General features: G+C 47.8%; 3 protein-coding genes across 5 annotated transcripts; all 3 read left to right on the plus strand.

The window, feature by feature from the left end:
- Positions 1-3,667: 3,667 nt before the first annotated feature.
- On the plus strand, positions 3,668-4,580 carry LOC136487920 (uncharacterized). Its single transcript, XM_066485008.1, has 2 exons — positions 3,668-4,002; positions 4,085-4,580. Exons 1-2 carry the CDS (start codon positions 3,668-3,670, stop codon positions 4,578-4,580), a joined length of 831 nt encoding a protein of 276 aa, XP_066341105.1.
- Positions 4,581-15,071: 10,491 nt separating this feature from the next.
- LOC136487921 (probable WRKY transcription factor 46) lies at positions 15,072-16,235 on the plus strand. The gene is made up of 3 exons (XM_066485009.1): positions 15,072-15,224; positions 15,494-15,672; positions 15,908-16,235. Exons 1-3 carry the CDS (start codon positions 15,072-15,074, stop codon positions 16,233-16,235), a joined length of 660 nt encoding a protein of 219 aa, XP_066341106.1.
- A 22,927-nt stretch (positions 16,236-39,162) lies between these two features.
- On the plus strand, positions 39,163-40,956 carry LOC136489949 (probable WRKY transcription factor 63). 3 transcript variants are annotated; one of them, XM_066486459.1, is made up of 3 exons: positions 39,163-39,800; positions 39,898-40,005; positions 40,343-40,956. In XM_066486459.1, exons 1-3 carry the CDS (start codon positions 39,436-39,438, stop codon positions 40,737-40,739), a joined length of 870 nt encoding a protein of 289 aa, XP_066342556.1. In that variant the 5' UTR covers positions 39,163-39,435; the 3' UTR covers positions 40,740-40,956. The 3 variants fall into 3 exon arrangements, with proteins under 3 accessions (XP_066342556.1, XP_066342558.1, XP_066342557.1); XM_066486461.1 differs by having other exon boundaries at positions 40,355-40,956; XM_066486460.1 differs by having other exon boundaries at positions 39,901-40,005.
- Positions 40,957-71,468: the final 30,512 nt, after the last annotated feature.

Genomic DNA, 71,468 nt, shown 5'->3' on the forward strand with positions numbered 1-71,468 from the left:
ACCTCCCGTGTGAGGCTTAAAGCGAGGCGGAGAGCCGATGGTGAACCCATGGCTTACCCTCTTGCTTCGTTGTTGATGGGGTTTAAGTGACTCTTTTGGTGTACGCTCGGGGTACCCCGTTTTATGGTACCCGGCAGTAGCCCCTGAGCCTTAGGGGGAGTGCGAGCACTCTCCCTGAGGGTTTGTCTAGACTTGGCCTGTAGCCGCTCCTGTAGGGATTATGTTTTGCTTTTTGAGGTTTCGGTGCGTGCGCGCGAGCGCACCCGCCGGGTGTAGCCCCCGAGGCCCTAGAGGAGTGGATTTACTCCTCCAGGAGCTTTTTTCGTGTTGAGTGAGGAGTTTTTATCGTATTTGTCGAGCCCACAAGTGCGAGTTCGGGTCGTAGGGTTTCGGCAAGGTCACAGGAAGAGCCCCCGAGCCTCTGCATGGAGCAAGAGGGCGATAAGGGGTTCCCCTGACATTTTGTGTGACCCTCACGCTTCCTTTTCACTCAGAAGGAGGGGTGGAATGTGCCAGGCTACCCTCGGTGGGCACGAGCGGTGGCACTTCCGGTGAGCTGTTATCGGGTAAGTTCGAGTGGAGGCCCGTGCCCCATTCGCTAGGGGTCGGCTAGTGGTCTAGAGACGCACTCCAAGAGTACCAGAGGGTTTCTCTAGTGGGTGCCGAGGCCGTTCACTGGGCCCTGGTGGCTCGGTGCCTCCCTACGGTGGGATCCTATTCGGAGACGTCCCTGCCGATCTCGAACACAACTTAGGACATCCTGAGCGATCGTTTGCATGGGCCTTGGCCATACACGGGCTCACCCATAGTCATCCCTGACTCTGTTGCCCTAGGGCGGCTATCGAAACCCTATAGGGGCCAGCCTTCGAACCCCTAGACCATAACGGGCTCGATGCCCTATATCGTGTTTGTAACGAAACTTCTAGCGTGGGCTTAGGTCGTTTATCTCTGTCTTGGGTGCAGGAGGAGCCCCCGAGCCTCCGCCCGGGGCGAGATGGCGGTCAGGGGTCCCCCTGGCTTTTTTGTTCGTCCCTCACACATCCTTTTTGTTCGGACGGAGGGGTTGTTTGCCGAGCCCATTCGGGTGCGAGCCTAGGCCGCTGGGTCTCAGCAAAGTTGCAGGAAGAGCCCCCTAGCCTCTGCATGGAGTGAGAGGGCCATCGGGAGTTCCCCTGGCTTTTTGTACGCCCCTCGCGCGTGAGGGTTTGTTTGTCGAGGCCCCCTTGGATGCAAGCCTGGGTCGTGGGTTCTCAGCATTTCTGTAGGAAGGGCCCCCTAGCCTCTGCATGGAGCGAGATGGCCGTCAGGAGCTCCCCTGGCTTTTTGTATGACCCTTGCGCTTCCTTTTTGCTCAGAAGGAGGGGTTGTTTTGCCGAGCCCCCTCGAGTGCGAGCCGGGGTCACTAGGTCTCGGCAAGGTTGTAGGAAGAGCCCCCTAGGCTATGCACGGAGCGAGAGGGCCATCAGGAGTTCCCCTGACTTTTTGTACGACCCTCGCGCTTCCTTTTCGCTTGGAAGGAGGGGTGGAATGTGCCAGGCTACCCTCGGTGGGCACGAGCGGTGGCACTTCCGGTGAGCTGTTATCGGGTAAGTCCGAGTGGAGGCCCGTGCCCCGTTCGCTAGGGGTCGGCTAGTAGTCTAGAGACGCACTCCAAGAGTACCAGAGGGTTTCTCTAGTGGGTGCTGAGGCCGTTCGCTGGCCCTCGGTGGCTCGGTGCCTCCCTACGGTGGGATCCCATTCGGAGACCTCCCTGCCGGTCTCGGACACGACTTAGGGCGTCCCAAGCGTTTCGCTTGCTTGGGCCTCGGCCCTATGTGGGCTCGCCCATGGTCATCCCTGACTCTATCGCCCTAGGGCGGCTATCAAAACCCCTAGGGGCCCATCCATCGAACCCCTAGACTGTAATAGGCTCAGCGCCCGGTTCCTTCATCTGAAAGGAATAGGGTGGGGGGAATGTCTTCCCCATCGGCTCGGCAACGGCTGGCGTGCCTTTTGAGGCGGTTTTTTGGGGAGACGAAACGACGCCCACTGCTGCCGCGGTCAGACATGACATGGTGTCAGCGGATGGGACGTAACTGTTACCGCAATTAATGAGGAAAATGAGGGCACGTGGGCGGTAAAATCGGATCGGGGTTAACCGCACCGAATCCGGGGGAAACTTCCCCGATTTCATCGCCTGTCCATTTTGCCTTTACCCTGCATAAATACGCAACGAGCCTCGCCCCTCCCCACCTTACCTTGCCTACGTTAGCTCTGCCCCCATCGAGCCATCGCTAGAACAGCGGGCACCGGGAAGAAGAAGGGAGAAGGGCGAGCCTGGGAGAGAGAGAGAGACAAACTCACCCCGCATTCGAACCCTCCACTGCACTCATGGCTAGTGACATCGTTGTCATCGAGGAGGACCCTTGGGATCCATCCGACATCACTGTGGAGATGCTTCAGTCGCTCATCGATGGCGGGCTCCTTTGTCCGGTGATGGACCCCAACAGGCCATAGTGGATCGCTCCGTCGGGTGAGCTGGAGCCGAGGCCTCGCGACGGTTACGTCGTGAGCTTCATCTCCTTTCACGAGCGTGGCCTCGGCGTTCTAGTGGACCATTTCATGCGGGTGCTCCCGCACTACTATGGCATGGAGCTCCACAACTTCAACCCCAATTCCATCGCGCAGGCGGCCATCTTCGTCGCTGTCTGTGAGGTGTACTTGGGGATTGCTCCCCATTGGGAGTTGTGGCTCCATCTCTTTCGGGTGGGGCATACCACCAAGCCGACGGGCATGTCAGGCACGAGGAAAGCGGTGAGGGCCGGTGGCTGTACTCTTTAAGTGCGCCAGGACCGCCAACACCTCTACATCCTAGCCCAGCTCGCGTCATCCAATCGTCGATGGTACACGAGCTGGTTCTATCTCTGCAACGATGACGGCAGACTTCCCCCTTACACTGGGCGAATTGTGGGGAGCTGCCCGGAGAGGTGGAAGTATGGCATCCTAAGGGAGGATCAGCCCAAGCTGCAGCCGCTTCTGGAGGGGCTGGAGAGGCTACTGGGCCGTGGCCTTACTGCGGCCGTGGTCGTGGCTGCCTTCCACCGCTGGAGGGTGCTACCGCTGATGGCTCGGCGGCGGCGCCTGTTCGAGATGAGGCCGGGTGAGCCAAACGAGGGCATCCAGATGTCCTCCTCCACCCTTTCCAATGAGGAAATTCTTCGCCGGGTGGGGGAGACGGTGGAGGCGAAGCTGAGGGGTGGCAACCTGACCCCCATCGTGATGCACCCATCGTAGGGGTTCCTCTCGTTGGTAAGTCGCGCGCCGCTGTAGCCCTCGAGCCTTCTCCGTTTCTCCTTATTTCTCGTTCCCTTATGTGTGTTCGCCGTTCCTGCAGGGGATGAGGGACGTGCGTGCCTCTCCGCCGCCCATTCCCGAGGACGCGAGGCGGTAGGCAATCAACCGGGCGCAAGTCGAGGCGTAGAAAAATTGGAAGGATGCCAAGGCGGTGAAGCGCACGAAGAAGATCCTCGCGCGTGAGGAACTGGATAAACACCGCCGGCAGTAAAGGAAGGATGGCCTCCCGTTGGAGGAGTCCCCATCGCCGTCGCTATCGTTGGATGCCTCGGACGGGGATGACGAGGGCAAGATGGGGCGGGGTCCCCTGGACCATCTCCCTGACGTAGGGGAAATGGTGCCCGGGGCTTCGGCTAGTAGCCCGGTGCTCCCAGGAGGAGGAGGAGGAGGAGCCACCCCGGGGTCGGCAGTTGCCCACCTTGAGGCTGAGGCCGACAAGCCCGAGGAGCGGGCATTAGGCAAGCGTGCCGTCAGCCCGGTGGGCTCGATGGCAGCGGTGGAGCAGGTGGCGGTGGGGGCGACGAAACTGCCCCCGCAGAGGACCGAGGGGGCGTCGGGGTCCATCAAGGACCAACCGGCGCTGATGAACACGGAGGCCATGGCTCTACCGCCGCCACCGCCTGCACCGACAAGGGTCGTCGTGCCGAAGCAGTTGCAGCCCCGCTCGAGGTAGGTGTGTTTTTGGTGGAGCCGTAGTGCTTTCTGTTCATTCTTTTGTCTTGTGCTGACTTTGTAAATATTTTGTCCTTAGCCGAAAGCGGCCTGCGGAGGTGCCTACCTTGGCGCCCCTAAAAGAGCTCAAGGTTAACCCCGGCTCCACCGCCCACTGGGTGGCAGAGGCACAAGCCGCCCTGCAACATGTCGTGGCATCGGCGAGGGCCGACCCAAAGGAGCTAGCCACCCAAGGAGGGGCTGCCGAGGCGGCCCTGACACAGGTGGCGGAGGGAGTGCCCCCACCTCGCGATGACGAGGCCCATGGGTCGGATGCGGCCGAGGCTCCCTTGGCCGCCGAGACCGCTGGGATCGAGGTCCCGGGGGTTTCACCGGCTGGGACGACGGAGGTCGCGGCACCTAGGACCATCGAGGCCGCTGCGGTGGACACCGAAGCCCTTGCAACCACCGAGGCCACGATGGCGGAGGCCGGAGCCCCCCGGGACCACCGAGGCCACGAGGGCGGAGGCCGGAGCCCCCAGGACCACCGAGGCCATGATGGCGGAGGTCGGAGCCCCTGGGACCACCGAGGCTGACGTGATCGCGATGAGGCTGTCGGCCCAGGAAGTGGAGATGAAGGTGGCGGAGGCCTCGGTGGCACCCTTGGTTCAAGGCCCGCCATTGTTGCAGGAAAGCGCCCGGGAGGTGGAGATCCTTCCGATCTCCTCCGATGATACTTCCCGGGCGCAGGAGATGGCCGGCGCCGAGGTGGCCAGTGTCGTGGAATAGCCGGTTCCAACCCCGGGCGAGGGAAGCTCGGCCCTCACGCGAGTACGACCCGAGCCCCGTGGGTGGGATCACCCGCGTGTCCTATGGCAGAGCCGGGACGACCCTGAGGCGGAGCCTTTGTTTGCCCTCGAGGATGCGGCCGAGGGCGGTCACTGGGACATGTTCGACCAGTACCACCAGCTGGCGAAGCGGTCACTACGGACGGCGCTGTCCGTGGTGGCCAATGATCTGCCCAGAGTCACCCAGGTTCGTGCTTTCTTTTCTCATGCGGTGGTCTTTTCTGAGTTTTCTTTATAGGGATTGACCCCTGTTCTATTTCCCCCAGGAGCTCGAGACCCAGTCCCTTGGGAAGTCAGTCTTTCTTCGGCGGGAGAGGGACGTCTAGGACCAGCTTCAGCGGCAGAAGGGCCTTCTTGCAGGCGCCAACGAGCTCCTGTCAGCGCGGAGCGCAGAGGTGGAGGACCTCCGCCTTCATTGTGCCGACGCAAAGGTCGAGGCAGCCACGACTCAGGAGCAGCTCGCCCCTCTGGCGGCGCGAGTCAAGGAGTTGGAGGAGGAGCTCACCCGCGTGGCCAGTGATCGGGATACCTTTAGGTCTCGAGCCGAAGAAGCCACGACCTCGGGCAAGGCTCTTGCTAGGCAGCTAGGAGCGGAACAGAGTGCGCACCAGCTGACGAAAGGTGCTTTGGATGAGGCCCTTGCAGCGGCTGAGGCCTCGTGAACTGAGGCTGTGGTTTGGAGGGGAAAGGCCGAGGGTGAGTCCTAGTCCCCTCGTTTTATTCACTTTTTCTTATGTTCGCTCCCTAACTTCTTGGTTTGACGCAGAGCTGGGGAGTGAAGCTTCCAGGGTGACCGAGGCTTCTCGGGTCGAGGCCCAACGCCTGAAGGAGAAAGCCGAGGCCTCTCGGGTCGAGGCCTGATGCTGGGAGCTGAAGGCCAAGGGTGAGTTCCATAGGCCTCCGTCCCTATTTAGCTTGTTTTCCTTTGCGCTCAACCCCATTTCGTTTCCTGTGGCACAGAGTTGGAGGCGGAGGTTACCCGGGCAACCGAGGCTTCCGTCATGGTGTAGGTGGTGCTCGAGACCGAGATCGGAGAGCACGAGGCACTGAAGAGTGCCACCCGCACCGCCTGCGAGGCCTTGGAGGTCGAGGGGGTTCAATCAGGCAACTCCCTTAGGAGCCGTCTGATTGCATTGAGCGGTCAAGTGCGCGAGCGGCTCCGAGGAGCGCTGCATACGGGCGTCAAGCGCGCGCTGGCCGTCATTGCCTCGCACTACATAGGTGTTGACCTCCAAGCCATCAGCGATGGCTACGTCCTGCCCGATGATGACGAGGAGGCTGATGAGGCGGTTGCGAAGCTGATGGAGGCAGCGAAGGGCCCCGGTACGACGTTGGCCAAGCTGTTCGAAGAGGAGGTGGTCGCTCCTCCGCCGTCTGCCGATGATGGAGGCCCTGAGCCATGACCTGGGCCTAAGAGGCCCTGTAAATAGAATAGGAATTAACTATGTATCGTAATGTTTGTGGCCGTGGAGGCCTTTCTTTTTGAAGTACTCATGTTTCTTAATTGTTTGTCTTGTATTTCTGAGCCTCTGCCCTCTTGTTGTCTCTGATCAGATTTCTTTGCGAAAAACTTCCTTGGAGCCTAAGCTGTCCCCTGGGTGAAAGGTGGTGAGGGAGCGCCGTAGCCCGGAGGCTTAGGCCATCTCGCGACTCTACCGGCCTTCTGGCCCTGAGACGGGCTTTCGGTCCTTGGGTTTTTCGCAACCGATTCGTCAGAGCGTGCTAGAGGGTTTGGCGTAGGAATTTTTTCGAAAAACGACTAAAAAATGGTGCGTGGGACTTAGGGGGGAATCCCCCATCTAGCCCCCGAGGGAGGTTCAGTTCTACGGAGGCAGAGCCGAGTCTCCCTTACAGTGTCATCGTATTGCCGAGACCCACGATGGGCTCGGGGGGGGGGGGGGGGGTTCTCAAAAAATTAGAACAACTAAAGAATGCTTTTCAATTGTATTTCGAGAAACAATATATACAATGCTTGGAAATTTACTGGTAAAAGCGACATAGTTGTTCTATATTCCAAGCGTTGGTGAAGATTTCACCCTTCTCGTTGGCTAGCTTGTAGGTCCCGGGCTTCAGCACTTGGGCGATGATGTATGGTCCTTCCCATGGTGGGGTCAGCTTGTGGCGACCCTTGTTGCTCTGCGCCAGCCTCAACACCAGGTTGCCTACCTTCAAGTCTCAGCTTTGGATGCGCCAGGCCTGATAGCGCCATAGGGTTTGCTGGTATTTAGCGGAGTGCAGCAGCGCGACGTCTCAGGCTTCCTCCAGTTGGTCGAGGGCATCCTCGCGGGTGGTGTGGTTGCTTTGTTCGTTATAGGCCTGTAGCCTCGGGGAACCATATTCCAAGTCAGTGGGGAGGATGGCCTCGTCTCCATAGACCAAGAAAAAAGGCGTGAACCCCGTGGCTTGGCTTGGAGTGTTCCTCAGGCTCCAGATGACCGATGGGAGTTCGGCGAGCCATTTCTTGCCAAACTTCTTCAACTGGTTGTAAATTCTTGGCTTGAGGCCTTGTAGGATCATGATGTTGGCATGTTCTACTTGGTTGTTGGTCCTTGGATGTCCTATGGCCGACCAGGCCACACGGATGTGGTGGTCGTCGTAGAACGTCAAGATTTTTTTGTCGGTGAACTGTGTCCCGTTGTCGGTGATGATGGTGTTAGGGACCCCAAACCTGTGGATAATGTCAGTGAAGAACAGCACTGCTTGCTCAGATTTGATTTGATTGATCGGACGAGCCTCGATCCATTTGGAGAACTTATCGATTGCTACCAGTAGATGGGTGTAGCCCCCGGGGGCTTTTTGTAGAGGCCCGACCATGTCGAGCCCCCACACGGCGAACGACCACGTAATGGGGATGGTTTGGAGGGCTAGGACCGGGAGGTGCATCTGTCGAGCATAGTACTGGCATCCTTCATAGGAGCGTATTAGCTTGGTGGCATCGGCAACCGCCATCGGCCAGTAGAACCCTTGGCGGAAAGCATTTCCGACGAGCATCCGAGGCGCCGCATGGTGCCCGTAGGCTCCTACGTGCAAGTCCCAAAGCAGGGCTCGGCCTGCCTCGGCGATGATGCATCATTGGAGGACATCGGAGGGACTTTGCTTGTACAATTCGCCATTGCAGAGGACGTAAGTCTTGTCTCGCCACGCAAGCCATCGGCTTCGGTCCCGTCACTAGGAAGCTCTCCCCGAGCGAGCCAATCAAGGAACGGGATTCGCTAGTCCGCATCCTGGTCAGTCTGGGGAGGCTCGGTGTTGACTTCCATGACCTCAGGCTTGGTCGAGAGAGGGGGCGTCGAGCCCCGTGGTGGTTTCGGCCGGTGGGCCCTCTTCCGCTGCTGAGGCGTAGTCGATGGAAGGCTTGTGGAGGTCCCTGGCAAAGACGTTTGGGGGGACCAGAGCCCGTGCCAAGGCCATCTTTGCTAGTTCGTCCACGGCCTCGTTGTATTTCCACGCGATGTGGTTGAGCTTGAGACCGTCGAACTTGTCTTTCTGGCGGCATACCATCTTGTAGTACACCTCCATTTTGGGGTCGAGGCAGTTTGACTCCTTCATGACTTGATCAACGACGAGCTGCGAGTCGCCCCAGATGTCGAGACGCCGTACTCCAAGTTCGATGGCGATCTACAGGCCATTTATGAGGGCCTCATATTCAACTGCATTGTTGGAGGTGGCAAAATGGAGCTGAACCATGTAGCGCATGTGTACTCTAAGGGGCGAGATGAAGAGTAGACCCACGCCTGCCCCGGTCTTCGTTAGAGACCCGTCGAAGTACATGGTCCAGCATTCTGTCTAGACTTGAGCAGGTGGCAATTGGGTGTCGGTCCACTCAGCCACAAAATCGGCCAAGACCTAAGACTTTATTGCTTTCCGAGGCGCAAAGGTCAAGGCTTCCCCCATGAGTTCGACGGCCCACTTGGCTATCCTACCCGAAGCCTCCCGATTATGGATTATCTCTCCTAGGGGGAAAGATGACACCACGGTTACTGGGTGAGACTCGAAGTAGTGACGCAGCTTGTGCCGAGCCAAGACTACGGCGTAGATCAACTTCTGGATGTGGGGGTATCGTGTTTTGGCCTCAAAGAGTACTTCGCTGATGAAGTAGATAGGTCGTTGGATGGGTAGAGCATGCCCCACTTCCTGCCTCTCTACTACTACGACAGCGCTGACCACTTGGGTCGTTGCGGCGACATAGAGTAAGAGGGCCTCATCTCTGGCCGGTGGTACCAGGATGAGAGGATTGGTGAGCAGTGCTTTGAGCTTGGTGAGGGCTTCTTCGACCTTAGGGGTCCAGGAAAAGCATTCGGATTTTCTCAAGAGGCGATACAGAGGCAAGCCTTTTTCGCCGAGGCGCGAGATGAAGCGGCTCAGGGCCGCAAGGCATCCCATGACCCTCTGCACTCCCTTGAGGTCTCTGATTGGTCCCATGCTGGTTACGGCTGAGACCTTCTCTGGGTTGGCTTTGATGCTGCGTTCTGAGACTATGAATCCCAAGAGCATGCCTCGGGGGACCCCGAACACACACTTCTCGGGATTGAGCTTGATGCCCTTCTCTCTAAGGCATTTGAAGGCTATATTCAAGTCGTCGATGAGATCCTCGGCCTTTCTGGACTTGACCACGATGTCATCCACATAGGCCTCGATGGTTCGCCCAATGTGGTCACCAAAGACCTAGGTCATGCACCGCTAGTACGTGGCCCCTCTGTTTCTGAGGCCGAACGGCATAGTCACGTAGCAGTACATGCCGAATGGGGTGATGAAAGAAGTCGCAAGCTGGTCGGACTCTTTCATCTTGATTTGATGGTAACCAGAATACGCATCAAGGAAGATAGGGTCTCGCACCCCGCAGTGGAGTCAACGATCTGATTGATTCGAGGTAATGGGAAGGGGACTTTTGGGCAGGCTTTATTCAAACCGGTGTAGTCTACACACATCCTCCATTTCCCATTTTTCTTCTTAACTAACATGGGGTTAGCCAAGCACTCTAGGTGGGACACTTCCTTGATGAACCCGGCCGCCAAGAGTTTCTGCACCTCCTCGCCGATGGCCCTACGCTTTTCCTCATCGAATCGGCGTAGGCGCTGCCTCACCGGTCTAGAGACAGCCCGGATGTCCAAAGCGTGCTCGACGACCTCCCTCGGTATGCCCGGCATATCCGAGGGACTCCATGCGAACATGTCGGCATTCGCACGGAGGAAGTCGATGAGCACAGCCTCCTATTTGATGTCGAGGGTGGCGCTAATCCTCAGCGCCTGGTCGTCAGGGCAGGCGGGGTCAACCAGGACGAGCTTGATGGCCTCCACAGGCTCGAACGCCCCCGTACGATGCTTGGAGTCAGGCACATCGCCACTGAGTTGGTCGAGGTTGGCGATGAGGGTCTCGGCCTCTGCGAGAGCCTCGGCGTACTCGATGCACTCAATGTCACAGTCGTATGCATGTTTGTACGTGGACTCAATCGTGATGACACCGTTGGGACCCGGCATCTTGAGCTTGAGGTAGGTATAGTTGGGGACTACCATGAACTTGGCGTAGCACGGCCGCCCCAAGATGGCGTGGTAGGTTCCCCTAAACCCAACCACCTCGAAGGTAAGGACCTCCTTGCGGTAGTTGGAGGGGGTGCCGAAGCAAATAGGAAGGTCGATGCGCCCAAGGGGTCGCGTGCGTTTCCCTAGCATGATGCCGTGGAAAGGTGCGGCGTCGCCTCGGAGCCTCGACCGGTCGATTTCGAAGAGCTCCATGGTGCTGGCGTAGAGGATGTTGAGGCCGCTGCCTCCATCCATCAACACCTTAGTGAGCCGGGTGTTGCCCACAATCGGGTCGACGACGAGCGGGTACTGCCCGGGATTCGGGACATGGTTGGGGTGGTCATCTCGATCAAAGGTGATCGCCTCCCGAGACCAGTCGAGGTACCGAGGAGTGGCCACCTTGATCGAGAAGACCTCTCGGCATTCCCTCTTTCGCTGCCGCACTGTAAGGCACGCCGAGGGTCCGCCAAAGATCATGAAGGCATTGTGCACCTCGGGGAACCCATCATCCTTATCATTGTCCCGGTCGCCGATGCCTTTCTGCTTGGCGTCGTCATCGGGGAGTCCGAGCCTAGCGTAGTAATGCTGCAGCATGGAGCAATCCTCGAGGGCGTGCTTTACTAGGCCCTGGTGGTAAGGGCAGGGTTTCTTAAGCATGTCGTCGAAGGGCCGGGGGCCCCTGGGGCCTTGGGGATTCTTGCGTTCTGCGGCCGCGACCAGATCGGCCTCGAGGACGGCCTGCTTCCCCTGGCGACCCTTTTTCTTTCTTTTGGGGAGGTGGGGAACCGAGGCCTCAGGGGCCTCATCCCAACGCTTCCCCTTGGCGTCGTTCCCGGGGAAGATGGCCCCTATAGCCTCTTCGCCCGAGGTGAAGTTGGTGGCGATGTCGAGGAGCGCGGCACGTTCCGGCCTAACTCTTGGATCAAGTCTCGGCAGGTGGTGCCAGAGAGGAAAGCCTGGATGATCTCTGAGTTGCCGATGCTGGGCAACTCGATGCACTATTTAGAGAAGCGCCGGATGAAGTCTCGGAGAGACTCGTCCGGTTTCTGGCAATAACTCTTAAGGTCCCAGGAGTTTCTAGGGCGCACGTATGTGCCCTAGAAATTCTCGACAAAGATCCTAACCAAGTTGCGCCAGTCGTGGATCTGAGAGGGAGGAAGGTGCTCGAGCTAGGCTCGCACCGAGTCTGACAAGAGTAAGGGGAGGTTGCGGATGATGAGCAGGTCATCATCCGCGCCACCTAGCTAACAAGCCAGATGGTAATCGGCAAGCCAGAGTTCGGGATTGGTCTCGCCGCTATACTTCATGAGGTTGGCTGGTTGTCGAAACCGGGCTGAGAAATGTGCAGCGTGGATGGCTCTGCTGAAGACCCAAGGACCAGGCGGTTCAAGAGAAGGACTGCGGTCTTCCTCACTGTCATAATGGCCACCCCGGTGTGGATGGTAGCCCCAGGCGGGCCCCTCATTGTCGTGGCGTCGTCGCCTACTGACCACCTCATGGTCACCCTGCACCTCGCGTTGGTTGCCGAGGCGGTTGAGCCGCAAGGGGACCCCGTGGGCTGTTGGCGCCCGAGCGGGCTCAGGACGAACCAAGGCCTCCCTATCCTGCCGATGCGGTACCGAGGGGAGGTCCAAGGCGGCTCCGTGCCGCCGAGAGGCAGAACTTTCGGTCTGCTGCACCGCGGCAATTTCGAGGAGATCCCGGAGCTCGCCACGAACCCATCGCCCTTCCGTGGTAGAGGGCTCGGGCATCGCGCGCACTAGCATCGCTGCAGCCGCGACATTCTGGCTAGCGCAATTGAAGATTGGGGGATGATCATCCCCTTCGTCGTCGTTGATGCGATGGTGCACGTCGCAGGCCCGCCGCTGGGCTCCTCTGCCGTCACCGTGGCCCTGCTGCTCCTGCTTGAGAGTGTTTCAGAGCTGTTGTAGAAGGAGTCGATCTTGCTCGACCTTGGCCTGAAGCTCACGGAGCTACTCCAGGTCTGGACGTCGAAGTTGTTCGAGGGTGAGGTTCTCGTTTTGTGCTGCCGGTGGGATACTGTGTGAGGGCGTGGCATCGCCCGTTCCCTGATGAAGTCGAGTACGGTTGCCTACCCCCTTGTCCTCATCGCCCGTGCTTGGCATCCCAAGTCCGACGTGGAAGCATTCACGAGTGGGATCGTAAGTACTTTCATCGTCAGAATCAGAGTAGCCAAAGCAATAGTCGCTCGCAGTCAGGAAACGGCGCATGGCTTTAGGGTCGCGAAGTCCGGAGAAATCCGCTCCGGCCCACGCCTCGTCCTATTCTGAGGGGTCGGCGTGGGAGCGAGTCAAAGTCGTGGTACCGAAGTTGAGGGCGAAGCGTTGGTGGTGTCCTGGGCGCTCCGCGTGAATGGAGGCGTAGGCATAAGCGTAGGAGGCGGCGGCATTTCTCAACCCGAAGGGGTATGGGGATGGTGCCATCGCCGGGCTTTGCTTTGCCGGAGCCGGCGCCTTAGGAGGCGGCGGAGCAGTGCTCGATGACGGGGCATTGCCGCACGCCGCCAGCGTCTTTCCCTTGCCCAGGCTCAGGCCAGACAGGTCCCCAACCAGGGACCTTGTGCCAACAGCTGGGCACGGGGTACCGGCGGAGCGCGGCGTGTCATCCTGAGTTCGCGTGGCGTCGGCGTGGCCCCACTCGTGTTGCGCCTGGCAAGCGCGACGAGAGCGGCCGCCCGGGCGCCGCCTGCGCCTGGGCTGTGGGTGTGTGACGTCGTCGTTGGCAGGCGAGGCTCAGGGTGTGAGGAGTACCATGTCGTACTCGTGCCCTAGAGACATGAACTCTAGGCTCCTAAACCAGACCACCGTGCCGAGACGCAGTGGTCGTACGGGGTCTGCCATCCGGAACCTATTGGGATGACTAAGCTGACATGCAGAGGCCCCTACCTGGCATGCCAACTGTCGATGTTTTGGACCGAGGGGTCCTCAACCAACTAGTAAATTTGTACTGTGTGTTCCCGATCCCGGATGGTGATGCAAAGAGACACAAGGCTTATACTGGTTTAGGCAATCGACGCCCTACATCTAGTCTGAGAGATCGATCTTGTATTCCTTGCACCGAAGTGCTTGTAGTAGGGGGTTACAAGCTGGGTGAGAGAGGGAGCTAGTCCCAGGTCTTGGCGTGGAGTGATACTGGCTGCTTGAGATGTTGCCCTCAGGCAGCGGGGAAGTATGCGTGTTACAGGGTGTTGTTTTTGTGTGTGTGTGTGTTCCTCCCCTAGAAATGGTCCAGGTCCCTTCCTTTTATAGTCGAAGGAGGGATAAGGGTAGTACGTGTGCTAACTATACGGCGTCGTGCGAACGGAGGTGGCGTGTCCGAGCCCTGTAGCCTGTTCCTGTGGCGGCATGGTCGTCGGAGTGGTCCGTCCTTGAAGTACTGGGGCGACGTGCTGGCCATATCCGATCCTGTGCATCATGGAAGCTCCAGGGCTACCTCGAAGCGGGCGTGGCGGTCGGCGTGCGGGTCACCGTGGGTTGACTGCGCGCGAAGCCGAGGCTCGGTAGGTGCCGAGGCCGAACCATGGTGGAGGGTCTCGGCAGACATGAATCTTGAGATAGCCGAGGCCCTGACGTAGAGTGCCAAGGCTCGGAGGGAGCGGTCGACCTTGGTCGCTGATTCGGAGGCGATGATAGCCTGGACCAGACTTCCCATACCGCGTTGTCTTCGGGGCGGGGGTTATGGGGCACAGTGTAGTTCCGGCACTGATCGTGGGCACAGCGCCAGAACACAGTGGCCGGTAATCCCCGCCGCGCCTTGTCTAGCCGGTATGGCGTTGATGCGACTCCTTGTCTCGTCGGCCACTCCGTGGTGTCGAGCCGTCGTCCGGCTGAGATTGCGGGAGTGGTTGACACATTAATGGGACGTGACACGCTGTCGGGAAGACTGGTTGAGGCAGGAGCTACGGGTTATTGACAGGCCAGCCTCGAGCGATACAGAGAATGGTTGTCTCGTTCGAGGCTGTATGCACGGGGCCTCGGGCGGGACGGAGATTGGGCTCCTTGCCGAGGCCTCCCGCGAGAAGCCTCATGCGGGGCGGAGATTCGTCAGGGCGTCGAGACCTCCCGTGCGAGGCTTAAAGCGAGGCGGAGAGCCGGTGGTGAACCCATGGCTTACCCTCTTGCTTTGTTGTTGATGGGGTTTAAATGACTCTTTTGGTATACGCTCGGGGTACCCCATTTTATGGTACCCGACAGTATGACCAACCGCCGGCTGGTTATTGAGCCGCCCCTATAAATCTCAACATTGGGGGCGGCTGGTGAGTGAGCCGCCCCTACAAATCTGACCCATTTATAGGGGCGGCTGGCTGGTCTCTGGGCTCCCGAGCACGCCACTGTAGGGGCGGCTCCATCACCAACCGCCCCTACAAAAAATTTGTCCCGTTGCTACAAACCGTTTTTTACGTAGTGATATATAACACACGTGCCAATTAAGCTCGATTGGTACACAGCACTGCATATATAACCATGTACACTCTAGTGGCCGAGCGAGAGCTACACACTCTTCATGACAACACCTAGCTAGCTACAGCTCTCTCTCATTCTCGTCGCCTACCTTAAAAAAGTTTAGCTTTCTCACTTCATCAGAGAGAGTGACATTATTGACCCGAAAACTACCTGCACCAGTAGTATTTACTTACTTCGCACACATTTAGCTGCTTGAGACAAAGGGCAATCACAATAATTGAGTACTTACTGATCGAATGGACAACAAGATCAGCAGCCTTGTCATGCCACCGCCCTGCGGCCATGGCTGGGAGATGATGGAGGCCATGAGGAGGCAGCAGGACCTTCTGATGCAGCTACGAGCGCTCGTCCTCCCGCTGCTCCACGGCGTCATCGATGATACCTCCTCGGTCGCCTAGATCACCGTCCAGCTCTTTGATGAAGTGATCGGCTGCAACATAGGCTACGCTTGAAGGGTGCCTCATGAGTACTGGAGGCAGAGGTGGATCTTCGGTAGAGCCCGTCGACGACAAGTCGTTGGTGAGGAAGAATAGCACTCCTACTAATGGTGAGAAGACGGAGGAGCAAGCGCGATTGGCGAATCAGCCTAATAGCGTTGGTCAAAAGAGAAGGTGTGATTCGATGAATATCAGATGCGATCAACTTGTTTTATTACCAGTATGTCCATATAATCCAGCTTGTTGTAACATCTATATATGCATCAACTGATTCTACATATGTATCTAGGAGGAACAACGACAAGCGATCAAGGTCCCTTGTTACACATGTTCCACTCTATGATGGCCATCTGTGGAGAAAATATGGGCAGAAGAACATCAATGGGAGGAAACATCCTAGGTAAATAATATATCTATCGATCTCTTATATACGTCGATCATCACATTCTTCAACATCCAGAAAACAAGCTGCTTACAGTTATTGCATGATCATGAGCAGATTTGACTGTCCTTTAACTTGTGATCAAATTCTTACTATACATATATGATCTCTAGCAAATTGACAAACTATTATAATAGACACACATATATGGTAATAATAACCATATCACATGAACTTGTATTCAATTAATCAGGAGCTACTACAGATGTGCCTACAGAGAACGGAACTGCTTAGCAACAAAGACAATTGAGGAACAAGAGCCAAATGTCGACGAAAGTGCAAAGTACACTGTCGTGTACTACGGTGACCACACTTGCAAGGACCATCATACCATCAGCATGGTCCAGCTTTCCCAACTTGTTGGAAGTATGGATCTTCATAGCACGGAAATGCCTCCAACAAGTACAGATTTTCAAGAGTCTGAGGCAGACTTGGACTTGCCAGATTTACTAGAGGTGTTCGATAGTTCTCTCAATGATTGGGAGGCACTATACCGCAGCCCCAATGCAGCGACTTCATAGTTCTCTCTGAAGTGCCGACTGATGGTTTGTTAGAGATTTGATACCGACGGACAGTGCATCGGCTATATTCTACTTTTAGCGTCTGTTGTTTGACGCTACTTTGGTGTTATTGTAGTATAGTGAGGATTGGAATATGTGATATATAAATCTAGTTTATGCACCATGGATTGCAAGATCATGCTAAGCAGAAGGTACAAAGTCTTGTTAGTACACTGGATCCTCAGAATATTTTGTTACCCAATATAGCTTGAATATTTGTACACATGGATAAAATTGGTAGGTTTTGAGCCAGCTTTAGTAAATAGTCATTTTTTGTTTGAGGTGGATTCATTATTAATCAAGGGTTCCTCCCCAAGTTACCATGCATACATATCAATTTCCTTTGCATTGTAAACGTGAAATTGTTTTATTATCTTTTATGAGTATATATTTTTTACACATGAACATCGATAACAGATATAAAATCTGCTCTGATGATGGTTCAGAGGACAATTAATGAAAATTTTCAGTATTATAGATACTCTTGTTGATTCCAAATATATGAGCAGTCCTAGTCTTGCTATCAATCGGCTTCATGCATGCTAAATTACTATTTGGCTTCATTTATATGGATATAAAAAAAGAACTATGTAGTGTTTCCATGATTAAATTTGCAATATCATGTACTGAAAAAACTGAGAAGTCCTTATATTATGGACGAAGGGAGTATTAGCCAACATATAACTGTACTGTGTGCATGCCAAATGAGCAGAACTTCTAATTCCTGCTTTAAAAGTGCTTTTTAGATGAGACAACGTGTTTTAAGTTTTATTTTGGTTTCTAAGTACGGCTGATAGGATTAAGCATGGAAAGGGAGAAATTAGAAAAGAATGACAATTTATGTTGACTACTATTTTTTGTGATTAATTTATGCTGACTACTAGTATAGTAGAAAGGAACAGAATGCCTTGAAATTGTAGAAAAAAAATTGTAAAAGTTGATAGAGCTTATATTTGGGATCAGAGAGACTGTAAGATCACTATTTGGCAATGAACCGTACTTATTATGTGATCAATAATATCAGACCTTAAGCCTCTGAGGTTAATCCCACTCAAATAGATGGGATGACGCTCATAGAACTACTAATCACGAGTTTTACTTTTTTTTTACTACAGTTATTCATGAGTATGGTGGCATTGATGCCGACAGACTAAACTCCCACACTATGTAGAATTTTATATACTCAATTAATGAAAAATACTATAAACCAATTAACCACTTACAAACAATAGTCACATAGGGATAAACCGTCTATCGTCTACTGTACTATGTACATTAAAAGGGACATTTACTTGTTTGACAAGGTTAGTGTTGTGATGTCCAACCTTTGATCTAGTGTGTGGAAAATCATGCCCAAAGCAATCCACTTATATACGTCGGTCGGCATGAAGAAACAAATGTTTTTGTATGTTGTGGTACTAAGCTCCGAAACAGATATCAAAGCGTACACTTCTTTTTCTTTAAATATTTTGAAGTTGATCGTTCACTCCAAATTAATTAACTAAGAACTAGCTAATGCCCTTGGAAATTCAATCAAAATACTGTATGTGATGCAAACCATTTTTCAATTATTATAGTCGCCGGCAACGTGGACTAGCAATACATCCTATGCCTAAACAATCTCAGTGAATTTGCAGGCGGGACCAGTCGATGAGCTTATGAAAGCGACTCATATAACATCACATATATGTATAAGCTGTACATTCACGTGAAAGTGTTGAGTTTATTACCCAACTTCACGACCCATGTTGGAGTGATGCTCTTGTGGCTACATGAGCTTGTTTGCATTAGTAAGCGTGCATGATGATAGTCTAAACTTAGGCCCCGTTCGCTTGGCTGAAATTGGCCAAAAAACATTGTTCCGGCTGAATTGTTGTGAGAGAAAAATACTGTTCCGACTGAAAAAAAAGAAGCCGAACAAGCCGGATTATAAGGTAAGCCGAACGGGTAGTCTCAATGGGGTGCATGCACGACCGGAATAAATATGTCCAGGCAGAGTTTGATTAGACATGAATGTGCTAATTCGATCTGTTAGACGCTCCTAGTTAATAGTATATATAGGTGGCACTGGCACTTAGATCATTCCTTTGGCCAGGCATGGTAGTTTTGCTACCTTGTGTTATGTGTAGAAGAAAAGAATTAGGTGAAACTGGATTATTTGCATTGAGCCTCTCGAATATGGTATATACAGTGTGCATAACTTAGGGGTCCAGCTTGTACACGGGATCGTAATCCCAACTAACTCTATCCTAGTCGTGATACATTATAACATCCCCGCATTCACAGTTGGAGCATTGCAGATAGTGAGACTGGAGAAGAAGGCAAAGGTGTAAGTCGGGGATCTAACATCCCCCACAATCTAAACTGTCAATGTGTCGCTCATGCTCATGCAAACATAGTAGTTCTTTTGTGCCGATGTCAAGATGGTGAAGTAGCTATGGTCAAAGATGTCAAGTTGGAGATAGATGTGGTCCATGTAGCCATGGCTTGGTTGCCGATGTTTAGACGGTCTCACATGAAGCCACGGGTGTAAAAGGGGATCCATGCATAGTGTTGACAGAGATACCTCGAGGCAGTCATCATAGAAGGAGGCGATGCTGAGGTCGATGTAGTCAGGACTATCGATGACGTAGATGAAAGATCTAGCCACCAGCCTGGGAGGCAGAGGAGGAGCAAAGGCTAAACGAGAGTCCTCCTGTGGTGGGTTCCCGGTTCAGATCAGATAGATCCCGATGGTGCAAGAGGTAGTAGTGAAATTGCAAAGATGACATGGGTCAATGATAAGCTCCTGATGTAGAGCGGTGGGGTGGTGCCTGATCTGCCCACGCTAAGGTGCCAAATGGCGGTAGAGGAAGGCGTTGACTTGGCAGCACTGGAGCACATGGTTGGGACACGGTTTGGCTCGACTACTACCACAACTGTTTGTGATTGGGTCCATCCGCCACCACAGCGTTGTGGGGACGAGTTGCGGTCCGTTGATGAAGATTTAGACAAAGGTTGCCGGTGCAACGAGATGAATCACTACTACACAAATTTTAACCGAAGAGGGCAAAATAGATTAACCGAAGCGGGCATCACGTTCGCCTCAAACTAAAGGTCATGATTAATCGTGATTTACCGAGGTGGGTCAAATATACCTGCCTCAGTAAATCAAATAAAAAAACAAAAAAAGAAAACACATGGACAAGCCCAGTGAGCCCACCCATGGGCCCGCCGAGCCCATCCATGGGCCGCCGCCGTCGCTTGTTCGATCCGCCATCAGGGCGCGTCCTCCACTGTCGAGCCGGATCTGGCCTCCCCGCCACCAAAGTTGACATAGAGGTGGAGGAGGAGCGCCGCCGCCCAGGGAGCTAACGCTGGAGGAGGAGCGCCGCAACGGGGAGGTCGAATCTGGCCTCCATGCCACCGGATCCAGCCTCCCCGCTGCCAGATCTGGCCTCCCCGCGGGCGCTGGAGTTGATGCAAAGATGGAGGAGGAGCACCGCCGCCCAGGGAGCTAACGCCGAAGGAGCGCCACCACGCCCGCGCCGCCAGATCCAGGGCTCCTCCTCACCCACGCCCGCCGGATCCATGATCCGGGACAGGCCTGAGAGAGAAAGAGAGAGTGAGGGAGGGGAGGGGGAAGGGATGTGCACCACCACCGGCCGCCGTGCTTAGGAAGGGAGGGAAGGGAGGGGCACCGTGCCAAAGGGAAGGGATGTGCACCACCACCGGCCGCCGTGCTTAGGGAGGGAGGGAGGGAGGAAGGGAGGGAGGGGAGGGGAGGGAGGCGCCGCTCAGGGAGGGAGGGAGGCGCCGCTCAGGGAGTCCAAAAGAGAGAGATGTGAGGTAGAGAGAAACCCTAAGTATCCTATATATACTTGAGTGCCCTATCAGGCCTCGCCTGGGCCTGTTTGGGCCTCAGCCTTTTTTACCGAGGCGGGACATTTAGGAGGTCCGCCTCCGAAAATGGATGCATTTTTGGCCCGCCTCCATTAATAGATTTTAGGAGGCGGTTATTTTTTGACTGCCTCCATAAATCGATTTTGCGATGTGGTTAATTGTGACCGCCTCCGTTAATCCTAGGCATTAACTGAGGCTATTGGATTTTGTAAACGCCTTGGTTAATAAAAGGGCACTGCCTCGTAAAATCATTTGTGTAGTAGTGAATGAAGGTGGATCCAATCAGCGGATCTAGGCCATTGTGGTACGGTGAAAGGATGGCAAGGATGGCATGAAGTGGTATGCGATTTGCTGTTGTGACCCACACTAGAATGACGATGAGAGCAGCAGATCAATGGGACATGCTGCCTAAACAAGGGTGTTGTCTCAGCGGAGAGAGATCATCTCCCGAGGGCACATATATAGTGTGAAAGCAATGTCTTGTGCCCTAGATTAGAAACTTGAACTAGTAATAACATGTAGAAGAATACAATTGGGTGAAAATAGGTTTTTTGTATTAAACCTCTCAGATGCTATATATAGAGTTTACATGACTTAGGGTCAGGCCAGTATACGAGATCGTAATACCAACTAACTCTAGCCTAGTCGTCAACTGACTCTACCTTAGTCAACGAATAACTCTATGCTAGTTGTGATAGACTCTAACATTATGCTTTGCCATAACAGATGATAACGAATTACTATTGTTCTTATGGAATGAAAATGTTAATGATTCAAACTGCTAAGTGTATATTTGGTAGTTTAGAATTATATACAATCCAATATTGCCAGATGTGTTAGAGATTCAACTTGCCTCATAGGTCTCTGTACTATATATATTCCGCCCAAGAGGCTCAATACAATCTATTCCACACATTATTCTGAATCATCTATGCTTTCATGGTATCACGAGTTTAGAGTTTTGATCCTAAGTCGATGATTCCATGCCTACCCATGCTGCTCCTCTGGTGATCAATCTACCCTGGGGGCCATGCCTTCATATGAAGGTTTTGGTTGTAGATTTAATTGACCTGTCGACTGTAACACCCCTGGTGTTACAAGCTCATTTAGCACCGCGATTTAGGCCTAAGAAAAATTTCCGAAACGAGTTTCTCGAGTTTTTGATTTAAAACGTACTCGCCATGGTAAGTGAATCCGGTGACCCAGTGTTGTGGACTCGAATAAACGCCCAAGTTAAATTACTTAGTGCGTAGAAATATTAGGAATGTCCGATGACGGTTCTAGCAAATAAATAGCGAATGGTTTGTTTCATTGATTAAGCATGAAAAACAATTTTTATAAACAAAAATACGATATGACTAGTATATGGTACTTACGTAAAATTCGGAGCATGATTCTAGTTACATTGAAAATATCGAGTAACAAACTTTAGTGCTTTAGCCGTGTTTGAAACTATAAATAGTTGGCTTGTTAAATGAAGATTTGAGTGCTGAAATAATAACTAGAGTGCCGCTGGCCACTCGCCTCACCTACCTTGCCGGTATGGCTCGCGTGTTGATGGATGAGTTGGCCGGGCTGCTGCTGTCGTGTACTGCTTTGCTTGTTTTCCCTTCCTCACTGCCAGTTCCGTCGCTTCACCCTGTGCCTCTTGGCGTGTGCTCTGCTCTCTGACCTTGCTTGACTTGCCTATTATGTGCCGTGTCGTCTTCCGTCGTGACGCGGCAGTGCAAAGTCTCCTCATCCATCCACATCCTGGACAAATCCATCGTGCAGGGGCGTCTAAAAATGAGCACGTGGTTCTGCTCCCTGCCCACGCTGCGTCCTCTCATGTCCCTATGCGTGCGCTGGCGCGCCCCATTGCCGTGCCATCCCTCCCTTCCCCGCTTTGGACCGCAGCAGTCACGTCACAGATCAATCCGAGTTAGTCCTACCTCCCCCTCCCTTTTTCTTCTCTGCTGCCGAGGGAAGCCATCCCAGCTCTGCTCGTCCTCCTCGCTCACACTGTTTTCCTCCAACCGCAGCGCTACCGCCATGGCTGCGCCCGTTGGTGCTGGCCCTCCCCCTGCGTGAGCGCATGCGCCGCCACTGCTCATCCCCGCTAGCCTTTCGTTCATCGGAGTCGCGCGTAGCTCCGCCTGCCAAGCCGCAGCCACGCCGGGCCCATAGTGCCCTGCTGTTGCTGCACCTTCGGTCGTCGTCCGGCCACCGCGCGCGAGCGCCGCCCACCTGACGTTTCACCTTGCGTGCGTGCACGAGAGCGTGGGTCCCCACGGTAGCACTGGAGTGCCGTCCCTTCCGTGCTCCTTCTCTGGCTACGATGTGCTCCTTGTACGCTAGCTGTAGCCACGTCGCCGGGAGCCGCCGCGGTCTCTGCTCGGGACGTCACCACACCACATGCCTACGGTCAAGCCACTGTGCCCTGCCCGACACGAGCAAGGCCTAGCCGGTGGCGTGCCATGCCACCGGTGCCGTGCAACCGCCCTGCCATCGTTGCTGTGCCGTTGCTGCCGTCCGCCTAGCCGGCGCCGCCGCAGTCGGCGTACCGCTGCCACGGTTTGCGCGGACAGGCTGTCGGGGCCCGGTTCGAGTCTCGCCGCGGTCAGCCCGTGGTCGCGCAGACTTCTGTGCCCCTCACCAGCGAGTTCCCGCCGCTGCTGTGCCTTCCCCGGCCGGGATTGACCGCTGGCCGGTGCTCCCTGTCCGTGTTCTGTTTCGGTGGAGGAGGTGAGGACGTAAGTATGTGAATAGAGATAACAGTAAGGGCCTAGGTGTGATAAACGTGACTCACATGAATAGTGTACTCAAGACTGCGGATCAATTTGGTAAAACTGAAGGGTCCTTTTTGCATAATTGTGCGCCCTCTCTGGACCCTGGCCGTGTGGGCCAGCTTGTTGGGCCGCGCTTGTCCGCGCGTGGGCCGGCCTGCTCGCGCTGCCGGCTTGGTCCGCCTGCGCCTGGGCCACGCCGCGCCTGGGCCGGCCGTGTGTCACTCCCCTGCCTGGGCCTCGCATGCATGTGGGCCGTTTTGGTGGCCGCCAGCCTTTCCAATTCCGAAATACTTTTCTAATATAGGTTTCTAGTTTAACTTGTAAAAGCAATATAAAATAGTATAGGGATCCAAAAATTATGAAACCAATTTTGTTGAGTTCCTTAAATCATGATCTATCTAATAGTGTATTTTGTTCACATAGATTCGGTATATTTTTAGGGTTGCTCTAATTATTTTAACATGCTTAATATTGTTAAAAAGTGAACTTGTAGGAATTTCAGTGATAAATCCGTGATTGTATCAACTCTAAAAACTTTATAGTAAATTACTAATATTATCTGTTCACTGTAATTTTTGTAGCTCCATAATGATTAGTTTGCTAGGTAGATAATGATGCTCTATTTCGAATAATGATTAAATCGATAGAATGAAATAAAGAAACAACCTTGGTTTATATAACTAAAATAATTGTTGGGAAATAACGCCTTACCCGACAATGTGTATATGTAGCCTAAGTATGGTCGTCGTTAGAACTAGCTCGTTAACGTGAGAGGCGTAAATCATATTTTTCGAGTCAACGGATCAATTGAAGGATGATTGGGAATCCGAAGATGGTGTAATGGTATTCTCTCCCGGAGACGATGCAATGGGCTTCCTATTTAGTTGATGGTGGATGATCTAAAGATGCAAATGCTAACTTTTGGTTATATTTTACCCAGGCAAGCCCCGGTGCATAACCCTACTTTTCTGCAGTTTAAATTATATTTGTGCATTAAGTTTTAAGGAGTTGAATGAAACCCATATATACATATATATATATATATCTTTATCCTATGAGTCTTACTAGTATGACAGGATCATGTAGATGCTATGCTATAGGACTTCGATAGAAGTCGAGTGATTGCCTGTCACTCATGAGAGATAGGAAAATATATTACTGTATTATTATCACTTGAAAAATATAAATGGTGGAAAGGAAAAATAGTGACTAGGCAAGGATATGGTTTGGGTATTGGTGGGTGTAAGAGGTTGTGTCACCACGAACGCAGGGCATAGCCTGGTTACACTGCTTTCCCTTCCTATGTCAGTTAAGGATCAACCGTTGCATAAGACGCTAGGCAAGTCACAGATTTATTATCCCAATAACATACTTGTGTATGGGCGCTTGGAAGACTTGTTGCTTTCTTATCATGGATCCGGCTCTTTCCGGACCGACTGTCAAGGTGGTTTTTAGGTTAGGAGGTCCTTGCACTGCACTGAGTCCAGGACTCAGGGGCAGGGGCTTGGAGTCCCAATTTGGACGGGGACCTAGACACCTAGGACAGGAGGATGATGGGTTGGTCCTGCTTGTGCCCGAGGTACAAGCAGGGCGTGTGTTTTCAGGGTACCCAGCTGGGGACAATGATTCGCGAATCACCGCCGAGTTGGTACAACTTGTGTTTACACCAAAATTTAGAAGAAGAGTTGCAGGGACTCAAAAGCTCCCAAGATCGTGTCATCAAGGGATCAGTTGCGGGCAGATCAAAAATAGCTGATTCAGATGCAAAAACTGGAATCAACTTTCTTCAGATAATGCCAGCGGATAACGACAAAGGCTACGCTCAATGCTAGGACGAAACATGTTGGACTCTACAAAAAGGGAAAGATTAGAGTCCAAGTTATCTTAAAATTAGGAATGTTTTCTTTAGGGTCAAGATTATGACGAGTCGTGCTTATACAGGAGTCATGCACAAGTCCCGGGTATAAATATCAAGCCCCAGCTATTGTAAGAGATAACCAATCAATCAAATACAAGTCAATTACTTTTTCGGCTCTGGCCACCCCTTAGGAGTAGGAGTAGAGTAGATCTCGGCGAGTTCTTTGGCAAGTACGGCTGCATCGATCCGGTCAACCTCCACTACTTGTTGTAAGTACCGTCATGGTTTATACCTCTGTTCATATGGCTGCATTGATCCGGTCGACCCCCACTGCGGCTCTGGTATAAGCTAGTTATCGACTCTTGTCTAATTCAAGTATGGCCTGTGTGATTCTACCTTACACCCCACTGCTTGAATTAGATCAAGATCAAGTTATCGGCTCTACCTTAGAATGGCAGTCTTTGCTAGATTCATTAAGTTACCAATATTGCTTATTGCTTTCATTGTTTGTCTAATTACAACAATATCACTCTGCCCGATTGGGATTGATCTAAATCGGCCTTATATCTTGTTTAGCCCATCGTTTGCTAACCTCAAATTGATTTAATCTACACCTTAAATGATGAGTTATGTTTTATTGGCTATTTTGTGTCAATCCTAATTGTGCATAGCATGCGGTTAAGGCGTGTTGCGTCTTGAGTAGGTTTATTGGCTAGCGAGAATCATTCCATGGCCCGTTATCACGGCTTGTGTGATTCTGCCTCACACCCCACTGTTAGCACCGTAGAGTGGGGACCGTTATCTGGTAGATTTGTTCCTGATAAGGCACGACTTTAACTGTGCGCTATGCCTGAATCGGCTGTTTTAGCCGATATCGAGTGCTGTCACGAACGGTTCGCATCACGAAACCATTGAAGTAAAGATATGTTGAAAGATATGTTAGCCCCATGATCTTATTATTGTATTATGGCCTACATGATTCTGCCTCATGCCCCACTGATATTAGTAATGAGTTAGGGTCGTCAAGTTTATTGTTATTTCTACGGCCTGCATGATTCTGCCTCATGCCCCACTGGTCATAGCAATAGATGAGATCTAACATGTTCATTAGATTTATCTTTATCAAACGGCTAAATGGTGTTGAACTGTTTCTTTATATAAAAGGGGTTCGGTTACTTGTAATCATTGGCTCAGCATAGACCGATTGTTGTTGATATTTTATTGCCATTGATTCATATTTGCATAAATAATAATATTTATCCTGAATGATAACCAATTCCTCTTACACACCCCCATGAGCTTTAACTGATTTATTCTCATAAATATGCTGGAATCGGCTATTTAGTCGATCTCCTTTCATATCGGCTTTCATAGCCGCACATTCAGGACTGTCTGGCAACACCGGCAAGTTCCGCCCTTAATTACTGATGAACTTTCTCTCCTTATCAATTACAGGGTCAAATTGACTAGCACGCCTCGGGTGGAAGCATAGGATCAACAATCCTTGCGCTGAAGCTAGGCGGATCTGCTCCATCGAGCGGACCCTTCCGGCTTGCTGCGTGTGTCCTCGGCACGGGACGAAAATTCCGTGTCGACACACGTTTCTGGCACGCCCGGTGGGACACCACAAATCATCATGGCGGTTCACAACAACGACAACATCCTTATGCTACACTATGAAGATTTACTTGATGGGGATAAAGGTGTCATCAGCAAAGCTACAGAAGAGTTTCAGAATAAATGTTTGTTGTCCTACACCAAAACACGTGACAACACAATTATTTAGAAATTTCCACTACCAAGAGTTCTGTTACACGGGTAAACGGACACAACTGAAGCTGAAGACAGGGATTTCTTTAAAGAAGTTGTGGACAAATCTATCTGTGATGCCATATCAAGCCATAACGAAGCTTTCATAGACGTATTCCATAACGCCTTGAAAGAGGCGATTCATGGATTTCCAGTTGGTCAAGGCAGACTGGCTTATTACGACATTCTAGATCCGTCGACCCAAGAAACCAATCAAGTCGGTACCAGCCATCAAGAAATAGTACCAGCTGGTAGTAGTGATGTCCAGACAGTTCAGGGTTCATCTAAGCAAACTCAAGGAACTACTACAGATCAAACACAGTATAATCCTGGACCATCAGTACAGCATGAGCAACAGCTGGCGGGGCAAAATCAGAACCAGGTGATCAACTTTAACACATCAGGCCATATACCATCGGCGGCTCAAAAAATAGCACCATCAGTTCAAAGGATCCGTAGGGATATAGATCCTTATATCTATAATTAGAGACTTCAAGCAGCAAGCCAGCAAAGAACCCAACAGATTGAGATTCCACAAGGCTATCACTATGGCACGGATTATAACACCCTCCACATGATGCCAAATCCAGGATATCAAGGCACGTAGGATTTCAATCCACAGATGGGTCAGTAGGTGCAGAGAAATCCAAATCCACAAGCTGATGAATTATTGCTAAGGGTGACCGAGATGATGAAAAATCAGTTCGGTCTAAAGCCAAAAGGGGTGACCTTTTCATACAAATGCCCATATCCAGAATGGTATGATTTGGTCACTCTTCCAACGAATTATAGACTCCCAGAATTCACCAAGTTCACTGGCCAAGACAGTACAAGCACGATAGAATATATCAGTCGGTATCTTACACAATTGGGTGAGGTGTCTGTTGAGGATGCCCATCGAGTTCATTTCTTCTCTCTGTCCTTATCAGGGCCAGCCTTCACTTAGTTTTCATCATTGCTAGTCAATTCCATTGCTAATTGGGCTAATCTGGAGAAGAAGTTTCATACATATTTTTACAATGGGACTGGAGAAAAGAAGATTACCGATCTGACAACCATAAGACAGAGGACTAATGAATCGGGCATTGAATTTCTTCAGAGGTTCCGAGAAACTAGGAACTTGTGCTTCTCCTTAAACTTGGCCGATGATCAATTAGCTACTTTGGCTGTTCAAGGAATGCTGCCGATGTGGAAAGAAAAGCTATTAGGACAAGAATTTGATAACTTTGGACAATTGGCTCAACGAGTAACGGCGCTCAATAGCCAATTCCAAAGCATGCACAAATATACCCGGTTCCAGAGAAATACCACAGTAGCCGAAGCTTACGATCCATACTCAGTCGATGACGATTATGAAGATGAAGAAGAAGAGGTTGCTGCGGCTGAATGAAATTGGGGTAAGAAGACAGTAATGGTGCCAAATCCTTGGGGAAGAGGAGTCAAAGAGAGCTATGACTTCGATGTCACCAAATCAGATAAGCTCTTCGATTTCTTGCTTGAGAAAGGGCAGGTCAAGTTGCCCGATGGTCATGTCATGTTGCCCCCTGATCAGTTGAAGAATAAGAAATTTTGCAAATTCCATAATGCTATTTCTCATTCCACTAATGAATGTAGAATCTTCAGGCAGCATATACAAAGATCTATTTAGCAAGGGAGGCTCAAATTTGATATGCCTCGGAAAATGAAGGTCGATGATAATCCTTTCCCAGGAGATCAAAACATGGTTGATGCTGGGCTATTCAAAGGAAAAGCTAAGGTCCTAACATCAACCAAATCAAAAGAAGCAGGGACAGTCGATCCCAAGATGCAAATATCGGATGACGAGTACAGAGAGATTAGAAGATGTCGTGTCGAGCAAAAGAGCCGATACGAGCAGGGGAAGACGTCGGAAGCAGAGACGACAAAGCCGCGGGTCACATCTCGGATTCTGTTGAATAAATGGCAGGAGCAGGGGAAGCGTACTAGCATCAACTGAAATAGGAGAGGTATGAAAGGGAACAGTCCAAATTACATTGGAATTGTCCCTTCTTCAGACATTGCTGGAATGAAGGTTTGAAGTTGCCTACCAGACATGACTGTCCAGAATGCAGTAATCAATATTGAGAGTATAGGCAGTCTCAAACCAACCACCGGTCTATCCATGCTCAAGATGCACATTATCATAATAACATGGATCGGTGCTTAAAAAATAAAAGCGTTCATGATCGGCTTGGAAAAAGAATTATCGATTAGGACTGGGCTGATCATGAAGAGGAAGGCACTAAAAGAAGATATATGTGGCAGGAAGGCTAGTGGTGCCCTAGAGGTTTAACAAGAAGCCAAAAGAGAAGGGTGCAACGCCTAAAAAATAAAGAGATGGAACAGGCTCAGGCATCTGGTAAAATTCAAGTGTGGCGTACCAAACAAATAGCCGATAGGAAGCAACCATCGGCTAATATCCAAATGTCTTTTCTGTTGCCATCAGAGTTCAGAGTCAATGGCGAGAACCAACAGCCGATCCAAGCAGTCGGCTTTGAAAATTTGTATTAATGGATAATCAAATAGATGGTACAGATGGGAAACTAGGACATGGCTTCACGTCAGCCGATGAATTAGAAGAAGTAGATATTGGTCTTGGAGATAGACCTAGGCCGACATACCTAAGTGCTAAGTTGGATCCGGAGTATAAGCGGGAATTAATTGACTTATTAAAGGAATTTAAACACTGCTTTGCTTGGGAATACTATGAGATGCCGGGTTTAGACCGGTCAATTGTTGAACATCGGCTGCCAATCAAACCTGGATATCAGCCGTTTAAACAAGCTCCGAGGAGATGCAACCCGAACGTGCTTGATGATATCAAAAAGGAGACTGAAAGGTTACTGGAAGCAAAATTTATCCAACCATGCCGATATGCAGAGTGGATATCAAATGTTGTCCCTGTATACAAGAAGAATGGAAAATTGAGAGTTTGCATTGATTTCATAAATCTGAACAAAACCACACCTATGGACGGTTATCCGATGTCGATAGTTGATATGTTAGTAGATGTAGCAGCCAGGCACAAGGTTATTAGCTTCATGGACGGTAATGCAGGATACAACCAAATTTTTATGGCTGAAGAAGACATAGCAAAGACCGCTTTTAGGTGCCCCGACGCAATTGGTTTATTTGAATGGGTTGTGATGACCTTTGGATTGAAAAATGCCGGTGCAACTTATCAAAGGGTGATGAATTACATTTTCCATAAGTTGATCGGCAGGATTGTTGAGATCTACATCGATGATGTGATGATAAAATCCAAAGGGAACAAAGAACACCTGGCTGACTTGCGTGAGACTCTAGAATGCACGAGGAAGCATCGTTTGAAGATGAATCCTAATAAGTGTGCTTTTGGAGTATCAGCTGGACAGTTTTTAGGATTCATGGTCCACGAGAGAGGAATCGAAGTTGGTCAGAAAAGCACGAGAGCAATTGATGAAGCAGTTCCCCCGACTACCAAAATAGAGTTACAGTCTTTGCTTGGTGAAATTAATTTCATCAGAAGATTCATTTTGAATTTGTTGGAAAGGATCCTGCCGTTTTCTCCCTTGTTGAAGTTGAAAATGATGAAGAATTCAAGTGGGGTAATATACAACAGAAGACGTTTGAAGAAATAAAAGAATATATGAAGTGTCCACCTGTGCTGGTTCCCCCTTAAGCCATTTAAGTTGTACATATCAGCTGATGACAAGACAATTGGATCGGCCCTGATGCAAGAATTTGAAGGAAAAGAGAGAGTTGTTTTCTATCTAAGCAGAAGACTACTAGATCCAGAAACGAGATATTCTCCCACCAAAAAATTATGCTTGTGTTTATATTTCTCTTGCACTAAGTTATGACACTACTTATTATCGGTCGAGTGTATAGTTGTTTCCAAGGCTGATGTGGTTAAGCACATGTTATCAATGCCAATACTGAATGGAAGAGTGGGAAAGTGGATTCTTGCGTTATCAGAATTTGACTTGAAGTACGAATCGGCTAAAGCAGTCAAAGGACAAGTAATGGCCGATTTTATCACCTAGCATCACAAGCCAAGCATTAGTTATGTAGAGCCGATGCCTTGGATGTTGTTCTTTGATGGGTCATCATGCAAGCAGGGTGGTGGCATTGGTATTGTTATTATTTTGCCTCAGGGGTAAATTTCGAGTTTGCTCTTCCAACTGAATCAATGGTTACTAACAATCAAGCGGAATACAAAGCTATTCTCAAAGGACTTCAACTTCTTCATGAAGTAAAGGCCGAAGCAATTGAAGTATTTGGAGATTCATAGTTAATTATTAATCAATTGATCGGCCTATATGAGTGCAAAGAAGAGACTTTGAAAGGATACTACGATGAGTGCCAAAAGTTACTCAAGGGATTTATTCATATCTCTTTACAACATATTCCGAGAGCACAAAACTAAGAAGCTAACCGTCTAGCTCAAAGTGCATCAGGATATCGAGTGTTTCAAGACGTCTTGAGTAGTGAAACCTCAAGTGATGATTGGAGAGTTGAAATAGCTGATTACCTTAGAGATCCATCTCGGAAAGTTGAGAGGAAGCTAAGATATAAATTGGCTAAGTATGTTTTGTTAGATGATCAGTTATACTATAAAACAGTCGATGGGGTATTGCTTAAGTGCTTGAACCAATAAGCTAAGGTGTTGATGGGTGAGGTGCATGAAGGGATATGTGGAGCTCAGCAATCAGCTTATAAGATGAAATGGATTATTCGTAGAACTGGATATTTCTGGCCAACGATACTGGAAGATTATTTTGAATATTACAAGGGGTGTCAGGATTGTCAACATTTTGGTAATGTTCAGAGATCGCCTGCATCGACCATGAATCCAATAATCAAACCATGGCTGTTTCGGGATTGGGGAATTGATTTAATTGGCCAGATTTTTCCACCTTCAAGCAAAGGACATAAGTTCATATTGGTGGCAATAGATTACTTTACTAAATGGGTTGAGGCAATTCATTTGAAAATGGTAACCTCAAAGAACATGATTGATTTTGTCAGGGAACACATTGTGTATCATTTTGGGATTCCTCAAACTATAACTACCGATCAAGCAACAATGTTCACATCAGAGGAGTTCGGGGATTTTACTGCCAGTATGGGGATTAAGCTATTGAATTCCTCCCCATACTATGCCTAGGCTAATGGCCAAGCAGAGGCGTCCAACCAGATTATGATTAAGCTGATCAAGAAAAAGATCGAGGAACAACCAAGGAAGTGGCATTCGACGCTAAATGAGGCGCTATGGGCATATAGGATGGCCTGCCATGGATCAATTAAAATGCCACCTTACAAACTTGTGTATGGCCATAATGCAATTCTTCCTTGGGAAGTTCAGACTGGATCGAGGCATGTTACGCTGCAGAATGATTTATCAGCTAAGGTCTACAAGAATCTTATGATAGACAATTTGGAAGACTTGAGTTGCCTTCAACTACGTGCTCTTGAGAATATCGAAGCTAATAAACTGAGGATTGCGAAATATTATAATAAAAAGGTCAAGATTAAGCAATTCTCCGAAGGAGACTTGGTCTGGAAAGTGAAATTGCCGATTGGATCAAAGGACAGTAAATTCGACAAATGGTCACCTAACTGGGAAGGACCCTATTAGATCAAATGTTGTGTGCCTGGTAATGCTTATATTTTGGAAACGTTAAAAGGAGAGGAAGAATTTGGACGAGCAATCAACAGCAAATATTTAAAAAAATATTATCCTAGCGTTTGGATCAATGCTTAATAAACGATCTGTTCGGTCGGTAGCTTTAATAGCCGATATTGAAAAGATATCGTCTCCAGTGCAAAAGATGAACCCAAAGGAGTAAAAGCCGATATGGTGCGTATCACCTATAGAAGCAAAGCAAACACAAACAAAATGATGGGTATGAAGCACGAAACAATGGGAAACCACTCAAGGCGAGGAAGTTATTTGCTAAACATCACCTATTACAAGCTACTGGCCGGAAAACACTTTGCCTACTATATTGTCGGCCAGGGTATTGAAAGCTACAAAGTTGGCGGTGTTCATAAAATCTTCAGCCAAGCGCTCATGATCCTTAGGGTGCACTACGTCTGGAAGACCATGGGGAAGAAGCCGAAGATTATGGCCTGAATGGGCTTGTGCAGCAGCCAACGCCATGGCAGCGCCATGATGAACGCCATGAAGGGCGACCTCCCTGACACGATTCAGGATGTCATGCAAGCGAACCACCGGAACGGCGCCCCTAGCATTGACAAATCCCACTACATGATCAGCGGCTGATTGAAGACTCTCCAACTGAGTAGTTAGATCTGAAATATTCAAGGAAAGAGTGATCAGAAATCTTGAGGGTAAAATCAAGAAAAACAGAGAAATAATGGCAGGCGTCTCACCCATGATTCTAGCTTCAGCCCTGGCCAACCTTTCCCTCACCAGGCCAACCTCAAGGGGGGGGATCGGTCTTCAATCATGGCCAAAGCCAATTCCGCTAGGGAAAGGCAGTTGGCTAGATGCTGGTCGGTCCAATCGATATAGGCCAACAGATCGTCATTACTGATTTGTTGCCTTAGGTGACGAGGGAGCTGGCGGCAGATTGGTGCCAAAGATGACCCCGACGACTGGGCGGAGTTGGCTCTTTGATCCGAAGCGATGGGAACACCCCAAGATGCGTCCTCTTGACGACGAGGGCGTTGGCGTGATGATGTGGATCCGTTGAGGACTCCTTTGATAGACCTCTTGTTGCTCTCCATGACCTCAAACCTATGGAAAGGTAGAAGATGTACTGAAGACGAAGAGGGATTGAGACGAAGAGGGTTGTTTTTTGATTCACAGCCATAGCCCGTATATATAGCCTGGGAAAGCGAGAAGATAGATTCCGATGGAGGTGTGAAATTGAAGTCGAAAACGGAAACGGATCAACACTTCGGAAATTCAGGGGACAGATAACAAAGAGATAACGGACTCAAATTTATTACTTCCCAGATTACAAAATATCGTAGGGTGGGTACATTGACCAGAGACTAATCCACCAGAACTTCTTTGGATTGAAGGGAGTCCAGATTTCCGCAAGGCCAAAACTCATTGTGAACCAAGTCGCATCGGCCCATCAATAAATTATACTAGAGAAGAAGAAAGTGTGCCCGCCTAACATATGCTCAACAGATTTCTCGATAAATTGAGGTACTATGGGAAAGAAGCCTGAAGCTTTCCCGATGGGCGTTTGGAGGAACAACAAGGGGAAGGTGAACACACCTTCTAGCCCTCGTAAACACTAGAACAGCCTTGTGGACATGGGAAGAAGACTCAGGTGATATCACAAGAATTCTTCTAACCGCAATGGCTGGTCTTCTTGCCCAACAAGACACTAGAATAAGTGACGCAATCACCCAATGCACAAGAATTCTTCTAGCCGCTTGAGATCTTCATAAGATAGACCATGGAGGGTCCAGCGGAACCGGGAGCACTCGAGGGAGGAGATGGGAGAAAAACATGGCTGGATTGTGAGTTGCTCCCACTAGGGTCAGACATGCATTTTATAGCCGGCCCAGGAAGATGAATCCAAGCGTCCGTGAAGAAGTGACACCCTATTCAAAAAGTTTTGAGGCATAGGCTCATGATTTGACGCAAGCGGCGATGGACAGTGGACCCCAGATCAAGGTTCTCTACCCGTGACTATGGACCAATCAGGGATACAGACATGATAATTTTGGAATAAAATTATTTTTATCCCAAAATTGGGGGCATGTGTTTACACCAAAATTTAGAAGAAGAGTTGCAGGGACTCAAAAGCTCCCAAGATCGTGTCATCAAGGGATCAGTTGCGGGAAGATCAGAAACAACTGATTCAGATGCAAAAACTAGAATCGGCTTTCTTCAGATAATGCCAGCGGATAACGACAAAGGCTACGCTCAACGCCGGGACAAAACATGTTGGACTCTATAAAAAGGGAAAGATTAGAGTCCAAGTTATCTTAAAATTAGGAATGTTTTCTTTAGGGTCAAGATTATGACGAGTCGTGCTTAGACAGGAGTCATGCACAAGTCCCGGGTATAAATATCAAGCCCCGGCTATTGTAAGAGACAACCAATCAATCAAATACAAGTCAATTACTTTTTTGGCTCCGGCCACCCCTTAGGAGTAGGAGTAGAGTAGATCTTGGTGAGTTCTTCGGCAAGTATGGCTGCATCGATCCGATCGACCTCCACTGCTTGTTGTAAGTACCGTCATGGTTTATACCTCTGTTCGTATGGCTGCATCGATCCGGTCAACCCCCACTGCGGCTCTGGTATAAGCTAGTTATCGACTCTTGTCTAATTCAAGTATGGCCTATGTGATTCTGCCTCACACCCCACAGCTTGAATTAGATCAAGGTCAAGTTATCGACTCTACCTTAGAATGGCAGTCTTTGGTAGATTCATTAAGTTACCGATATTGCTTATTGCTTTCATTATTTATCTAATTACAGCAATATCACTCTGCCCGATTGGGATTGATCTAAATTGGCCTTATATCTTGTTTAGCCCATCGTTTGCTAACCTCAAATTGATTTAATCTACAACTTAAACGATGAGTTATGTTTTATCGGCTGTTTTATGTCAATCCTGATCATGCATAGCGTGCGGTTAAGGCGTATTGTGTCTTGAGTAGGTTTATTGGCTAGCGAGAACCATTCCATGGCCTGTTATCATAGCCTGTGTGATTCTGCCTCACACCCCACTGTTAGCACCGTGGAGTGGGGACCATTATCTGGTAGATCTGTTCCTGATAAGGCATGACTTTAACTGTGCGCTATGCCTGAATCGGTTATTTTAGCCGATATCGAGCGCTGTCACGAATAGTTCGCATCACAAGACCGTTGAAGTAAAGATAGGTTGAAAGATATGTTAGCCCCATGATCTTATTATTGTATTACGGCCTGCATGATTCTGCCTCATGCCCCACTGATATTAGTAATGAGTTAGGGTCATCAAGTTTATTGTTATTTCTACAGCCTGCATGATTCTGCCTCATGCCCACACTGGTTATAGCAATAGATGAGATCTAACATGTTTATTAGATTTATCTTTATCAAACGGTTAAATGACGTCGAATTGTTTCTTTATATAAAAGGGGTTCGGTTACTTGTAATCATTGGCTCAGCATGGACCGATTATTGTTGATATTTTATTGCCATTGATTCATATTTGCTCAAATAACGATATTTATCCTGAATGATAACCGATTCCTCTTACACACCCCCATGAGCTTTAACTGATTTATTCTCATGAATATGCTGGAATCGGCTATTTAGTTGATCTCCTTTCATATCGGCTTTCATAGCCGCACATTCGGGACTGTCTGGCAACACCGGCAAGTTCCGCCCTTAATTACTGATGAACTTTTTCTCCTTGTCAATTGCAGGGTCAAATTGACTGGCACGCCTCGGGAGGAACGCGCAGGATCAACCATCCCTGCGCTGAAGCTAGGCGGATCTGCTCCATTGAGCGGACCCTTCCGGCTTGCTGCATGTGTCCTCGGCACGGGATGAAAATTCCGTGTCGACAACTTGTCTTAACTCTAGCACCGTAGTAAGAACTGAAGATGAAGGATGGAAGATGGAAAAAGGAAATCCGATTGCTTACCACCTGCTTGAAAGTAGCACAGGTGCTTACATAGAATGTTAGTTAATGAACCAATGTGGCTATTAATAAAAATCGAATATAAGGTTGCACGCTTAGTAATGCTTCTTGCTGATGCAATAAACCCACAAGCCAGATAGCCTGGCATATCCTTGGAGTCTTTTCTTTCATCCTGTCGGATAAGTCTTGCTGAGTACAATTGAGTACTCAGAGTTTTATTCCCCCTGTTGCAGGTGACAGGTGGATGCTAAAGCTGACTCTTGTGTGTGGATTCCTCCTGGTGGACTCAGAGAGGATTTCCTTTACGCTGCAATCACAATTTTTATTTATAACTCTCACTAAATGTTTTTATAAATGAAAGTTTGATAAACTTTTGTCATAGTTTACATATCAATGCTTTATCATGCCATGAATAGATAATTAATTCCGTTGTAACTCTGTTCACATGTTTATATTCCGCTGTTCAATTAAATTGTTCATAGCCCTGTTAAGATGATTACATTCCGCTGTTATAACATTAAATATTATACTCTGATGTTGTACTAAAAGTGATGTAAGAAATTGTTAAGAATGATGTAAGTTTTATTCTCTCATTTGTGATCCTGATGGAAAAATATGGATTTTCGGGTTCTCCCCTAGGGTGTGCCCGATGGGACTGAGTAATTTAGTGTTCTTTCTTGGGTGCTTAGTGTTTAATGGATAACGAGCACTTCTGGGATGCATTAGATTAGGCGGTTCTGCCACATCGACCTAGCATCGTCTTGCAGTAGATCATGAGCAGAGCACTTCTATGTGTGTCACCGAGTTGTTGGGACTTCCAACCATGCTAACCGGCCTTCACTCCTGTTAGACCACTCGTCATGGGTGTTGAAATATAAAGTGAATTTCCCACCTTTCCTGTCAGTTTAAGCTTTCACGTTGAACTGATGATGCATGCAACTCAATATGGTGTTAGAGCCAAATGTCTCAAGTTCTAATCCTAGTGGGCGCAATTACTAATTGCTGTCGACTCCTATTTCTATGTTTGAGGCCTAAGAGAGAGCCTGTGTGAGGGGCTGTTGAAATATAAAGTGAATTACCCACCTTTCGCATCAGCTTAAGCTTCTGGGTTGACCTAGTTAGTTCATGCAACTCAATAGTGTTGAGCACAGCATTACCACACAAACTTTTATAGAGGCGGTCAAAATCAATCTTTAGAGAAACTCCAAGAGTCTTTTTATATCCTTCTGTACTGATAGTAATAGAAATTATGGTGAAAAAAAGCCCACCAACAATTTCTTCAATTAGATCTCAAATATTGTCATCTTCTATTTCTGGGTTTCTCGCTAGAAAAAAAAAATAGAGAGTGGGGATGGCTCTCCAGACTACACACAAGATACATAGAGGCCCGTTGAAGATGAAAAGATATAGATAGAGATTTTTATTCAAAAAGCTCTCCAAATGAGAATTAGAGGGTGAGTTTAAGAAAGGTTCTTAGAGATACTCTCAGGGATAGTTGTGCAACCGTACTATAAATTCGATTTTAAGGGACGGTTTTACTAAGCCAACCGCCCCTAGAAATAATTTTCTAAAATAGAAACAATATTAAACTACTAAAAATTTTAGAAGAAAGTAATTTTGTCATTACTAAATCTCAACCCATGTTTTGGCAAATAATACCACTGTATTGACATCCACATAGTCTTATGGCATGATGAGTGTGTATGTGTATCTCTTTCTCTTCTGCTGTAGTAGTAGCAACACTCAATAGCGAAACTATGTCAAAAGCTTGGCACTGATGTTGGTCTTTTGATCTCCTTTGTGGAAAGTAATGTTAAAATTTTCAGCCTTGTTATTAGAAAGAAAAGAAAAACTAGACCTTGATGTAGTCGGCACAAAGGAACAAATGTGTGCTGGTCTATGATTGAAAAACCGTATCCAAGTCCACATTTGTTGCTCAGTTTTTCTAAGGCTCATCGTTCACTCCAATTAAGAATTAAATGCCGTTGGAAAACTAAGCAATACGCTATGGCATATGAATTGTTGATACGTCGCCAACAACGTGGACTGGCAGAGCATTTTTTCTACAAACAGCACGGGTAAATTTGAGCCTACGTGAAACATACTAATGCTTAGGAGCATGACGAATTTGTGCTGAATCGAGCGTGCTTCCGTCAGCATGATGGAAACTTTAGAATTTGCATCTCCAAGTAAGCTAACTTTTTGCACCTCATGGCTTGAATTTTAGTGGTGCTGTGTTTTCTTTTATTTCTTAGTTTTGTCATGCGTGTGCTAATCCATGGTTAGCCACACTTCAGGCTTGCACACAATTAGCTCGCCATAGTTTCTCACTTTCTCTCAAAAATATATCATGGATATCTAGTATGTATGCAGAGAGTGCTGATTTGGATGCAAGTACTCGTAATTCATTTCATATGTATTTGGACCTGAGAAGAAGGAAAAAAAACAAGTCCTGCTTCTGAACATGCATGTGAGAACCAGACCATTCAGGTCTGGAGAAACTAATTCTAAATTTGTAAACCCTGCTTATTCAAACCAGCTCTTGTAAGGAGAAACAAGATCTCTCTTTTTTAGATTCCAAGGGATTGCTTTTATGGCAGAACACAGTAAAAGCTGAAAAGCTCATGTGAGAAGCAAAAGCGACTGCTCACTGACCAGACTAGCTAGCTTGTTTTCGGAGCAGGCAGTACCTGGTGAGAACAAGCGACCATTTACTACGATGAAGTTAACCAATCCTTGCCCCAGGTTAATTTCATGACTACGACTGCAGAATCTGACTCATGATCTTCGTTCCAAATCACTAGTACATGCATCTTGTACAGTTGTACTAGTAAGTAGTAACAGACGAGTAGAAGACCAAAGCAAACCTATAAGCTCGTGGTAGCTGCAAAGTCTGAATCCTTGCCTGTTTTCATGTGCTCTGCACTTGCCTACGCACGCAGGCAGGCAGCCACAGCAGATTATATTACTGCACAAGTTGGTCCATTAATTATGTTGCCATGACATTTCCCATCCCCGTATATAAGTAGAGCGGATTAGGAGCAGCCTTATCGCCATAGCCAGCCAAATGACTAGCTTCTTCTTCCTTGCTTGATTCCTTCTCTGACAACTGCCTGAAAATTAGAACCAGCAGCTAAGCTAAGCTCAGTAGCCTATTTTCTTCCCACAGCACCAGCAGCTCTTCAGATACAAGAGCAAGCTAGAAGAAGAAAATTAGCAAGGATGAAGCACCAACAGTATAATAGCAGATGTGTTCCTCAATCTTCAGCTTCTGATCACCGGTCGGCGATGAAGGAGATCGCCAGGGGCCAGTCTCTGGTGACGCAGCTGCGAGCAATCGTGCTCCCTGCGCTGCAGGCCGACGAACGCTCAGAGCTCGTTGCCCACATGTTCCAGAACATACTGGATTGCTCCAGCAAGGCCATGGCAGAGCTGCAGATGCATCAGTCTCCAAGTCCTCGACGACCTCACGATGATGATGATGTGCTGGTGGATGACAAGAAGAGAGTGAAGAAGATTTCCTCTGTCGACTGCAAGAACGAGGAGGGTGTTACTACTGCTAAACCCCGTCATCAGCAGAAGAGAAGGTACCATGTGAGCTAATAATAAGTTTATTTCAGTAGACTCTCTTCCAAATGCTACTTGAGGTTGCATATATGACTAATCCAGAAATAAAATTTGAAGCAGGAGATTTGATGACTCTGTGTCACTTGAAACACCTGTGCCGCACTACGATGGCCGCCAATGGAGGAAGTATGGGCAGAAGCACATCAACAACACCAAACACTCAAGGTGAATTTATCCTTCTTATTGATTCGAAAAGATGCGCATTTTCTGGTTGTTCTTTCATTTCCTTTTTGAAAAAAGTCCCTTGTATTACCAAACAATCATGCCACATGTTGTTCCAATGATGTTAAGCAAGCTAGGTGGTAGATATTTAGTTTGGGATGATAAAGGAAGGACACTGCCAGTTTTTTTCTTTTTTGGTACTGAACTCTAGGCTGGCTTAGGTTAATCCTAGATTCGCCCATGACTTTACTGTATTAATTAGTATGTGCACAAAGTTAGATAATGATACAAATTTGCAGTAAGCTGTATCTGTCACTAGCTAATTGAGGTACATATGCAGGAGCTACTACAGATGCACCTACAGACAGGAACAAGGCTGCAAAGCAACGAAGACAGTGCAGCAACAAGATGACAGCAGTGGTGCTGATCATACCCTGATGTACACGGTCGTCTACTATGGCCAGCATACTTGTAAGGATAATGGTGTTAATTCAAGCCCTGATGACTCTGAAACAAACACTCGAAGCAGCAGCGACAGCCAATCCAGCATATCGAACACCTGTACAGATCCTTGTGACAATCAGAATCAGACATCCCTACATGACAATAAACCGATCGACGACAAATCTGAAAAGTTGGTCACAAAGGACATGTATGAGCCATTTGACAAGACTGCGTTTGCACCGTTGGATTTGGATAGTTGGGAGTTGGATGCTCTCCTGAGATTTGGAGCTTGATAACTCAGATACCAACGAAAAGATAGCGACGATTAGTTGATAATTTGGTATGTTTTGAGGAGAGGTATGTAATAAGGCATATCTCATCACAAGCTTGTACTTAGTTGTCAAGGGTTGAAAATATCATTTGCGCAATGTACAATACTAAGTATACTGTCAATTTTGTGTCCTTCTGTATCAAAAAGTTATAAATGAAAAGAAAATAAAGAGAGCGTAAGAGAAAGAATAATATATTGTATGTATAACCTTCAAGGCTTCAAGGATAGCATTCGTGCAATTTTAATTTTAATTTGTAGTAACTCTCTAACAAGTAAAAACAGAAAACCAAACCATTTATTGACAAAAAAACAGTTTTCATGACAAACCCTCAATACATTCTGGCACGATTTTGATATCATGACATGGTGACTTACCATGTGGATCCGGATGGAATTAATCAACCTACCTTTCTCAACGATACTGTAAATGTAAAACAAAAAAAACAGAGGGCCTTGACATTTCGCCCAACTAGGAATCATCAGCTCTCAAGCAGAGTGCATGGGATCCTCACCTTCTTACTCATCATTGTGTATTTCTGTTCAGGATTTCTTAGTGCTACCTCATTCTGGAAAAATATTTCAGAAGTATATTGCATATCAATGCAACAGCTAGCTGTCAAGCAAATTAAATATAGTAGACTTGCTATTATGTGATTAAAAAATCGTAGGCGCGCAGTCGGACCCATGGCCGCCACAAGATTGTCGTATATGCTCTTAGTTTTTTCCAGAACAGTTGCCACTTGGTAATTAATATAGCGAGATAGATTAAGGAATGATGTTGACACCAAGTATTAGTATCAAAAAGGACGTACCGTACCCATTTATATATCTACCTTGGTACCACTCCCCAATGATGCAAAAGAATATATATTTTTTTACCAGACAAGTTGGTACATGCCGGTATGTATCTAGGACAGCATATTCAGCATGTTCGGCTGGTCAAGAACTTGTCTGAAACCTGCTGGAGCTGAACGGACGGCACAGTTCCTCATTCCAGCCAACAGTTGCACGTTCAGCCGACTGAATCAGTAAGGAAGTGAATTCAAAACAATGGCCCCACAACAGCATTAAATGCATTTCGATTTGAAATTCAAACAGCACTACCTGAAGGCTGATTGTGCTACATAACAATTAAACAGCCATGTACATAGGCAGATTCAGATACATGGTCAAACAAAAAAATTCCTAACCATTGATCAAGCTGCTGCTGGTCATAATTTCACACAAATCCATGACATACATGAGCACAAGTGACTAGTCCAGTTTATAAGCCACAAAGGAATGCTATGCATTGTCGTTCCAGCGCTGACCGAGCTTTCCCTTGGTCCATCGACGCAGCAAGGAACGAACCACCAGCTTTGCTCTGGAATAGCATGTCTGACGGAAATGAAAAACATAAGTACAAATCAGTACACCGCTTGCATCTAGAGTTCAAGGTGCCAATTCTAAGGGTTTTGAAATGGTTAAAGTGAACTCAAACCAACATATTGCTACTCTGCAATACTTCACAAATAAACAAAACAGTCCAGTCAGTGTAGTGATCCTGCTGGGAAATTACTACACACCATGGTAACAACAAGGTCATGTTGTTACTGCTAGACCGGTATTCTCATGCAAAAAAAACAAGGTGACCAGGTGGTTGATCATCTCAGTTAGTTCACAAATAGCAAAGCAGGCAGGGTGCAGCTGAATCATAGTGCAAGCTTATCGGTGGTCACTTATCTATTAGGCTATTATGAGTAAGTAACCACAAAAAAGAACTGACAATTTCCTACAGCCCACACTTTCAGATTCTTTCCCAAGGGCCAAGAGTACAACACCCTGAAATAAACCCTTCTAAACTGACTTGCCTCAATCATCTCCATCTATCCCTACCATAGGGCCTGTTCGACAGGACTGAAAAATAAACCAAAATATTGTTATGGCTGATTGTTGTGAGAGAAAAATAATGTTATGTCTAGAAACACTGTTCACGTGAAGAGTGGTTTCGTGAGTGGGCTGGCCAGCCAGCCGAACACTCTCATAACTAACAAGACAAGAAACAAACCATTTGAACTCTCTTTAATAATGCAACAACTCTGTGAAGAATATGTGCATGTGACACTCAACCTACAAAATATAGCCTTGTACAGGTACTGACCCATCTTATGTGTCGGCACCTTGTGTATCCACTTGTCATATTACAAAAAACACTAAGGAAGCATAGATATTGGACAAAGATTTTAGTAGTAATACCTCAAACAAATTTCTACTACTGGACCTGTGGCACCTTGTATGCAACTACTTCACCTACATGTGAAACTAGCTTCATTAGAGCCAAACTAGGCAGCCAGGATGACAAATACATGACTTAACAGATAACATTCCACAAACTGAAATTGTTTCACTAACCTTGTCTTCCCAATTAGTCCAAGTCCATATGTTATCCACTCACGGACATGTTCCATGTCATTAGGATCTCCCAACGCCATAGCTGCCACTTGAGTCAAAGGGCCAAGGTCTGTCGGCTGCATGAACCGCCGTAGTTGCTGCTGACCCTCCATCTCATGCACATAGTTGTGCAGTCCACAAAGAGCAATGATTATCTGGGTTTGCTCGACCCTCGGATAGTGGGGTACGCCTTTCAACATCTACCATTTCTCTTTCGCTGCCCCAAATGTTCTTTCTATGACATTATGCAGCTTCGAATGGTGGCGGTTGAACAACTCCTGCATATCTGCAGGCTCCCTGGTCTCGGACTCCTTCACCCAATACCTCTTATTTGGGTACGGCGTCAGATACCCAGGTCGAAGTGTGTAACCGGAGTCAACCAGGTAATACCGGTAGAACAGCATCAGTTTGCATCCAATTAGCTCATGCATGACACAACCAAACAGACTAAGCTCCAACTAACCTGACGGAGGATGTGGGAAAGACGCATCGGCTTCTGCCTTTCTTTTCACCCGCATATCATGAACGAAACCCTCTATCCCCGCCCCGACATACGTGAACCTTATGTCGAAGTCACAGACCGCAACCACATTTTGGGTTGTCTTTCCTTTCCTATTAATGTGGTTATCACGGACTCCTTTATCAACTATGACTTCTATGTGCGTGCCATCCATGGTGCCTATGCAGCCATCAAAAAACGGTGTGTACTCCACCAAAGCAGGCAACACTCCTGAATAACTAGTGTCCTTAGGCCTAATCACGTCATCTGCGAACCTAGTCATGGCTGCCAGAACATGGGAAAATATCTTGCTACATGTCCCCAACCCCCTCCCAAATCTCTCATGCATTTGTCTCTAGCATTGATTTGTACCGCATGCCCATAAGAACATGGCTAAAGCTTCTATTGATTCAAGCTCCCTACTCCCTGTTAGGCCATAGCTATCATTTAGTATGCTATGCAACCTAACCAAACTTTCAAGCCGCATTCGGCAGTTCTCAAAGCAACAGCCATCATCTGACAACTGCTTGTCTACCCACTGTCTTCCAGTAAGCTCAGGCACTTGGATAACATGGTTACCTTGTGGTGGTACATGCAGCATGTGCGCAACTGCTAGACCAGCAGCCATAGATGCGTTCACCATCTCGTTGAAGCTGTTTTCACTTGAATTCTGACTTTCCTCGTCGCTGTTGTCCATGTTCCAATTAGCTGCAAGTTGAGAACACCCAGAGTGAAATAACAGAATGAAATATGTGCACAAATAACATCTAATATTAAATAGGCAGTTTTCAGTCCACATATTTACTTGATATATGTGGACTGAAAGCTAGTAAGCAAGACAAGGTGATACTTGATATAAAATCAGTACCACTGGATGCCACTTTAGGAAATACAATGGGTTATGAGATCTGTCAACTTGGCTAGCTAATATTCATTGATGTAATAAAATTCAAGAACTCCTATTGACGAGTTCCCATAGAAGGTACTATCTTTGCCAAAGATAACGATGAACAGACAATCACGGCATGTACTTGGCTCGAAAATAGAACTTTTTTTGTTTTATTTGAATGAAATTGCACCATAACTGAATTCATTCTAAGTCACTTATGGATCACCTGATACCAAATCATTACATTCACAAGTAGACCCAAAAAATAATCAAAGAAGTACGAGGTGGGAGAAAATGGAGAATCTCTCCTATCAATCCCATAAATTAGTGCGGAGGAATACCTGAGGAAGCCATTAGGACCCAGAAGCTTGGACGATTTGCACTGAATCAACCAGGGGACGGCGGGAAGCTTGCGGCCACTGAGAGTTAATCCCCGTTCCCTCTTCTGATCCTCTCTCAGCTGCAAATCATGCACCAGGAAAAAAAACTGGACCCACGAACCTGCATATGTGAAATTGAACAAAGGCACTTCAAGGTTAGTTCACAGAAACTGAAATACTAAACCGTCATAACCTACTGAACTCTAAGGATACACACCTTCAACCTCGCCAATTAGTGAGTTTCTCTACAAGCAGTCCCTGACATTCCTGCAACACAAGTAAATGGTTATGATTTTTGTAAATGCAGAACAATTAAAGCATATGGCAACAGTGAAATATGTGTTAGCTTCAAGAACCAAAAAATCTTCAGCAACTCAAACAAATACATCCCATAAAACAACTTAAAACGAGTTCGGGAAGAAGAACGCGAAACATGGTTTTTGGCCATAGGCCCCGTTACAATACAGAAACCTCAAGACAAGTAGGACAACAACGAATCTAAAGGATAAATGCCGACACTTAAATGCTCTCAGACAACCGGGCAATGTACTCCCCCACATTGCAATTCTTCTTCTTTTCTGGGCTATTGACAACATGGTCTCTGGTGTCCCTCTTAGAATCGGAATGGTTGCTGGATGGGCCGCCTAAGTCTAGCCTCCGCAGAACAGCAGGAGGCATTGAGTCCCGAATGCCACCAGCCGACACGAAGCAGCCGGTGTTCTGGTTGTGGTCCCCGAACAGTGCCTCCAATTGGTCAACAAACCGCAGTTGCCTACCACGTAGTACCTCAGGTTGACTGTCATCCTGCAAAAAAAGGGATGACATATGTCATACAGTATATCATATCTAATCAAAACTTGTAACAAGATGACATACCGAGTTTATGGGCTACGGAACTTCTTGAGTTTCCCAGTACTCACTATCAGCAGCAATGGCGCCTATATGGGGGTCCCTCCCAAGCCCAGTGGTTGTAAGCCCTTCTTTCCATGTTAGGTAGGCTTTTTTGAGGTAGCCTAGCTTGTTGTTGCACTGTTTCTTATCAAAACGGGGGAAGTAAGTGTAAATGTTGGACCAGCCAACCGTGGTGAGGCCCTGCTAATTGAAGTTACACTTTTCCTTCTCTTGAAGACAAAGGTCCAGCAACATCTTGGTTTCGTCCTCCGTCCAACTTGCATGCTTCGGAGGCATCTGTTGTAACGTGGAAGGGCTATTGTCGTTTGTGGGTGGGCATAGTAACGGTACCGAAAAAAACTAAAGGAAAGAACGAAACAACCCAAACACGAAGCAATCACTTCCGGGAAAACGTCCTTTGCCGAGATCCTATATTTTTGCCGAGAGCAAAAATGCGGGCTCTCGGCAAATAAAAGGTTTGCCGAGAGCGGCTCTCGGCAAACATCGGCTGTCGGCAAGTGACAGGATCGCCGTGGGCCTGCATCTCGGCAAGCAACAACTCTCGGCGAAGTGGGCCGTTTTGCCGAGAGCCGCGCTCGGCAAAAAATGCCCGTCGGCAAAACGGTCCTTTGCCGTAGGCCGCGCTCTCGGCAAAATAAGGCTCTCGGCAAAACATTGCCGCGGGCCCATAGCCGTAACCTGCCCTGACGGTGTCACCGCTTTGCCGAGAGCCCCTCTGTTACTACTCTCGGCAAACCTCTTTGCCGAGAGCTGCTCTCGGCAAAAATTTGCCGAGAGCCCCTCCCAGGCTCTCGGCAAATGTGGTTTCTATATTTCATGTGTATGTGTTTCTCTTCTCCTAACTCTCTCCAATTAAATAATTTTTTCTTTCATATGCTCCAAAATTTTTTCTCTACTGACATACTACAGGTTGTACTCAATATTAAAATTTTGTGTATTTTTGTAATTATTTGCTATATATAATTAATTAATTGCATTTCTATGAGTTTTTTTAATCGATTAAAATTTGAACAACGATTGATTTAAACACGGGAAAAAATTAAGTAGAAAATGATATTCATGCTATTTATGCATTATTGAGGGCAAATAACATCTTGTTGACGTTTTTTTCACCTTTTATTTTACGAATCGAAGACCACGAACATATGTCGCCCAACGATTTAAAAATTCTTAAAAAAGGAAACGAAGTCGGAAAATTGTGATATTTGCAATGAAGTCATGGTATCACACTTGGAGGCTGTGGTAAAAAATTGAAAATGTTTCGCACAAGTGGTTGCGTATGATTCTTATAATCTGAGACATCTCCGAACTAGTCCCGCTCTCGGTGCAGATTTCTTTTTTTTTTTACCTGGCCTGGATCAATTTTTTGCCGAGAGCTGGCTCTCGGCGAAGAGGTTTGCCGAGAGCTACTCTCGGCAAATAATAATTTTTATTTTTTTATATTTTTTTATGTAGTTAGCTAGTTAAAAAATTCGAACCGAATTTGAAAAAAAATAACTTTACCGAGAGCCGGATCTGGGGGCTCTCGGCAAAGGGGGAAGGTTTGCCGAGAGCCTCTCAGATCTGGCTCTCGGCAAAGTGGCTTCACCACTTAAACGTTTCGGCGCAGCCCCGCAAGCCGCGTGAACCGTTTCGGCCGCAGCCCCGCCGCCGCCGCAGCCTGCCACGCCCAGCCGCGCGCGCTGCCGCCGCCGCTCCGCCCGAGCCAGCCCGCCCCATCCTGCTCCGTGCCTCCAGTCATGCCAGGAGTCAAGGTCGCCGCCGCCGCCGCCGCACACCAGGCGCTCGCGTCTTCATCGTACCCTTCGTCAGGTCTTCGTCGGCCACCCAACAGGTATGCCCACCCCTCTCTCTTCCCTTTATGCTTTGTGAATTTGTATTCGGATCGAATCTAATTTCATTTCAGCATGCGGTTCTGCATCCATTGATCTGCTTTGATTTGAATGTCGTATGCTATGTATATAAAATGCAATTAAATTTAAATAACTATCATTATTATTAGAGGTAACTGTGAGGGTAAGATCTTTTGCTGCATGTCGTTTGCTTGACAGTAATGTAGTGTGGTTTTAAGCTCAGACATTTTGTTTATCTCATATGTTTAAACTCAGATGACAGTTTCTCATATGTTTAAGCTCAGGCGAGAGTTACTAGTAGTTTCTTTTTCTTCCGTACTGATGATTCTTGGCTGCTATGGGCTGGTGATTGATATGGAATGATAAAACAGCTACTGAGCTGGCACCTGTGATGAAACATCTAAAGAATTTAATTAAAACTTCTTCCTCGTGCACAGTTGCAATGTATCATGTAGTAGTACTTTGTTTTCTTGTCAAATAAACTAAGTTATCTCCGTGAGCAAAAAGAGGCTAACTGGATTATAATGTTAAAAATAGAAATATCCGAATTTGTATTTCTTAAAAGGAGAATTCCTGCATTTACTAAATTACTGTGCATCCTAAATCCATTTGTCACATTGTTTGCTATAGACAAGCAAAGTGTCTGAAAATTATTTGCTGGTTGAAATGATGAGAAGGCAAAATAGGATTAACAGGGAATGTATTGCTTGTGAATTCAAACATGTACTGTTCCACGAGAAGCGAACTTGATTGAAATGATGCACAAACATATTTGCCAATTCCCTTTGTGCCACCAGATATGGCAGTGGAAATTGTGTAAGCTTTCTGGTCGAAGTCATACAATTTTCTAAGCTTGATAGTGTTTCTGAATGCTGAGAACGAAAAAATGATGGAACTGAATGAGATGGGAAAGATAAATTTCTTATCAGCTTGATAGTAGTAGTTGTAGTAGTTAGAGTAGTAGTAGTTGATAATTAAGCTGCATGTGGTTCCTTGATATATATGTGGTTGTCGGTCATCGTGCCGTGGTTTTCTTTCAGGTTTGGAAACCTCACCGTTCAGGGGAGATGCTACCGAATTTTTGAGTTGACGTTATTTTGCTTCTTTCTTTCTTTTTGCAGGAGCCGAGTCGGAGTACCCCGGTGTCCCTAGGTCTGCCCGCACCGCGTCGCCTCGCCAATGCACCGACCCGCCACGGCCCCGCTAGCCTGACTTCACCGCCACCTAAGGTATAACCACTCTTTCTTTGTCCTGGTCATGTATCTCCACGTAACCCAGTTAGGTGTCTCCCGTTCGAAAGAGATACGGTTAGAAATATGCAGATCTTTGCATATCAATAACCGTATCTGTTTCGAATTGTCCACGTTTTTTGGACAGCCCGAGGATGCGCAGATGGTGTTAGTTTCCATGGTCTGCTCTGATCCGAGACAGAGTTTCGACAGTACCTTCCTGTTGTTCTTTGGATACACAATCTCCCTGTCGGGACATGTATTTGGAGAACAGCGGGGAGGTGCTGCTGAAATTCTATTTCGGATAGGACCAGACCATGGGAACTAACACCATCTACGCATCCTCGGGTGGGATTAGGACCTATCCTTACCTATTAGATGGTAGGAACGACGTGTAGATGCAAGTCCATGGTTATATTTATTACTTGGTGATATATATGTTAGAGGATGGATGCCCGTGAGTGGATGTACTTGGGCCGCCGGAGCGCCCGTGAGATTACCAGAGAATGGGTCGACAAGACCGAGGCTTTCATCAAGCAAGTATTTGACCAGGCTCCCGGAGCGCGTGCCGTTTTTTGTCCCTGCATCAACTGTAAGAACAGAAAGAGGTAGACAAAGGAGGTGATGACTTCACATCTGGCTAGGCATGGAATTACGAAAAACTATACCCAGTGGACCCATCACGGTGAAGCCGATCGTGTGAGAGAGGAGGTGGTGAGACCACGTGTCGAGGATTACAATGCTGATGCTGGGGTAGCAGCTTGGTTAGATGACTTTCACGAAGCACACTTCGCTGACGGACGTAGGTAGCAGGAGGAGGAGCCAGAGGCAAGCGCAAAGGCGTATTACAACATGTTGTCTGCGGCAGGGAAACCCCTTCATGGCCACACATAGATTTCAAAGCTTGATGGCATTTCACGCTTAATGGCCTTAAAGTCCCAGTTCAACCTCAGTCGAGAGAACTTTGATGAAATGTTGACAGTTATTGGGTCCATCCTTCCGGCCGGTCACCTTCTGCCACAGAACATGTACGAATCGCAGAAGGTCCTTCGTGCACTTAAGATGCCGTATGAGCAGATACATGCTTGTCCGAAGGGCTGCGTCCTCTTTAGAAAAGCACACGCGGATGCAAAGTACTGTCCAAAGTGTAAATCCTCTAGGTATCTGGAGGTAGACTCTGGTGATGGTGAGAAGAGGCAGAGTCCGTACCCCGTGAAAATCCTATGGTACCTTCCATTCATATCGAGGATCCAACGGCTATTCATGACAGAGGAGTCCACGAAACAGATGATATGGCACAAAAATGGAAAAAGATACAGTCCTGAGAAGATGGTACATCCAGCCGATGGTGAAGCATGGCATCACTTTGATAACATTCATCGTAACAAAAGTGGGGAGGCACGTAATGTGCGTGTTGCACTGGCAACAGATGGGTTCAATCCTTATGGAATGATGGCTATCCCATACACTTGTTGGCCCATGTTTGTTATCCCTCTCAATCTCCCCCCAGGCGTCTCCTTCCAACGACAGAATGTGTTCTTGTCGTTGATAATTCCAGAACACCCTGGGAATAACATGGGTGTGTTCATGGAGCCTTTGTTTGATGAACTGGTCCATGCTTGGGACCATGGTGTATGGACATACGATCGAGCTACAAAGACAAACTTCAACATGCATGTTTGGTATCAATACTCCATGCATGACTTCCTAGCATATGGGATATTCAGCGCTTGGTGTGTTCACGGGAAGTTTCCATGCCCCTTGTGCAAGGCAGCTCTACAGTTCAATTGGCTGCAGAAGGGCGGCAAATATTCTGTGTTCGACAAACATCGACAATTCCTCCCTGCTGAACATCCATTCAGACGAGACATCAAGAACTTTACTAAAGGTGTCATGGTTACAGACCTCGCACCACAGATGATGACCGGTGCCGAGGTTCATGATCAGATAGATGCTCTCCGGATCAATGAAAAAGATGGTAGGTTCGTGGGATATGGTGAGGAGCATATGTGGACCCATAAGTCGCCCTTGATGATGCTCCCCTATTATAACGACCTTCTTCTTCCACACAACATTGATGTAATGCACACCGAGAAGAATGTTGCTGAGGCGCTTTGGGCAACGATCATGGACATTAAGGATAAGACGAAGGACAATGTAAAGGCGAGACTGGACCTGGCAACGATATGTGATAGACCAAAGCAACACATGCAACCTCCTAGAAGTGGCAAGAAATGGACAAGGCCTAAGGCCGATTACAGATTGAAACCGGAACAAAAGAGAGAAGTATTAGAATGGTTCAAAACATTAATGTTCCCTGATGGGTATGCAGCGAATCTGAGGAGGGGAGTGAACTTATCTACCTTGCGAATCAACGGCTTGAAGAGTCATGACTATCACATATGGATTGAGTGTCTTCTTCTGGCGATGCTCCGAGGCTATGTCCCTGAGCATGTGTGGAAGACGCTAGCTGAGTTGAGCTATTTCTTCCGCCAGCTTTGTGCCAAGGAGTTATCTCGTAGCATGGTTGCAGAATTGGAAAAAATAGCACCTGTGTTGCTCTGTAAGTTGGAGATGATCTTTCCACCCGGCTTCTTCAACCCGATGCAGCATTTGATTCTGCACCTCCCATATGAGGCATGAATGGGGGGCCCGTGCAGGCCCGTTGGTGCTATCCAATCGAGAGATGTCTAAAGGTTCTTCGGAAGAAATGCAGAAACAAATGCAAAATCGAGGCTTCCATGGCGGAGGCATTCGTTCTAGAGGAGGTTACTAACTTCACACAAGCATACTATGGTGACAAGCTTCCTAGCGTGCATAATCGACCCCCTCGTTACAATGCTGGTGAAAATGAATCAAAACTCAGCCTTTTCCAAGGGCAACTTGGAAGTGCGAGTGATGCGACCTCATTGTTGTTGAAAAACGAAGAGTGGCTCACAATCATTATATATGTGTTCACCAATCTTACCGAAATGGAGCCGTACATGCAATAAGTGGCTTCTTGCACGAACTTGTTAATTAAATATGCCGTCAACATTCTGCATCCAACCTCCTTGTTTCTCGTTGTTACAGGGAGTTTATTAATGAGAACTAGCATCTATCAAGGGAACCTACCCCGCAAGAACGTGACACCATTCTTCATCAGGATGCGGGAAATGGAATCTCTGATTTTATTTCTTGGTTCAAACAAAAGGTAATATGCAATTTAGCTCGTTCGCCGATTGATATTCCCAGTTGCTTGTACATTCCAATTTAACGATCTATCCTCCTTGACCTTGCAGAGCCAAACCGATTTGACTATGAATCCAGAGTTGAGACAGGTTGCCAATGGCTTTGAACATAGGGTCAAGTCATTTTCTAGTTATGATGTGAATGGATACCGATTTCACACAACAAGACACGAGCAGAGCCAGCCCAATCGAAGAACCACGAATTCTGGAGTTTTTACTGGCGGCCTTGATGGGGCCGAGTATTATGGAAGAATTGAAGAAATATATGAACTTAGGTTTCGTGGTCGCAAACCTCTTAACCCGGTTGTATTCAAATGCCATTGGTTTGATCCTCAAGAAACGAGACGAAGTCCTTCCCTTGGGCTAGTAGAAATTCAACAGGATTTCGTCTATGGCGGAAAGGATGTCTATATTGTGGCTCAATAGGCCACACAAGTTTATTATCTCCCCTACTCGTGCCAAAGGGACCCTTGTCTTCAGGGTTGGGATATTGTGCACAAGGTATCGCCACACGGTAAAGCACCTTCCCCAAACGCCGAAGACTACAACTTCGACCCAAACACATATGATGGAGAGTTCTATCAAGAAGAGGGTCTACAAGGGACTTTTGAGATTGACTTAACCGGAGCTATGGAAATGGAAGTAGACAATGAAATGGATGTTGATGTGGACGAGGGGGATGAGGTGGAAAATGCGAAGGACTTGGCGTTACTTGAAGGATTACATATTGGCAATGGCAATGATGACATAGTTGCTCCTTTGGAAAGTGTTGAACATTTTGACATGGCTGATAGTGATGATGAGAGCTATGATCCAGCTAATCCCGATGGGGATGATTATTTCTAATACATGTAATATTATGTTATTTTTTAATTATGCTTTATTTATTTTGCATCTCTTTATAATAATGTCTTGTTTATGATCCATCTAATCCGATCTTATTGTTTATGTCTTGTAGGTGATTGTGCAAAGATGGCGGGCCGCAGAGCTTTGCGGGCGGTCAGGTCGCTTTATGACACGGGGGGCAATACACCAGGGCCCTCAGGTGAAGCTAGGGGGTCGGCACTACCTCAGGGGAGGAGGAGGAGGGCGGCCGGGAGGAGGCCTAGGGCGCCACCGCCTCAGCCTACAGCAGCAGCACCACCAGAGCCCGAGGAGGAGCGGGAGGAAGAGCAGGTGGACGAGCAGGCTCAGCAGGGAGAGGACGAGCTGCAGGCCGAGCAGGAGGCCGACCAGCTGGACGAGCAGGAGGAGCGGGAGGACGAGCAGGAGGCCGAGGTAGGAGGTTCCAGTTCCACCGGAACCTCGAGTGTCTACCAACGAGGTCCGGCGAGCCTACCTGAGCGGCCGATACCTGAGGCTCTACGCTCGGTCATTCGACCCGTTGGGCAAAAGTATGTAACTTTTACATTTTTTCGCTCCTACATATGATAGAATCACAATGGAAACTAACAGTTTTTCTTAATCACTTACGCAGGTCTTGGAAGGTTGTGGACCCAGGTGCTCACAAAAGGTTGCCCAATGGCATCCTAGGTCTTCTCTACAGGGAACACTTCCCAGGCTTGGTTCGCTACGCCGAAGCTCTGGAGCCAGCCTACACGTACGAGCACTACGTCGCCGCCCCTGATGCGGAGGATGAGACGGGCCGCACATACGAAAGCGTGGCGGAGCGGGTTATGTGCGAGTTTTGGGTAAGTCTTCCTCCCACTACTTTGCTCAATACATTGCATTCGCTAGAGTTTCTTGAACCAGTGTATTGATACATCTTTTCTATATGCAGGACTTCTTCAAATGCGCCGAGGGCTACGAGGCGAGGGCGGCCAAGGCGTTGGCCAAATCTTTTAGAGGTCGCATCTCAGACATGCATTACGAGGCGCGGCTCCAGGCCATCATCGATTACTGTGCCGTCTACGAGCTTCGGAAGGTAAAGAAAGAAGATGCAAGATTAATGCATCTGACCAAAGAGCAGTACCTGAAGGTAAATATACAACATCAATATTGATTTCTTCTGAGATTGGGTAGGCTTGAATTGTTCTTATATCTGTCAATGTATTTGATGTCGTACAGGTGCCTCCTGGCTGGTGCGCTAATAAAACGCGGGCCTGGCAGATGATGGTCGATAGGTGGGTGAGTGGCAATTGGGCGGATAACCACACCGTCCTCTGGGAACGATGTTTGCTGATGCCAGGTGTATCACACCACCAGGGCAACCTTAACATCCATGAATTCGGGGCTAGATGGGTACGTGACTTGGTGTAGCTTCATTTATTCTTTCAAACGTTTATTCCTGCATGATTTATAATCGTCTTGTTGTTTTTCTCGCAGTCGGCTGCACATCAAAACCAGCCATGCGGAGAGCTCAAGTCATGGGTTCTGGCCCACAAGGGCAAGGCGACAGACAACATCAATTGGAACCCGGACGACCCAGCCGAGTCGTTCACCAATGAGAGCATCCCCGAGCGCATCAGTCAGTACACCGAGGCGGCAAGGGGAGTCCATGGGGCAAACTAGGATCCGCACACCGCGGACATTGACGGCGACATCATCATGAGGGTGGGAGGAGGCAAGAAGCATGGGCGGTACCTCATCGGCAACAGCACACTCGACCCGCACACCACTCCAACTCTCTCACAGGTCCGGACAAGCAGCACGAGCGGTAGCGTGCCCATACGCCCAAGGCAGGACACTTCGACGCATCGTGTGGCAGCACTACAGGTTATTTCTATTTTATTCGTCGATCATTGGTTTTACATTCCTCGAAATTGCTTGTAACAATGCGGTGAAAAATTATAGGCCTAGGTGCATGCGCTCGAGGAGCATAAGGCTAGGGTGGAGGAAGAGCGATAGAGGGAGCGGGAGGCCGAGCGACAGAGGTGGGAGGCCGAGCGGGCGAGGTTTGACACCTTGGCTCAGTACGTGCCAAGTCTTGGCATCACGATGGGTCGTCCAGCGCCACTAGAGTTGTTCGCTCCTCCACCGCCTTACCCATACCCACCTTACTCATACGTGAGTTCAACTTCTCTAACAAAAGCTCTTTACTGTGCATGTTAGCCATTGTGTCATTGATATGTGATGGGAGGCCTTCGTGCCGTTGATATATATGTGTGCCGGCCATCGTGCTGTTGATATGTGGTGGGCGGCCATCATGCCGTTGGTTTTCTTGCAGGTTTTGGAAACCCCACCGTACAGGGGAGGTGCTGCCGAAATTTTGATGTGTCTAGGCTTAGATTACAATTTTATACGTAGTTCTGCAAATTTTGACTTGTCTACGTTTAGATTACAATTGCATGCCTTAGTATTACTATAATTACTAATTTTTCTTCTCCTTTGTGCAGAATCAATCGGCGGGTTCGAATGATGTGCCTGAGCAGCCGCCATCGGGAGGGTCGTGGCACCAACCGTATCCACAACTTCCGCCGCATCAGCAGTCGTCGGGAGGGTCAGGGTACCAGCCGTATCCACACCTTCCGCCACAGCAGCGGCCGTCGTCGGGAGGGTGGGAGCCTTGGGGGTGAGCCTGTTGTTCTTCATCATGTATTAGCACTTTGTGACATGAACTTGTGTGAGATGAACTTAGCACTTTGAGATGGACATGTGTTGTTGGATTTGAGATGTTTAGATGGATTATAATGTGAGACATGTGATGTGGATGACATATTTGTGATATATGTGATGTGGATGATGTGTTATATTTGTGATATATGTGATGTGGATGACATATTTGTGATATATGTGATGTGGATGATGTGTTATATTTGTGAAATATGTGCTGTTGAAGCTGGAAATATAAACAAAAATAAAAAAATGCTCTCTGGACTCTTTGCCGAGAGCCTAGCTCTCGGCAAAGAAGCCTCCCTGCCGAGAGCCTGGCTCTCAGCAAATATGCCTCTTTGCCGAGAGCCTGGTGGTCGGCTCTCGGCAAACCTTTTTTTTTTTTTTTTTTGAAAACCACCTCGGCCGCAGATCTTTTTTTTTTAACAATTCTTTGCCGATGGTCGCTCTCGGCAAAGAAGTTCTTTGCCGACGGTCGCTCTCGGCAAAGACGCTGTCACACCATTAGCGGTTGGTAGGTCGTTACTGGGGCGCGCCAGTTTGCCAAGAGCTATAGTTTACCGAGAGCCTTGACATTACTCTCGGTAAATATTTTGCCGAGAGGTGCTCTCGGCAAAGAATACTTTGCCGGTAGATGTTTTGCCGACGGCTCTTTGCCGAGAGCTGCTCTCGGCAAATAGTTTGCCGAGCGTCAACTCGTCTTTGCCGAGAGCTTCGGGCTCTCGGCAAAGGCCGGGAGTCCGGTAGTGAATGGACAGAATTGTGGACTTGCCTTGATTTCTCGCTTCACGCGCTTGGAACACAAGTTGTACCGGAGGGATTCCAGCAGGGAGCGGGAAGCTGTTGACGACGATGCTAGTATATAAACTTGGAAAGTGCACACCTACATGGTGAACATGTTAATCTGTCAGAAAGATGGAAGCTGTATGATGAGGGTCATTGCAAATTTAAAGAATCCACAAGATGTCCATCTTTATGCAGAAAACGTCACATCATACTTTTCACAACTTTAGGATTCATACCATGCATCATGCATCGAGCAGATGCCAGCCATCTACTACTATTCCTGAGTTGCAGAAATAACACAGTCAACACTTTCAGCTGTACCTTCTTGAATGACAAAATGGTGGAAAATAGGAGTATTCAGTATAAACTGCCGGGGAAACTGAGACTTCGATGAAGATGCAGAAATGTGCACACACAAAACAGGTGTGTCACTATAAATTCCATGTCTAGTCTAAACCATCTTGCAAGAATGAACCACAGCTGCTATGCAGTTCGAGAGTTGATTCATTTTTTTCTGTAGTTCCAGAGAGCCAAATACCAAGACAAGTCTTTACATCAGTTTTTAGGTTCAGGTTCAGCACCCAACCAGGGAACGAAATACCAATCACATAGCACTGATTTCCATTAGACAAACAACTAACCGGACACACCTAGAAGGTTCAGGAGTTCATTCACAGGAAGTCAGAAACAACTAACAGGTCGCAACGCGTATGGTGTGGTTATTCGCGTGAACTGGATGCCCGCATGTGGACCTCCGGGCGCTAGTTTTTTCTTTTTTTTGGGTATAATAACTTCTATGGTACAGCTAGCACTATCCTTACAGCTGCTTGGAAAGATGGGCTTTCAAACATGTGTTTGTACACATTAGCGAGATAGATCAATGCTAGGAAAGATGGGCTTTCAAACATGTGTAAAGAAAAATAGTAAAAACTTATGGCGTTTATACTAACCCTCAATGTTGCGGATGTGCAAGTACTATGTGACCTTAACAATCTGGCTATACATTGGCAACCACACTTGTGAGCAGGAACTTGAACCCTAACGAAGCGGATCTACTAGTTTGAGGCAAAATGGGATAGGAAACGACGGATTTAATGTGTATGCACCGACTACAAGTCAGATCTAGAAAGGACACCAAACATGTGAATCGGCAAAACGTTGAAGCAAGCCGGGTACTTACCGGAGTCGTCGGAGGTGAGGCCGTATCCGACGAAGGGGGTGGATCTGTCCAGAAACACGGCGAGGACGACGCGGAGGATCTGGTAGGGCAAGCCCGCACCGAATACGGCGACACGGGCTAGGTGGATGGCGCCTTCCGTCTCCGGCACGGGGGGAGGGGGGAAGGGAGAAGGACAGCGGATGGCCGTGCGGCGAAGCGGGAGTGGCTGGGCGGGCGACAACTCGACGCGGCGGCGGTGGGAGCGTGGGAGCGGCGCAGCCCTAACTCGGCGGCGGGAGCGTGGGAGCGAATGCGAGAGGGGGGGCGTGACGAGGGCACGAGCTGGTTTTTCTGGGTCAGCCGAACAGCTGGCCTGGGCAGCTGAACGCCTGGGCCGGACGGCCCATTCAGCTTTCAGCCGAACCAGCCACCAATTTAGACCAGCGAACACAGCCATATCTGTCAAGTTAGATCAGATTTGATCTGTAAATATGAAAACAACCTGACTTCAGTGTTGATAATGAATAGAGGTGAGAGGCCACATGCTTACCACTGTATAAGTATGTTCCATTTGGAGCCTGATGGGATCCAAGCAAGGCGATGGAATGTAGCATTATATTACATATGACAACTTTTTATATGGCACTTAATTACATCAACTTGAATTGTGGATGCACTCATTAGATTAATTTGGAGACTGGTAACAATTCATATATGGATGAATGAGTGGCAGTTAAAGAGGTGGCAAAAGATCGCAAAGAGGGGTTCAACTCTGGCAATATTAGTGGCATGGGAGATCAGGAAGCACAGGAACTACTGCGTTTTTAATGGCTCTAATCCAAACATCACAGTGGTGTTGCGGGCTGTGTCACTTATGAGTGCATTCTGTGGTGCTTGGCACGAGCAAAGGGCCTCCAGGAGTTTCTTGCGAGGTTGTTTGGGAGGGTTTCAAGACCCTAGTTTGGTTGTTTTGATCGCTTTGTTTTCGTTTTATAAGTTTACTGTGATCAAGTCTTTTAGAGAGTTGTGGGTGTGCCTTGGCGTTGTGAGTGTTGTTGGGGATTTCTTTCCTTGTTCTTAAAACCTTTCTTCTATGAAATGGTATATATGTAGCTCTCCTGCATGTTTGAGAAACAAAAATATAATAGTTATGTGAATCAAATCTTGGGAGTAGTGTGGATGGCAGAGACAAATAATAAGAGGATGAGGATGAGAAATCATGGTGAAAAAGTAACTGTATACTGGAGGACTATATTTTTCTCAAACACGTAGGAGAGCTGCACATCTTCTTTATATTAAAGAGAGAAAGGCCTTATAATTAGGGCAACCTTCTCACCTCTACTAGTATGACAAATATTTGTGTGAATATAGAGGGAGGAAGTTGTCGCACTTGTTGGAATCTACTACTAGTCCAAAGTCATTGGGTTCTCACAATGCAATATCGTCCTTGTATGTGATTGTCGCGTTCTAAAATTGGAACATCAGCATGACCTTAATATGGAAAAACATATGTTAGTTCAGAGTCATGCATTGCAACAGCAAGCGATTACAAGTAATCAACTATTACTATATAATGGCAAGTAGGTGTTGATCATTGAGTATTACTAATAAACTGGGTCAGTTGACCCCAGCCGCCACAAATTTGTCGTATATGCTCTGGACCATCACGTGCGCACCCAGATCAGCTGGATAAAATTGATGTTGCAACTTGCAACCTTTAATGAACAAAAGGAGTATGTGTGTGTGTGTGTGTGTGTGTGTGTATATATATATATATATATATATATATATATATATATATATATATATATATATATATATATATATATATATGGAGTGGTAGCATAGTTTAGTGCACAAGTTGGCCTCTCCACAGGGAGTAGAATATATACAGTAGTTACTTGCATCAGATTTGATAACACTATATATACACAATAACCAGTAGTAAGAATTAATACAATGACTTCGGTAGCTAGCTATATGTATGTCTATCAAGCAAATGGGCAGTAGTTAATTGACTAATAAGGTATATGCTTTGTTATGTGTTCTATCAGGTTCTAACATGTTGAGAACAAGGAGCATTTCATTTGTAATTACATTACACACCCAATGCAAGGCTAAGAGGCTGATGAGTCATTGAGACGTACCATTGAAGGGAAGGGCGTGATGGGCATCATCCTTGTCCAAAATACAATTAGGCTAACCAACAAATAAATAACCATGCACGCTACAGCACATATTGTAGTGTTTTCTTTGAGCAAAAGGTAGTACAGCGATATTATTACTAGTCTATATATAAAGTTGTGCAAAATTTACAAGCTGTTGACAACCAAAACTGGCCGAGACACTTGGAATAATATCCAGGCCCATGGTTGAACTTTAGTTGTCTCACTAAGAGGTAGCTGAAACCTCAACTCTGGTCTAAAGGTGAAACTTCCAGCCAGTCGTAACTTGGAAGTTCCAATCATCTAGTGGTAAGAATATCGAGGTGAAAAGCATATGTAAATTTAGAAGATGTCGGATTATATATAGTTCAGGGTGGGCACTTTTAAACCATAAACCAAAAACCGACCCGGCCCGAACCGAACCAAAATATTGGTTTTTTTGTTTTCGGATTCAGTTTCGGTTTTAACACCTGAAGAGTTCGGGTGTCGGTTTCGGCTTCGGTTTGGACGTCCAACAAAACCGAGTAGCCGAACAAACCGAAGCAGAGAGCACACGACACCAGTTCTGAGCGTTCCGGGAAATTTACATTTTTACCATTATAACGATCGCCACTCGTCCAAAAATCGTCCTTAGGATGGCACTTATAAATTTAACAGATGAGAGAAGTTTTAACATCCGTTTTACCACTTTTGCACATGTGGCACGCCACGTCTGCCTGACACATTGGTGTCCAGTCAGCATGGGCATGCGAAATGTCTTTTCTGTCCCTGACCTGCTCCTATCACTCCGTCTCTCTGATAGCCGGGTCCTGTAGCTCCCTCTCACTGCCTGGTGTGCCCCACTCATCAGCTTCGTCTTCACCTCCAGCACCTGGATGGGAGCACAGGAAGCTCCACCTGCCGGCAAGAGTTGGCGCGGCCCTGCCGCGGGCGAGCTCGGCACAGGTGGACCTAGTCGCGGGCGAGCTTGGCTCCGAAGGCGGCGCAGGTGGCCCCGGCCTCAGGCGAGCTTTAGGTCCATGGGCGGCGGAGCTAGGCGACGATGCGAGCGCAGGAGGGGTCAGGGCTGCGCGTGGGTGGCAGCCGGCTTGAGAGGTGACACACACGGTCTGCGGGCTCCCGTCGCTAGGTAGGAAGCAGGCGCACGGCGAGCTCCATAGCGCTTGGTGGCCGCGTGCAAGCTAGGTGGGGCTAGGTGGCTATGGCTAGCGCAACGAGCTCTGTAGGCAGTGGCCGCGTGCGAGTACGGCGGCACTGGATAGCCGGCCATGGCAAGCTCCCGTCGACGGGAAAAGGAACGCACCCGCCTCTCCCAGACGGGCATCGCCACGACGAAGGAGCATGGAGCACCGCTGGTTCGTGGTGGTGGCGTCACGGAAGCACTGCAGGGACGATGACCACGAGGAATTTTTTTAATTTTAACACTTTTTGAAAACTAATTTTAAATCTAACACTGTGTTTTTTTTTTAACTAACACTTTTGGTAGCGCCTATTGCCCTGGCGCGGCCAAATGCCTATGTCGCGCCATGCATGGTGGCACGGCAGAGGGCTGACGTGGTGACGACCGGAATCGCGATCGTTGACATGGCAGGGCTCTGCCACGCCACCGATCTTAGCGCGGCAGGGCCAAATAAATATTGCGAGCGAGCCCGCCCGCCTGCCCGCGCGCCGGCGCGTCAAGGCCGCCCGCTCCTAAGGTACCTCCCTCTCAATTTCATGTTATTTTGATTATTATTGATTTAGGATAATTAGTGATTTAGTATAGTTAGTAATTTAGGATAGTTAGGGTTTTATGATTGTTATTGATTTATGATAGTTAGTGATTTAGGATAGTTAGGTTAGTGAATTTGTTTGTGATTTACGTAGGTAGTTTTTATATTTGAGGTTGTGTGTTCTAGTATAGTTAGGATTTTGGGTTTAGGGATTGATTAGGTATTTATTATTTAGTTTATAGTTAGTTATTTGGTTAGGGATTTTGGGTATAGATACTAGTTTACAAATGTCGGTACTTACTAGTGCGTGATACGTCGATTTTGATGACTTCATGAAGTTTTGTCAAATGCTTATATTCCTAGTAAAGTTGTTTATGTTACTAATGTGTGGTATGTCTTTCAATGTTACTTTGAATATATACATGTGCTTTCATATTGTGTTCGTATTGCATAACAAGTAGTTCAAATTTTATAATGCTACATAATGTTAATTTGAATTTTGTTAATTTAAATACTCTAACGCTTTGTTTATCAATTTGTAACAGGATGGCCCCTCCCACGCAGCACCCGTTGTACCCTATTCTTGAGGTGGAGTACGACGACCAGCACCGAGCACACATCTTGAGTGACAACGACGCAGAGGTGGCCTTGCCTACTTTGAGGCCCCGCACGCACACCAGGGCGCACCAGTGGGACGAGCGTTACGCGTCGTACATATGGCGTGCCAGCTTCCTTGAGCTTGTTCGTGTTGTCAACCATGGTCTTCCGCGCCCTTGACCTAGAACTACTTACTGCAGCTGTAGACAGGTGCGAGAGCATTCTTTGTATGTAAACTTTCTTGTAACAAATTTGAGGCAACTAACAGTCATTCTATTCTTATAACAGGTGGAGGCCTGAGACCCACACGTTCCACCTACCTTGTGGCGAGATGACCTTGACCATGCAGGACGTGAAGACTATTTTTGGCCTTCGGTTGGGGGGACTTCTAAGAAAAATAAGTGAGAAATTCAACCGGACGATAGTTGACAACGATCACTGGAGGGAGCTGGTGGCTCAGTTTACTGGCTTTCTTCCACCGGACGACAAGGCTTCCAAGAAAAATAAGTGAGAAATTCAAGCCTATTTAATACTTGCATTGCTTTCCTATAGCCATCGGGTCTCATTTTCTTTGGTCAATTTCAGAAAAAATTCTGGTGTTTCGTCGTCTTGGATCACAGAGCGCTTTGATTACTTAGACCCACAGGCTGAGGAGGCTCTGATCGACAGGTTCGCTCGAGTGTGGCTCTGGCACTTTCTTGGTGCTTTCCTCTTCTCAGACGCCTCGGGCAACACCATCAGTTGGATCTTCCTTAACATACTACGCCAGCCGTGAGAGAACATAGTGGCGTACAACTGGGGTAGCACAGTCCTGGTATGGACGTATTGATAGCTATGCGTTGCCTGCCGTTGCACCTCAGGGTATGCGAACCTTGGGGGTTGCTCGAACCTAATCCAGGTTTGGTGTTGTGAACGTTGGCCCGTTGAGAGGCCCCTTAGTACTGGTTTATCGGTAAGTACTTCGGTTCATTATATTCTTCTATATGGTTACATATGATGAGTTTATTAATGGCTAATTCGTTATTGTGTTCAATGCAGCAATGGAATGGGCAGGATACACTCCCTATAGCTCTATTTATCTGGACGGAATCAGAGTTAGTTAGAGGGAATGCGAGGCGCAAGTACTGGGAGTACACAGATGGTCTCGATGTCCTGACACAGCACTAGGTTACGCTCTCTTTAATATCATACCTGTGTCTTGTTCGATGTACACTATATCACAGCCTAACTCAATTACGAAATATTCAGGTGCATTGGTGCCCTTGGGATGCTCCAGAGCTCCAGTACTATCTTAGTCCTGTCACTAGGGCCGAGTCAGAGGAGTATCGCTGCAATGTCTCTCTTATTTTCTTCCACATGGTCGAGATTCACTTTCCCATCAGGGTCTGCAGATAGTTTGGAAGGATGACAGGCTACCCACCACCGCTTTACTCTACCAACCAAGGATTGTACGGGTGCGTTATCGATTAATAACAAAGCTACAATTCAGAGGTGTATGTGCTACAACTAACATCGTTTTGTTGCAGGTATGACCGTAGGAAGAGGTACAAGACCAAGGATTGGTGCGTGACACACAACGCGCACATCCACTTGTGGGAGACCAGGGAATGGCAGCCGGTCCATGCAAGTCCTCCACACGACCAGTACACCTTCGACGAGTACCTGCGGTGGCTTCATAGGTCTACGAGGACACATATCAAGCACTCGTACACTGAGGAGGTGATTGACGAGGACTCGGAGGAAGATGTCATCGAAGATGTGTACGACGTCACCACTAGGAAGGACACACAGCTACAAAGAGCCCCGCTTCAAAGATACGTGGTAAGATACTTAAATGGTATAATTTGTTATCCTTTTGGTATTAAGTATGTATACTAAAACTATCCAACCGTGTTTCTGTATCTAGGCAACACAATTGTCAAGGATGTTCAACGAAGCAGTGTTCCGGCTTCACAAGTCTAGAGGGCAGGGGCCAGGCGTTCTCGCGGCTTTTGTGGAGGTAAACATAAACTAGGCCGTTCCGAAAATGTTTCTTTAGTGTATATGTGTTTGGGAAATGCACTAACTTTAACGTCTATTTATGCAGAAGGTGAAGAAGAGTTGCAGGAAGCTAGCTCAGAAGCTGAGTTGCACGGACACTCCTTATGAGGAACCGCCACTCCCGGCGCGGTCGGGTGGCACGTCTTCAGCCTCTTTGAGGACATCAGTCAGCTCTTCTCAGGCGATGACAGGTGCCACTTCCGTAGTGCGTATACCACAACATCATAGCACTGGGAAGGACCCTGCAACTAAGGACGATGAGGACGACGATGACGACGACGATGACCCAACGGGCTTCCGCAGACAGCACGACTAGTGGGACGATTGGCCGCAGGACGAGATTGGCATGCCTCCGCTAGGTGGTGTCCCGCTTGGTACCCAAGGAGCCTCACAGGTACTAACAAAGGTAGTTTCTTTAAATACGTAGCCTACATGAACTAACGATCATAAAGAATTCTAAGTAATCATGCATATCATATACTTGCAGGGTACAAGCCGTACGCACCGGCAACGCGACCACACCGACGTTGGCTACACTCCCAATGTGCTGCCAACAAATCTGAAGAGACAGAGGCGTCCGAGGGATCCTTACACTCCTAGGTCGTAGTTTGTTAGGTCGAACTATTATTGGCGTCTGAAACTTGCAAGCTTAGTTGGTTATGTTATGTCAAACTTATGTCAAACCAATGAAAATGTTATGTTGCAGCTTGTCAACTTGCGCACGGACTTCATTTATTTGCTTCATATTCGTTTCAATGCGTCGCGGCATCACTGCATGCGAGATTAAGTAGCAACTAGTTCAGAAACTAGCAGTCCCAGAGTATCTCGATGCCGGTGGCCGGTGTCTTGCGCGAGGGGTCGAGGAAGCCGGGGTCCATGGTCACGTCACCGCCGATCCTACAATATGGGGCCAAAAAGCCAAATAAATAAGTTCCCTTAAAAAAATAATCGTTTTAATCTGATCAAATTTTTCGTAATCGATAAGTTAACATGGTGGTTAACCGTATTATGAAAGATGGAAAAAATCATTGGCTTATCAAATTCTCTATTCGACCGTGAAAAAAATTCAACAAAAGACAGAAATAAATCCACTATTGATTTTACATCAAATAATACTTAGAATAACTCCCACTATCAACACGACGCATTCCGATTAAACCGTCCAGGTACCGTCGGGTGGGCGGCGGGCGCGGCGGCCAGGCGGGCTTGCTGCTCGGGCAGGCGGGACTGGCCGCGAGATTTTATTCGGCTCTGCCGCGCCACGGATTAGGGTGTAGCACTGTCGTGCCATGGTTGGTGGCGCGGCAGGCCCTGCCACGTCAACGGTCAGTGAATCTAGTCACCGTCACGTCAGCCCTCTTCCACGCCACCATGCATGGAGCGGCACAGGCATTTGGTCGCGCCAGGGCAATAGGTGCGGCCAAAAGTGTTAGTTTTAAAAAAACAAGCAGTGTTAGATTTAAAATTAGTTTTCAAAAAGTGTTAAAATTAAAAAAAAATCACCACGAGCAGTACCAGCAGGGCACGGAGGTGGACGAGCTCACCCGTTGCTAGGGCGCCCACGCTGCCAGGGCCATGCTCACCCATGCCGCTAGGGCCGAGCACGCCCGCGGACAGGGCCTGCCGCGCCGTCGGGGCCAAGCTCGCTCGCCGCCAGGGCCTGCTGTGCCACCGGGGCCAACCTCACCCGTGGCCAGCGCCACTAGCACCGTTGCCGGCCGAGCTCGCCTGCTCCCGGGCTGAGCTCGCCGTCAAGATCGAGCTCAAGCTACTCGTTGTCTACACCCTCGACGACCCCAGTCTCAGCCGCGTCATGCGTGAGGCTGGCTTCTCTAGCACCGGTGAAGGCCATGGAGCATGGGTCGTGTGCAGCACCGTGACCAACTGAGGAGATTAGGGAGATGTGTGCGTATGCAGGAGGTGGGAGACAAAGCTGATGAGTGGGGCCCACCTAACAGTGATAGGAGCTATGGGACCCGGCTGTCGGAGAAGGAGAGAGAGGAGCAAGGCTGGGGCAGCAAGGACATTTCGCATGCCCATGCTGACTGGGCACCAACATGTCACGCAGACGTAGCATGCCACATATACAAAAGTGGTAAAATAGATGTTAAAACTTCTCTCATCTAATAAATTTATAAGTGTCATATGGTAAAAATGTAAATTTCTCGAGCGTTCACAACAGACCAGCACTAGGAGCCAATACCCCTGAAGGCCCAATAGCTCCACTCGGCCACTCCCCAGCCAAGCACTCCGCTATCTAGTCTCCACTCACCCCAAGCCCAAGTGGCAAGTGCCCAACCCTATCTCCTTCCTCCGTTCCTCGGCGGCAGCAGGCGCACGGCGCCGCTCGCACGCAACTCTTTAGTGGTGAGGGCTACGGGGGGCAGGGCGTGGGACGGTGCGGGTCTGCGTCAGTGCCCCAGCGACGGCCGTTGCGGTGTGCAATATGGGGCGGCGAGGCTCCTTAGCGGTGGCCTACGCGGAGCGCGGTGGCAAGATGCCTCAGCCACGAGGGCGCGGCGGCCGACGAGGCTCGTGATGCAGGGTGCGGGAGGGTTAGGGGCAGCATAGGGTGCGACTCATGTAGTTCTGTGTCCTGTCAAATTTGTTTAGTGGAACAAAAAACCAAACACCAAAACACCAAAACCGAATTCATCGGTTCTTGATTCTACCAGCAAACGATCGGCTTCTGGTTGCTAGGAACCCAAGTTTATGGGAATAGAAGAAACCGGATTGCCCAACCTGATATATGGTTTTACAAATATAACATTCCAAGCCGATTGGAATCCCAACGCGACTTGGCACATGGGTTTCCATAGGCTTGACTTATCAACCTAGTCTGTCTCTGTCTATGTCTCTACAGCTAAAAAACTGAGGGCGCATTTAGATCCAAAAAATTTTGGGTTTTGGCTACTGTAGCACTTTCATTTGTATTTGGCAATTAGTGTCTAATTATGGACTAATTAGGTTTGAAAGTTTCGTCTCGCGATTTCTCACCCAACTGTGCAATTAGTTTTTTTTCATCTACATTTAGTACTCCATGCATATGCCGCAAAATTCGATGTGATGGATACTACGCAAAAAAATTTGGGAACTAAACAGGCCCTAAATGTTATCGTGCAGCCAGTTTCACCATCGCCCTCCATCAATACCTCTACCTACTGGCATTTTTTCGTGCCAATAGGTGGGCCCTTCACCCTGAGTCACCGCTCCTGTCATTTCCGCCACATGCATGCCCTAGCACCACTATTGTCAGAACGGCCAGTGCACGGTGTCACACTTCTGTGTCTGCCCCTTGTCGGCCAATAAGCTGAGCTGTGCCTCAACGCTCTAGAGCGGCGCACCCCGAAGCCGCACGTCACCACCTCCCTATCACCCTGGGCGTTTTTTTACCGAAAACCGAACACCGAACCGAACCGAACCGAAATCGAACCGAAAAGTCGGTAGTTCAGTTTTTCAGTTTGGTTTCGGTTTCCAGTTTTGTGTAGTTCGGTGTTCGGCTTCGGCTTCGGTTTCTACGCCGTACCAAACCGAACTACCGAGAAACCGAGCTGTTGCGCTGAGCCGCCGAGCGATAGAGCGACCGAGCGAGTGAGCGCTGAGCGCCCCAGCCCACCAGGCGCTAGCCCACCAGGCACTGGCCCACCACTGACCCACGGCCACACTCATAGTCCCTGAGTCCCGCACCACGGCACCACTTGTCCACTTCACTTCCCCAATTCCCCGCATCGAATCGAGTCGCACCTCTCGCACCCTCACAGAGCCTCGCTCAGTCGCTCACCCCTCGCACTCTCGCTCGGTCGCTCCTAACCCTAACCCTTTGCCCCTTCGGAGGCGCGCAGGCGGCTGGCGGAGCACCCAGCAGTCCAGGGCGCCAGGCAGCCAGTAGCGGGGCGCCACCGTGACCCCTCGCACTCTCGCTCTGTCGCTCCTAACCCTAACCCTAACCCTTCGCCCCTTCAGAGGCACGACAGGCGGCTGGTGGAGCACCCAGTAGTCCAGGGCGCCAGGCGGCTAGCAGCGGGGCGCCACTGTCGACCGTCGTCAAGCTCCTCAACCACGGCTGCAAGAACAGAGCAATCCTCCAATGTAAGTCTTTAGTTCTTCTTGTTCTTGCTTAATGCCTAATAGATCTTAATAGTTCCAGATGTCTAATAGATTCAGATGCCTAATAATTCTTCTTGTTCTTGCTCCAATGTAAGTCCTAAGAGATCCATATGCCTAATAGATTCAGATGCCTAATAGTTCTTCTTGTTCTTGCTCCAATGTAAGTCCTAATAGATCCAGATGCCTAATAGTTCTTCTTCTTGTTCTTGTTTTTGTTTTGATGTCTTGTAGATGGGGGACACTGAAGAAATAGTAGTGCATCTGAATGTTGAAGTGAATGAGAATGAAGTTGTAAATGGGGAGAATGACAAGCAGGATGAGCAGCAGCAGTCCAAGGATGGAGAGGAAGTGAGAGATGAGAAAAGCAAGAAAAGGAAGCCCATGGTTCCAAGATCAGATGTTTAGGAACACTTCAGCAAGATCAAACTTGATAATGGGGAGGAGAGAGCCAAGTGCAAGTACTGCGGCAAGCAACTCCGCTGTGACACAAAGTTAAATGGTACGTCCTCCATGAAGGCTCATTTGAAAATCTACAAGAAGAATCCTCACAAACCTGTAGTAGATAATCAAGGTACTTTACAACTACAACCTAGCCCTAGCAATAGTAGTGTTGGTACTCTATCTACATGGAAATTTGATCCTGAGGAGTTAAGGAGGAGTTTTGCTGAGATGATAATATAAGATGAGCAACCTTTTGTGTTATCTGAACGTTCTGGCCTTAGAAAGTTTATGTCAAAAGCATGCCCATGTTTTGTTTTGCCATCTAGAAGAACAATCACTAGAGCCTGTGTGAAAGTGTTTGATGATGAGAGAAAAAACTTAGGAAATTTTTTAAAGACAACTGTGAAAGAGTTGCCTGACAACAGACACATGGACGGCTAAGAATAGTCATAATTACATGTGTGTTATAGTACATTTTATTGACAATGAGTGGAATTTGCACAAAAAAATTATTGGTTTTTTCTTGGTTAAGGGCCATAGGGGGGAGGACATTGGAAAATATTTAGAGAATTGCTTGGCTGACTGGGGAATTGAGAATGTTTTTACAATAGCAGTAGACAATGCTAGTGCAAACAACACTGCAATTAAGTACATGCAGAGGGTCCTGAATGAATCAAAAGGCTGCGTTGCTGAAGGAGAGTACCTTCATATGAGGTGTTTTGCACATATTATCAACCTGATAGTAGGTGATGGGCTGAAAGAATTTGATAGATCAATCGCTCGTGTTCGGGCTGCTGTTAAGTATGTTAGGAGTGGACCATCTAGGTTGGTAAAGTTCAAGAAATGTGCCGAGTTAGCTAAGGTTCAGACCAAAGCATTTTTCAACCTAGACGTCTGCACTAGGTGGAACTCAACTTACCTGATGCTACAAACTGCACAAGAGTATGAAAAGGCCTTTGAAAGGTATAGTGATGAAGACCCATACTATAGTCTAGAGTTAGAGAGTGAGAAAGCACCAGGAGTTCCAATCAAATCAGATTGGGAAAAGGCAAGGAAAATGGCTCAATTTCTTAAATATTTCTATGAGCTGACCCTCCGTGTCTCTGCCACAAGTCGCCCAATATCTCACACATACTTTCATGAGATTGCTGATGTTTTGGTTCTGCTGAGACAATGGTGTCACAGTGAAGATACATTATGTAAGGAAATGGGACAAAAAATGTTAGTGAAGTATTATAAATATTGGGGAGAGAAGTATGGAGAAAGGCCGGGGGATAGAGAGAAGAGAGGAGAGAAAGACAAGGGGGATCAATTGCTTAACATTGTTATTTTTTCTGTGTTGGTATTGATCCTCGGTTCAAACTTTCTAACTATGTCAAGATGGCAACTATGGTAATGTTTGGTGATGAAATAGGTCATAAACTGTGGGCAACAGTCAACACTTATTTTCGTGCTTTGTTTGAGGAGTACAGAGAACTGTATGCTCCATCTCCAAGTGACAAGGTGCCTGCTGAAACTGAAACTCAAGAAACACCAGAATTTTGTTCTGGATTGATGAGCTCCATAATTGCACAACAGATGAGCAATAGGGGGGTGCCAATACCACTGTGAAGTCTGAACTAGACAAGTACCTTTCAGAAGATAATGAGGAGCTTAGTAAAAGTTTTGACATTATGAAATGGTGGAAGAACAATGCTACTAGATTTCCCATAATGTCTCGTATGGCCCGTGATCTTCTGGCAATTCCTATCTCAACAGTAGCCTCTGAGTCAGCCTTCAGTTCGGGTGGAAGGACACTTGATGATTTTAGGACATCACTCACACCAACAATGGTTGAGCGGCTTGTTTGTACAAATGATTGGCTTCGTGGAAACAACTACATCAGTGTTGAAGAGGACACAGAAGCATTGGCCAAGCTTGAGGAAGGTAATTTTTAATGCTAAGTCTAAGTTGTTATCATTTCTATTGTTTATCTTGATAGCTTATTGCAGTAACATGACTACACTGAGTACTAACTAAAACATAATCACTTATTGTAGAAATTGGTGCCCTGGCCATTTCTAAGGATAGCACTACTGCTACTGCATCTTGATAGCACTACTGCTACTGCCCAATGGCTGGACGCCTGGATTACAGGTGATGCACACAGACCCTTTTGAGGATCATAGAAAACCTTTTGACATGTGTATGATTGACATATTGATTTATTCATGAAAATAGTGCTTTTCCACTAGGTGCAAGCCTTGCACTGCTATAGTGCTATCTGAGTATTTGTCAGAATAATTTGTTCAAACTTTTAGCATGGCAATGTAGGCTGCAAACCAAACATTTATAAATTGAACTTCTCCTTTCCTTTTAGCTGAGCTTTGTAAGCATGCAGTGTCCTGACCTAATTCACATTGGGTGGTGTTTTTTGTTTGGTATAGGACAGTAACTGATTTTGCTGCTATTATTATTTTTAAGACGTTTATTTTTATATACAAGGACCAGTTCATAATAAACTTGAGCCTTAATGCATTGATTTCATATTTCAGTGGCTACTTGGTGTTACAACTTTCTTCTTCCCTGGTGCTTCGCCAACAATCCGGCGCAGAATGCTCCCATGGCACATTCGCGCTGGGCTTGTTGTCTACATACTGGCACTGCTTGCCGTAGAGGCTGGACACATCCTGGTGGCGCCATGGAGCTTGGAGCATTCACCGCTGATGGA

This window comes from Miscanthus floridulus, chromosome 10, assembly GCF_019320115.1.
Source record: "Miscanthus floridulus cultivar M001 chromosome 10, ASM1932011v1, whole genome shotgun sequence".
Lineage (NCBI taxonomy): Eukaryota > Viridiplantae > Streptophyta > Magnoliopsida > Poales > Poaceae > Miscanthus > Miscanthus floridulus.

Excerpts from the sequence above, each read along its gene's own strand:
- LOC136487920 (XM_066485008.1), top strand. The coding sequence starts at position 3,668 with ATGGTGCCCGGGGCTTCGGCTAGTAGCCCGGTGCTCCCAGGAGGAGGA. Across the intron at positions 4,003-4,084 it reads CAGTTGCAGCCCCGCTCGAG|CCGAAAGCGGCCTGCGGAGG; the intron begins GTAGGTGTGTTT and ends TTTTGTCCTTAG.
- LOC136487921 (XM_066485009.1), top strand. The coding sequence starts at position 15,072 with ATGGACAACAAGATCAGCAGCCTTGTCATGCCACCGCCCTGCGGCCAT. Across the intron at positions 15,225-15,493 it reads TCATCGATGATACCTCCTCG|TATGTCCATATAATCCAGCT; the intron begins GTCGCCTAGATC and ends TTTTATTACCAG. Across the intron at positions 15,673-15,907 it reads AATGGGAGGAAACATCCTAG|GAGCTACTACAGATGTGCCT; the intron begins GTAAATAATATA and ends TCAATTAATCAG.
- LOC136489949 (XM_066486459.1), top strand. The coding sequence starts at position 39,436 with ATGAAGCACCAACAGTATAATAGCAGATGTGTTCCTCAATCTTCAGCT. Across the intron at positions 39,801-39,897 it reads CGTCATCAGCAGAAGAGAAG|CAGGAGATTTGATGACTCTG; the intron begins GTACCATGTGAG and ends TAAAATTTGAAG. Across the intron at positions 40,006-40,342 it reads AACAACACCAAACACTCAAG|GAGCTACTACAGATGCACCT; the intron begins GTGAATTTATCC and ends GTACATATGCAG.